Below are 68,875 nucleotides of genomic sequence, written 5' to 3'. Positions count from 1 at the left end.
TGGATAATGGCAAGTAAAAGTGGATAAAAAGGACAGGATTAAAAGTATTTTCACAGCAGGATAGAGCCTGTGGCCACTGAAGTGATGGCTTTTGGCTTATGCAATGCATCTGCCATGTTTGCAAGGGCAATGGAGGCAGTACTTTACAGCATCCTTCTGCGCATTTCCTGTATTTAAAGGAACTCCTGGTGCATGCTAAAACCTTTGAACAAGAACTGCTACATTTACAAACAGTCTGTGATCGGCTTAGGGATAACAGTGTAAAATCAAACCCACAGAAACAGGTTTTTGCTTAAGAAAGAGATAATTTATTTTGTACAGAGAATTTGTGAAGAAAGCATTGCAACCATCATTAAAGAGAGTTAAGAGCTATACTACACTGGCCTGCTTGCTGGATACTCACAAATATTCAACATTTTGTAAGATTCTGTCTCCGTTATGGGAAGGTTATGTACAAGTTTTCAATATTGCAAAACCACTGCACAGGTTAGGGGAGGAAAGGATGCCATTGCAGTGAGCAGCTAAGTATGCTTCAGATTTATTTCAGTTGGGAAAACCTATTTTGACAGCTTTTGCTTTGATCTAAAATCACTTTTAAAATGCCTTTCATTATCGACAAAACCAGTCTCTTCTGGTCAGGGTCCCTCTTGACACAACACTCCAGGTTTTGACATGTTGTAGCTTATTACATCCGGAATTATTGTGTGACCTCCAAAGGAATCCCTCATCATTATTAAACCTGCATGACATCATTGCTTGTAGGTGGGCAAAATCTGGAGTTCACAACAGAACACACAATTGCAATGTTGTTTATTAAAGTCTGGTTTATGGTAGCTTAAACTGATACAAATTAGCGTGGCTGCAATCCCACCCTCCATCTTGCCACACGTCTGTTTTGCTGCTGCGTTGGCACTGGCCCTTGTGTGTGTGGGCAGTTGAGTTATTTTGCTGTGCTGATCTGAGAAAAAGCTGGTAACTTTCTTTGTTTGGCTCAATTTTTGCTTTTAGAACCTTGAGCTAACTGCTAACCTGCAGTGACAACAGTGCAAGGGGTGAGGAACACAGAAACATGGCGTGGGGGAAGGAGCCACTATGTTTAATTTCAAAGTCACAAAGGACTAACAGTAACCAGAGAGGCAATTAAGGTATCTTTGCAATAAGCTCCTGATGGGGCTCAGTAAATTAACACGTTCTAATGTGATCATATAAACCTGGCTCATCACATCTATGAAGAGATGACAGCCTTCTCACTTCCATAATTTACTGAACTGTGAGAGTTCCCGGCTCTCCCACTGACAAAATTAACACACAGACATGAAAAAAAAAAAAAAAAGTGGATACCAAGTGAAAAAGTATTTGGCAAAAAACCTGTGTGGTTTGGAAATACAGCTATATTAGAAGCCTTTGCAGTATCCCGGTAAAGCTTTGGTTGCTAAAACCTGGAATTTAAAATGCAGTATTGCACACAAGCTGGGAAAACGCAATGAGTATTTGTACAGCTATCAGCTCTTTGAACCACATACGAAGGACACATTCGCTATTTTGTTATAGTTTTCAATGCTGAATGAGGTCTTGTATGTGCAAACCCAACTGGCAGCTCCAGAGACTGTTGGGTAAAATGAAAACTTGATACTCCGAACTGATGCATGAATATGAAGCCTGCATCACAAAAATGAATGAATAAATCAATCGATCAATCCCCTTTCTATAAGAATAGTTAATGTCAAGCCTATTAGAGTACACTGCCTGGGTGTGCTTGTGCCTCTAAGTGAGGCAGAGTCAGGTAATCGCTTGTGGTTTGTAGCCATGAACTACATCATGCAGGGGCCGGACTGCTTTTATCTGCTCAACTGCCACAAAGCTCTGCGGCAATGGACACCCTCGGAAATGACATCTTCAACAAAACCTGGGTTACAAATGAGTGACGCATAAACCAAGCACTCATTTCAGAAGCAGTTTCTATATTGCAGGCTCTAGAGGAGGAGGCCCAGGTTTCCCTCTCATCCTATGAGGAAGGAAAAGTCTGCAACCCTAAAGTGGACAAACTTTGGAAGGGAACCTATGAAATAAGGATCTGAATGAAACAGGGCTGCACAGGTAAGTCCAAGAATGCACAGAATGGTGCTGCTGGGCATAACCAAAGTTACTTGTAAGGACATGACCACTGACGTATGAGTGGAGGTGGCATTTATGAATTCTCAGCAATGGAAGATGTAATAACAGAAGCTGGCAGAGGTGGTTTCTCTGCCAAAAAAGCCACTCCAGCCACGCAGCAGACTTCACAGAAACAATAGTAATTTCTTCACTGAAACAAGTCCTTCCCATGAGATTCACTCTGTACAATGTTCTCCTTTAGCTTAGGCCACATGAGGGAGCAGGTAAATGGTTGTGAAGACAACTTAAACAACAGGAGCCACATATTAAACCACAGGCCGTGAGTAAAACTCTGCAAGAGATGTGTCACAGGTTTTCACCTTGTGAGTTGACTTGAGAACCAAGAGACGGAGACAGTGGTGGTAGATGAAGTTTGATTATGTGCCAGGGCGTGAACTTAGTCTGGGTTTACTCACATCCCAGCAGCCAGGTGTTTCTGGAAGGGAGGCCTCGCTCTCCTTCCTGCCCCTACCTAAGAACTCCTCCCACCACTTTCCTTGTATCACTTCTGTCATTTTTATGACCATATAGCAAGTCTGTTTAGAGCATTAAACCAGTAGGAAAATGATAAAAGATGGTAAATAGTTTTCTGCTGCATCAGCCTTGCTGGTGTTGTTCACCTTGTGTTAAGATAAATGGCACTGCTTGCACAGGACAGCACAGAGCGAGACCCCACCTGGAGAAGGGCAGTGAGACCACTATTTTCAGACTGCTCTTAGATTGGCTGTGTTGTAAACTACATTTTGGAAGACATGCAAGAGGCAGAAACACCATGAAACAGGACAAAGAACATACAAGGAAACCCCTGACACATTCATAGGAGCCTGCATGAACACCAGAAAAAGCCTAGGGAGAGCTGTTTGAGAGTAGTACTCTCTGGAAGATGCTTGAAATACAGACAAGGAGAATATTGCCTGTTTTCTGCTGTTAAGAGACATATGATTTTGATAGCAGTCTGAGTGCACTAATAGGCCTTAATAATTCTGGCCAGCCTCACCTGGGGCCTTTACTAACACACCCTGCCCATAGGCCCAGGAACCCCATTTGGGCTCAGCCCTGGACCTTCTGTCCCTGCCTGAGTTGGGCTGTAGAAGGACCAGTCTTCAGCTCAGCTTAATGTTGGTCCTGCCTGCTGATCACTAGACTGTGCCTGATCCTGGTTGCCCTCACCAGATGTGATTCTGACCTATGGACTGGCATGACCTTGGATCTGCTTTGTTACCGCAGGCTCACCTGATGATCTGGACTGTTGATGGAGCCTGGCTACCGTTTCTAGACCTGCCTTCTTTGCTCAGATGCTGTGGGGCTGGACACTAGCTGGTGAGGCCCCTGCCTTGTTGGCCATGCTACTGTGCTTGGCTCCCCACCCTTCAGGGAGCAGCCAGCCTTTGCTGTGCCCTGGGAGTTAGCTCAGACAGGCCCTGAAGGCCCAGGTCTGACCTTAAAGGGGGCTCCTGGCCCTCATGGGTGGGGAGGGTGGCCAGAGTCTATTAGTGCCCCTGGGCCCTGAACACTTGGTTCCTCAGCCCTGTCACCAGTGTCCTTTTACCAAGGCAACCGTGAAACCCTGAACCAGTTAACAACTGAGATGAGAAGTATTTAATATAAGCAATACTTAAATAACAACACTTGATATAAGCATTTTAAGCATGATGGTAACACTGCAGTCAGGGTAATGTGTGGTTAGTGCACTGTGGCTGCTCACACCCAGGCTAGGCTAATGTGGGTGCAAAGATAAGGGTGGCAACTGTGCAAGTCAACTCACAAACACCTCAGAGGTAGGACTCTTGTTACTCCCCGATCCTGTTTGTTTCCAAGCTATAAAGCTGTTTATTGCTTACAGCTAACTTGTTTTACACAGTTGTGGTTTAAGTCCATCACTAGTACATTTAAGCTAGAAGGGACTAGGGTAGTAGATGTGGATTTTGGACTATGGCATTTAATAGAGAGCTTCCTGAATGTGCACAAGGGAGTGAACAGATCCCAAAGTCAGAGGATACTACCTAGCCAAGGCACTTCTTAACAAGACATTTTTGCTGTTCTGGGCAATTAAGAAGTAATTAATAACAGCAGGTAAAAGATGGTTTACAAATCTCTCTCTGTATTTTCCTATTTTTCATTGAATCAGTTTTAAGACCGAGTGGCATTTATATTAAATAGCACATAGGCTGCTGGATCACCTTGAAGTCAGGACTTTTGCAGCCGGCCTCAGGCGAGTACAGGTCGGTGTTGCCACCTAGTGGCATTTGACAGCGGTACTGTCACTTGTAGATTGGATTTTCAAGTCGGGGAAGACACAAATCACAAGCGAAATTTAAGACAGTTTTTATTATTTAAGCTGTTCTTATTCATAGAATCAAGTTTTTACTGCTAACGGCAGACAACTATCCCCACAATGCGTTCACATGGTTCGATTATACGCACACACACTAAGTCACTTGGTTTGTGCAACACCTGGGAGGCCAACCCCAGCTGCTTACTAAGGTGCTCAGAAAGTCTTCGAAGGGATCCTCTTTTTTCCAGCGGGTGTATACATAGCCCTGTCAGCTTCATTTGTATTTAGCAGCCAAAGCCACTGCTTTTTGGTTGTGGTCCAAGTTACACCACCTGTTGATGCTTGTGCGTGCTGATGGTACGGATTTGGCAGACTCTTGGTGTACTGAGTTTATCTGTTCTTGTGAATTCAACAGGTCTACTGGTCTCTAAAGCTTATTAGTTCCTTGGGGAGTTTCACACGCTATCTCTCAGCAGGTTCTATATCTTTCTTTAGCCTGCTTTTTGGTAACATTTCTCCACCCACACCCATAGGTCAGTACCTATACAACTCATCCACACAAACTCACACAGAAGGGGCTTTTGTAACAACTTGGCCTAGAAAGTATTTCCACACAATAGTAAGATTCATTTTAAAAAGCTACCCAAACTCAATACATCTGTGCTAGAGAAATTAAGACCACTACAATTAGTCTCCTGTTTGGGAAAGGTTGAGTAGCTTCAGTACAAAATGTCAAAAATCTTATGGTCTTACCTGGATATTACATGAAAATGCCCCTGGATCCATTCCTCATCAACACTTTACATATTTCAGCCGTGTCTGAAACATAAAAGTGGGTAACAGTGAGCCTAAGTATATGCAATTTCTCTTTTTGTGTCTGACAAGAAAACATAATTTTTATCATACAGTATGTAAAGCACCATCTATCTGAGTTCAACAGAGGAGGCCTTAATTTTTGTGAAACCTTAGTGTGTAGGGGACTACACATTCAGCCCTGGTGATTCTGTCTGCCAGACTGTAAGATATGGAGCAATAAAACTGGGAATACAAAGAGCTAATACCTAAATCTAAAATTTTAACATGACAACTAGGCCCCTGCCTGCCATCCACAGGGAAAAAAAAACAGTTGGAGAAATTATCTGGAATTTTGCAAATATATTAGAAAATATATGAGTAAAAAAAATAGTATACAAAGTACAAAAAAGCACTTTACTTTTTTTTAAAAATAAATTAGATTATCATATGATAAATTGTCGTATGGCTAACTGATTTTTTTCAGCCAATGGCCTGTGGATCCACAGGAGTACACAACATATTTTATAAGAAGCAACTAAGAACACCTATGCAAAGTGCCAAATGCAAACGTTAAGCACACAAGCAAAAAATATCCAAAGGGATCTTTCATGAAAGCAGCAGCTTGTTTGTTTTGTACAGCATGTAATGTTCCTGTGAATTTCAAGTAAAAAGCAAGCTGTGGCAAACACTTGAGAGTGTTTTGCATAAACAGAAGCTACAACCCTTTGAAACTGGAGTAGGAAAGTCAAATATTAGAAATGGTTAGTGAGCTATTTTCCGTAAAGGCTAAGAACAAACATGTCATAGACTGGAATTTTCCTACCTTAGAGACTTTTTACATAGCTAACGGTAAACTTAATTTTCTAGATAGCCCTGCTTGGAAAAGCTATTTCAAGTACTCTTTCAAAACCAGTCATGTCATTCTTCTCAATTGTGCTATGAAGAATGTACTTCCCAAAGCTTTTAAAAATAAATCACGTGGAATGGCTACTGCAGACGCTTGGGCCTCGCTTCGTTGCGAACTATGCAACAGATGCAGAAAGGCAATAGGGTGCTAAATAATTTGGAACATCACTGTTATTGTTTTGCAGCTGCTTCACAACACAGAAAAAGGGAGTTTAGAACTTAAATCTTCTATGTTAGACCATAATTTCGATACTGAATTTCAGGGTAATCAGGCCGTCATGGAAACAGTTCAGACATATAGTTACTCTTCACAAAATGGCACCTTACTGGAGTCAATGTACGGATGGAAAAGAGGTCTCAAGAGGTCTTTCTAAATGCACCATACGTGAGCTGCAAGAATCCATTTGCTCAGCTTAGTTGTTGAGTTATGCAAAAAGATCTTGATAACAGCTACTGAGCTTTTTACTGGAATCAAAAAGCTTTTACTGCTCATTCTGCCTACAAGGCTAGGGTTTCCTCTATTTCTCTGGACAAAACGCTCACAATATTGCCTTTGTAAGTAATCACCAGGTAAAATGACTGATTTGGAGATCTCAAATTTTTATTTCTGCAATCTCAAGGACTGTTTTGGAATCTTTTAGCAGTGTGAGCAAAGCTACAGCTCAGCAGCTGAGAATCTGAACGCCTTGCATGGACAGCCAAAAATGTATGCACTTCCAGTAACTAAATTGAATGGCTTCATTAATGTAATTTTCAATATGAAATACACAAACACTGCTAAATTTGAAACAGCTTAAGAAAAAATTAAGCTTTTCCCACAAGCTATTCTTGCTTTGGGAGCCCCGCTGGTACCTCTTAGCCCTGCAGATGTTAAGTGATGATTTTCTCTCTGAAGTACAGCCTGGGGCATTTAGGAAAACACACTTGCTACTTGAAACAGGATTCAGAACCAAGGAAAACAAACTGCAAGTAGAATGCTTTCTGCCCCATACCATTCTGTTTTACTGTCTGGCTCCTGCAGCACCTTATCCTTTTGTCAGCTCTCTGTCAGCAGCCATGCTTCCTTCTTCTACAACAGGTCTAGAGTCCAAATGCTCTACATGCCTGTGTGAGGGTCACAGGGACTCCTGTCTGGGAAGACATGGGAAGGAGATGGCATCCTGCCCCTTGCAGGCGAGGCAGAGGCTGACTGCTCTCTGGAGATTACAACAGGGTGGCAGGTGGGACGTGGAAAGGAACTCAGCAATGGCAGCACCAGTTCAGGCCCCTCAAAGCCAGTGACATCTCTGAAACACAGTGGAAGTGACAGCATTTATATATACAATGGATCCAACAGCATCTGGGTTTGTGTCAGCACTGGTGTGGCCAGCAGGAGCAGGACAGTGATGGCGCCCCTGTGCTCGGCACTGGTGAGGCCCCACCTCGAGTGCTGTGTTCAGTTTTGGGCCCCTTGGGACAAGAAGGACCTTGAGGTGCTGGAGGGTGTCCAGAGAAGGGCAGCAGAGCTGGGGCAGGGTCTGGAGCACAAGTGTGCTGGGGGGCGGCTGAGGGGGCTGGGGGGGTTTAGCCTGGAGAAGAGGGGGCTGAGGGGAGCCCTTCTCGCTCTCTGCAGCTGCCTGGGAGGGGCTGGAGTGGGGGGGGGGGGTTGATCTCTGCTCCCAGGTCACCAGTGACAGGACGAGAGGAAACGGCCTCAAGCTGCGTCAGGGGAGGTTTAGGTTGGATACTGGGAAAATGTCTTCACTGCAAGAGCGGTCAGGCATTGGCACAGGCTGCCCAGCGAGGTGGGGGCGTCACCATCCCTGGGGGGTTTCAAAAAATGTGTAGACGTAGCACTTGGGGACATGGTTTAGGCGGCCTGGGGGCGTTGGGTTGATGGTTGGACTTGATGATCTTAGAGGTCTTCCAGCCTTCATGATTCTGATTCTATGCCTGGGAGGCCCTGAGAGGGTGCATTACGTGGTAACACCACCCTCGGGCATGCCCAGAGTTATCGCTGTGCATAGCCGCCCTGCCCGCTTTCTCCTCCGTGAGCTGTGGGGTCACTTGACAGGACGCGCGGCAGCAGCGCTCTGTGGGCGGCCCCTCGGCAGCACCCAGCGGGGAACGGCCGGGAGTTGCTCCCGGGAGCCACCCCAGAGGTCCCGCTACCTCCGCACCCCCACGCCCTCCCTGCGGCCCCGCCGTTAGTCCCCGCCTAACCCCGGGGCAGCCTCATGCAGGCGGGAAACGACCCCCCTGTCGCGGAAGTATCGCGAGATTGGTGCGGGGCGGGCCGGCGGGAGGGGCGGGGCGGCACAGCGCGGTGTTTGGGGCGGTGGGGCCGCCCCTCGGACCCCGAACCCCCCGCCCCGGCGGCTAAGGCATCAGCCGCGCACAAAATGGACACCGACACCGGCACCGCCGCCCGTCCGGACGGCGAGGTGCCTTCCACCTCCGCTGCGGCGGCCTCTGCGCAGGAGCCCGGCGCCGAGGAGGTACCGCTCCGGGGCGGGGAGAGGGATCCCGGCGGGCGGCGGAGCCTCCGGGGACGAGCGCGCCTGGCCCCGCCCGCCTCCTCCTACAGCCGCCTCTCGGGCCGCGCTGGCCCGTCCCGACCCTGAGGCCGCCGGCAGCGCGGGGGCCCCTCTACCGCAGCCCGTGAGGGCCCGGGCTGCGCGGCGGCCCTGCAGGCCGGCCCCTGCCCGGACACACCCCCGGCCCCGCCGTGCCGGCCGGCCCCCGGGCCTAGCCCTCAGCGTCGCCGCCGTCCGTAACGCTGCGGGCGGCCCTGGCGTGTCCCCTTGCCGGCCCTGCAGCCCGGGCGCGCCGGTGCTGCGCGTTTAACCCGTGCTCCCGCGCCTTGCAGCCGTATCGGCCCCCGCAGCCCGGGCACCGCAGGGCCCCTACTCTAGTGCCCCTCGCCCGGCTGTTTCCTTTCCCCTGTCCCCAGGTAAAGCTGTCCAGGAGCGGACTGGGGGCCGGGGTGACCCCCACGGGCAGGGCCCTAGGTTGGGGTGTCACGGTGGCGGCTGCTCGGAGAATCATAGAATCATTAAGGTTGGAAAAGACCTCTGGGATCATCAAGTCCAACCATCAACCCAACGCCCCCAGGCCGCCTAAACCATGTCCCCAAGTGCCACGTCTACACATTTTTTGAACCCCTCCCGGGATGGTGACACCCCCACCTCTCTGGGCAGCCTGTTCCAATGCCTGACCGCTCTTTCAGTAAAGGTCTTTTTCCCCAGTCTCCTGGTGCACCTTGAGGCCGGTTCCTCTCATCCTATCGCTGGTGACTTGGGAGCAGAGACCAACTGCCCCCTCACTCCAGCCCCTCTCAGGCAGCTGCAGAGAGCGAGAAGGGCTCCCCTCAGCCTCCTCCAGGCTAAACCCCCCCAGCTCCCTCAGCCGCCCCCCAGCACACTTGTGCTCCAGACCCTGCCCCAGCTCCGCTGCCCTTCTCTGGACTCGCTCCAGCACCTCAGGGTCCTTCTTGCACTGAGAGTTGTTGGCTGAACCGGTCTGTCCCAGCCCTCAGGGCTCCAGCCTTCTGTCTGCCCGGCTAAAATACAACCATGATGTAGAATAAACCCCTTCGAAGAGCATGGATGTCTGCCAGCCTCCTCCCTTCAGTTTTTGGAAAGAAGAGTACAGGTTTAAGCCCAAGGAATGTGAAAAGTGACATATTTGGGTTTCCTTGGAAATGGAACATGATTTAACCTGAAGAACGAATCTTATATAAACTTAGTAATGATGCTCACATGTCGTATTTTTATGATATTGGAGAAAGTTGCAGAAATATTGATACCAGTGCAATCAGAACTTTAATTCCAGTTGATGAAAGTCCATTTTTGCTTAAAAAGAACACTTGATTCTTTATTTCCTTCCTTCCTTACAAAAACAGCTATGAGATATAGTACAGTGTAATTCTGAACATTACCTGATCTTTCAGGGGAAAAAGTTTCTGTATTGGATACAATTTATTCTGCAAAATTTTATGCATGTCAAGTGATAAAATGTTGGTACTAAATGTTTAGAGAATGCCTGCCTGGAGAAATCATTTGAAGGCAGTGAATGATTTCAAATAATGTCAACATTGTGTTGCTGTCCTATACGGATGAATATGTTTCTTAATGGGGAAAAAAGAACATTTTGCTGTTTGAGGTTTTTATTTGGGCTGTGGAATTTCACTTCACGTTGGGCCGCGGGTCTGTTACGTGGCCATACAGTTAGTTATGTGATCTGCAGAATAATGGCCTGTAATACAACCTGTTGTGCTCTGTTCCCCTCTCACTACTTCACTATAAATAGTGTTGTAGTAGTACCAAAACAGTGTCTTAACTTAGTGGCTATATGGAATGTGTTTCCACTTTGTATATGTGAGTTAAACACAGAAGGGGTCCTTCTAATTATTCTTAATGCATCTGTTTCACGTTCTCCAAAGCACAGGTGATAAGAGTAAAGTCCACTAACGCAGCAGCAGTTCTTATTTCCAGTAATTTTTAGGTGTTCATGTGACCTAAGCGATTTAGGACTAACTATTGCACTTACTAGAAAGAAATCTCTCTCTCAGCCTGAACTTAGTAGCTCCACTTAGGCTAGTTAGTAGAGATTTCAAGGGCAAGTATTTTGGATCCTTTGAATACTCAGGGTCTGTTATTTTTGAAACTGCTGCCTGGTCACATAAGGCGCTTAAATGACACTGGTTTTCAGGCTACGCTCTTAAGCAGGGTTTAATCTTTATTGGAAAACTTTTCTAGGGTAGAGGCAGATTGTTACCAGCTAGCTTAAAGCTTTTAACTTTAGAGTTAAAAATGAAAGTACTTTTCCTGCTGGTTAATCAGTTGTTCGCACTGAGGCTTCTGCTGATCCTGTTTCCTGTTAATTGATGTGTGGTGCAGATGCTTTGTGTAAAGTTTGTAGGGTAAAACTCAGAGACTTCATGAAATATTTTGTGGTTTCTGTGTCGTATTAGGTACATGATCCAGTTGGTAGTGAGAGAGAAGTGTCCTTACTCATAAAAATCTAGACCTTGTCAATTACTAAATTTTGATATAGCTCAAAACATAATGCAGAAGCAAGTTTGGATATGACGCTTGTCCCTACTACCCATCCTGCTCCACCAGCACAGAATAGGATTTTAGTGAAACTACAGCATATTCTTTTCCCTTGTAAGCGGCGAGGAAGAGAAAGGGTATTGGGATGCATGTGTCTGAAGTTATCTTTTTCATCACTTTTGATGGTCTCCCGTTTGTTATTTCTAATATTTTGGGGCCATCAGTGTTCAACAGAAACACTGCAGTGAGGAGTCGGGGGGCAGGGAAACTGTTTTGCCTTGAAAGGTAAGGTGTAGGATGTGATTTGAGAGTGCTGTGGCCATAGTAACTTTAAATGTCAGTTCACTTACTTCTTTAACTCAGTGTGTTATATACAAATACTTCTGAATAAATTTTATTTGTATGCCACCATCAGTTTTCTTCTTCTGGGGAGATCTGAGTAACAACAGAACTGGCATTAGCACTGTCCCTCTTGGGGTTTGGAAGGATAATATTGCATTACGTTTTACTTGGAAAACTTGCAGTTAGAAGGGATTATCATAATGTTGAGTTGTTCTGCTTTCTGCAGGAGAAGCTTCATACTTACCTGAGTTAGAGAGACAACTTGTTTGCAGTAGCACATATCTATGTAATTTATTTCTAGGGAAAGTGAGGGAGACATCTGAAATAGCCTACTGTTAATTTTGTTTTCCTCCAAGGAGGAGTGTTTTTGTCACTTCAATAACAAGGATTGGGCCTGATGTTAGCACTGGCAGTCTCTCTTACTGGAGTGACTGTTACATAGTAATATAATGGAGGTATGAATATACACGTATATATGATCTGCTCTTTAGCATGTTGGTGTAACTGTCCTCTCCTAACACGGCTTTCTGAGATGATACAATTGGAGAAGCTGTAAGTGAATAGAACTTTTCTAATGCTCTCTATTTGCAACATAATTATTTGACCTTGCAAAGCTGAACTCATGCATTTGTAAAATCGTTACATTGTCAAACAGCTTCATTATACACTTAGTGTTCTTCACCTTTGCAGAGAATTATGCCTTTGGGTCAAAACTTGAAAATGTGATCTCTGACTTCAGAAAATATTCCTCCCATTTGCATGATTGTGCTTATTGGCATATATATTTATGAGTAACAGTTCTGAAATTTAAGTGTGTAATGTTGCTTGATGGACTTTTACAAATGTAGTCCCATTTGGTCTGGTTTTGCTACTTGGCCCTGAATAAACTAATTATTATTTCATTTTAGTGTATTTATAGTAGGCTGAAACTTAAAGCACTTGTCAGATTAAGACTCTGCTTTTTTACATTTTATACAGACATGCACTTTGACAGTTCTTTTCAGATTATTCAGTGTTTTCAAAGACATTTTTATAATTTAATACATCTCAAAAACCCCTTTTTTTTGATTTGCAGGAGGTATGTAACAAGCCATACGTCAAAGACTGAATTAGGGAAAAAAAAAATCAACCAAATATTTCTCTTACTATTCTCTTTTTTAAAAAGATATGTTGGCAATATCATGGTTTTTGCCAGCCTTGGTTGTTGGTTTTGTTTTTTTTTTTCTTTCCTTTTTTTTTGTTGTTGTTTTTTTCTTTTCACTATAGCAGTGTAGCAGTTGAAGTTGTGGAAACCTGCTTTGAGCTTCCCAATTGAAGACAGAAATGAATGTCATAAACTACAAAAGTCAACTATTTTTGTTAGTTTTGTAAATTTCTTTCATTTATAGTAAATAAGGTAGCTCTTTGTTAACTGTCTAAGAGCATACCATGCAGTCGTTGCTGCATGGATTGATCTTGTTGTTTAATTTGTGTCTCTTCCTAGGTGTGTAGCTAAGAGTAGTTAAACCTGTATTTCCAAATGAACTGTGACTCTTGATCTAGAAGTGAAGACAAAGAAAACCCAGCCAAGATGCAAGTGCCAGAAATTTACAGTTAGGAATTTTACATTTAGAAATCACATTTAATTTTTCAAAATATCTTTTCAAGATATTTCACAGAATCACAGGTTGGAAGGGACCTCAGGGATCATCTAGTCCAACCTTTCTGGTAAGAGCACAGTCTAGACAAGATGGCCCAGCACCCTGTCCAGCCGACTGTTGAAGGTGTCCAACATGGCTGAGTCAACCCCTTCGCTGGGGAGATTATTCCAATGGTTGACTGTTCTCACTGTGAAAAATTTCCCTCTCTTGTCAAATCGGAATCTTCCCAAGAGCAACTTGTGTCCATTCCCCCTTGTCCTCTCCATGTGACTCCTTGTAAAAAGGGAGTCTCCATCTTCATATTTAATTAAGCATTTAGAGCAAGATCTCTGTGAAAGATTCAACTTCATCCCCTTCAGTGCATTCTTTCAGTGCTTTCAACTTGAATCCCATCTGTAGAGATAAATATGACGATGAGACAGATCTTCAACTTATATTTTATCTGGTTGGATCTCCTCATTAGTTTTGTCATGGAGATCAGGTTCTGCTTTGGGTGAAATAAGATGATTAATAGAGTCGCTTCATTTTGAAATAATTATTTTTAAAAAGTAGTGTGCTTATCTTGTAGTGTGTAGGTTTGTTCAGTTTGATATCTTTTTGCTTTAGTAAATAAAGAAGAGGATACTTAAAGTGTTTAAAATTTGTATTCCAGAAAAATGATCCCCCATTTCAACTCAGACTTCCTCCGAAGGCAGCTAGACCTGAAAAAGAAGTTGATCCAGAATACGAAGAGAAGATGGTAAGTGTTTTGACGAGAAAACATACTGCAGCTTTTTGATGTTTGTTTGCTTGAACTAGATCAACACAGTTACAAGGAGTTATTGCAGACTGGATGTGTCAGAAAAGAAAAATAAATCAAGATCCAGTTAAATGTCTAGTCCAGTGTGGTGTATCTCACAGTGACTAACAGTAGGTTTTTAGTGAAGAATATGAGAACAGAGGAAGCAGATAGTGATACTTCCACTAAATACTGGCTCACTCTTCCAAGTATTTTTGTCTGCGTAGTTTCTGGAGTTGGAGGCTGTAGTTTTTATACTCGGTAGTTGTCAGTGGATTTCTGTTCCCTCCCTCCCCTGCATTTGTCTGCTTGCTTCTTTTCCCCTCATGTAGGTTTAGTTACCCACACCTCCTGTGGTAAGAAGTTTCTGTTCAGTTGCATTTTGTATTTAAAACTCTCCCCTTTTGGTTTTGAATCTGTCTCTGCTAGCTTTATTTGATGATCACTTGAGTCATGTCAGAGGCATCCTGAAGCTGCTTCTTAAGTGAGAGGAAGACTGAAGCTGCCACTTTCTCATCATATAAAACCATAAAGGTTTTAAATGTTGATATGCCCCATAATATATGTGCCTTAACAATGCAAAGGAGGATCTGTCCGTGACACAAATGAAGTGAGCTTGTCATGCTGGAGAGGAGAGGTAACAGGGTGACTTCTGTATTACAGAGAGGCAGAAACCAGGACGAGGCAAGACTTATTCTTGAATGATACATGTAGTAAGTTCTTGTTTGAAGCTGGTATCTGTATCTTAATGCATTTTTCTTAAAAGCTTTAATGTTAAATGGATGCGTAATAATTACAGTAGAGTCTGAAATGATTGGATCCCACAGAAGCCAGGGAAGAGTATCACTGTTAGACATAGAAAAACTGATATCTACTTATATGAATACTTAACTTTTAGCCAAAGAGAAGACACAAATAAATCTGTTGAGAATGAGTTGAGTAAATAACTGAACTTGGTTTCACAGTAATAGATGGTGAATTTACATCTTTCCTAAATTAGAATCTTAGTTCAGTTGTTCTGGGAGGCAAAGGGAATAGATCTCAAAAAATCTACCTTTCATCAATTGTGCAGTTGTGAGCCAGAGCTTTACTGTTTATCAAGGCACGCTTCTTACACCCAGCCAATAATTTTGCAGGCAAAAAAGTATATTGTGGCATTCAGTATAGAACCTTACCAGTTATGGTTAGCTTGCCAAAACCATCATGTATTATTAGTTTAATATAAATCCTCTGAATGGATTTGTTCTTATCCTGTATGAGCACAAACATCCGTGTCTTTACTCCCCCTTTTAGGTTTCTTTTCCCTGAAAGTTTTACTTGATGTTTGCAATTTATTCAGTTTTCAAGTTATTTATGCAAATGGTCCAATAATGAATGCAAGGGTAAAATAACAGTGATTTGTTTCCAGGAGTTCCCTTGTAAAGATGTTTATTTGCTGGGAAGTGGTGCGCTATTAAAAGAAATGCGTTGCCATCGTGTGGCAAGATCATGCATTGCACGTCAGGTTTCATTTCTTTGGTTTGTGTTATTGCTATTAGAGCATTTTTACTTGCATATAAGTTACCTGCAGAAAAGCTTTCTGTTGTTTGTATATTTCTTAGAAGGGTTATGGTACAGAAGTACAGTTTCACTTTTGCCGTTTATATCAAGATATATAAATGAGATCACATGAAAATTGCTTTAAGCGGTATAGCGTTACACAGTGCCTAGCAATGGCCTTCTGTCAGAGAGTATTTGCATTTTATCGTATTTTTCTTAAAAATTATGTAACATGTTGTCTTTTAAATATAGAGAAGGACATATGTCTTGCTGTGTTTATATACTGAAGTGCATATGCCTTATTGATATTGCAAAACTGAAATGATAGAAATTTGAAATCTGACAGCAGAATGCACAACTTCAGTGAAAGCAGTTCTGAGCCAGTGCATCCATTACTTTAGTCATACTTGTAAAAGCAGACCTACCCCATTGTTGTCTTGGATCAAATCCTGATAGCCTAGAAGCTGATGGAAGTTTTGCCATTGACTTGAGGAGGGTTAGGATTTTATCCCTTATAAGAAGTCAGAACGTTAGTTTTTTCTTTCTTTTATAGACAGTCCTTTAAAGCATCCCTTTGCAGTTGCTGGTGTGCCATGCAGACTTAAGCAATCTGTACAAGTAACCTGTTTTAGGGTTGTTTTACTAATCTTTGAGTTTTGATGGGGATGAGTTGCTGGGACGAGGTTATTGAGTCCTGCCATGTGTTCCAGATTGCTGTGGTATTCCTGAAGGATCATTTGAACTACCACATATTACAATTGGCTGCTTTAAAGTAATTCATGCTTAGCTGTAAGCTGAAGCAGCTCAAGAACTATTTCATGATGCTTGTAGCCCTCTGAGTTGGCTAACAGTAGGCAGATGGTCCTGTCAGTCCTTCCTCACATAAGCTGTTCTCATGAGTGTCTGAATTCTGTTTCTTAATAAAAATACATTTTTTATGAAGAAAAAGTTATTGATTTTTCTTTTTTAAATTCTCTTCCCTCTTTGGAAACTAGAAAGCGGATCGAGCAAAAAGGTTTGAATTCCTCCTGAAGCAGACAGAACTTTTTGCACATTTTATTCAGCCTGCAGCACAAAAATCACCAACATCTCCATTGAAAGTCAAGTTGGGACGGCCACGGATGAAGAAAGATGAAAAACAGAGTTTGATTTCAGCTGGGGAGTATGTTTTATTTTTATTTCCAACCTGTTACACTTTCAAAAAAATGATGCATTTTGACATATCTATTTAGTTATCTCTATAGAGCTTGTGCTTTAACTAAATCCAGAACTTTTCCTGGTTATGGTGTATCATCATTTCTTTAAAAGCTGGTTGGTGTATGTGTGCTGATCCATCAGGGTTAGTATGACCTTGGATCAGGAGTGCATTTTTAAAGCAAACTCCCTGATTCTTGCCACTTACCATGCTTCGGTCCATGTTGTGGAGTGATTTTGGAGCGTGTGAATTGAATTTCTTTTGCATAATGCTGAACTAAAGATGCACTCCAGAAATGGGCCTGATGCGCTCCACCTGCTAGTGGACCCGTCAGCGGGACCAGAGTGGAGCTAGACCAAGTTAAAACAAGATAACGTGCCTGTAGTGTGGATGTTGGATCCTCAGCGCCAGTTGTCTTGTTCCACTAGTCTGGCTATACTAGTTGGTAATGCAGGTGTAGCCTGCATGTAGTGTTTCTGAGGGGTCTTGTAACAGCAAGCAACTAGATCTTGGAATGTTTACAAACTGGCATTTTCTATTTTATAAATTTTTTATTTTTTCTTTTTTTAATTGAATGTGTGATTCTTCTGAATGGTAGTTATAAAGTAATTGATTCTAAGGCCACCACTGATGTTGTGTCTTGCATTTCTGTGTTGGTCGTTAAAAAGTACCTTAGAGAACTCATGATACTTGTTGTCAGAGTATAATTATGGCTCTGGAGGAGAGGGCTTCATATCAGCCTTTCTAATTAAAGCTGGAGTGGACGATAAGGAATAACTTGTTAACAGGATATGCTTTTGGTCAGGGTACTTGAACACACACATTGTAGATCAATTATTGTTTCCGTTATAATTTGTCTCTTTTGGTTTTATAGTCAGTGTTTTGAAATTGTTTCATATAAATGTGAATCTTGGATTCTTTCTTTAGTTATCGTCACAGGCGCACAGAACAAGAAGAAGATGAAGAGCTGTTGTCAGAGAGTCGAAAAACGTCTAATGTGTGTATTCGATTTGAAGAGTCTCCTTCATGTAAGTATTGTATTGACAGTTTCCTGATTGCTTTGATGTAATTAAAATCTGAGCAGATCGCAATTAAAATTTTCTACTTAGAATTAGTATTTTTCTACTTAGAGGAATCTTACATTTACAGATGTGAAAGGAGGAACACTAAGAGATTATCAGGTTAGAGGTTTGAACTGGATGATCTCATTGTATGAAAATGGTGTTAATGGCATTCTGGCAGATGAAATGGTAAGCAGTAATCTTTTGGAATTTTTGTGGTAATTATTGAACAAAATCCAACAATAAAGTGCCTATAGTATTTAATGTATATGCAGTAGTGTGCATCATTGTACAACAGTTAGATTTTTTCACAATTGGAATTGTAACGCAAGGAAAGAAATCGTATTGCGAACATTAGCTGTGTAGTTTGCTTTAAACAACTTAAGTGGAAGAATTATGTAGTAGGAAAATTGTTTGAAACTCTTTCTGTATGGTATTTCATTTCAGCGGGTTTCTTTCCCTCCCTCTCTTTGTCAATGCAGGGTCTTGGTAAGACTCTGCAAACCATAGCATTATTAGGCTATCTGAAGCATTACCGAAACATTCCTGGGCCACACATGGTCCTGGTTCCGAAATCGACTTTGCACAATTGGATGAATGAATTCAAACGCTGGGTTCCATCATTACGTGCTGTTTGCCTTATTGGAGATAAAGACGCCAGAGTAAGTGCTCTAGATTTCAAGGATGTATGTATTATTAGTCAAAAACTAGCATTTGGGTATGTGGCGTTCTCCCTAAGCTACTTCCTTAATTACAGTAGTTTTTAGTAATCTTTAACTGTATGAGTGTTGAAAATGCAAAATGTTATGCTCGTAGCTAAGAGGAAAAAATGCAAATGAATAGGTGAAATAATAGACTGGATCAAAGTACCGTTGTCTGACTTGCCTCTTTCTCTGTTTTCTTCCTCTTTGATTTTTGCACCTTTTTTTTTTCCTCTCTTCTGTGCTTGCATTATCACAGTGTTTATTCATTTTCCTTTATTGCTCTCACTTGTTACCTCTTTCTTCACCTTTTTTATGTGACTTCTTCCACTCTTTACTTGTGTCTTGTGTCCATGCATTGCCTTGTAACTAGGATTCTGTTGTAGAGTTTTTCATCTTTCTTAGTGAAGGTCTTAAAACAGATATAGGATGGTTTTCTAACTTGAAGGTGTTCAGTGAGCTGGATGTTCCTGTGAATTCTGTGGCTCCTCATATGGATTGCATGGCTGCCTGTTACTGCTTGAGGGTAGAAAGGCTGTACAGCGGGATCTGGACTGGGTGGATCGATGGGCTGAGACCAGCTGTATGAGGTTCAACAAGGCCAAGTGCCAGGTCCTGCACTTGGGTCACACCAACCCCAGGCAACGCTCCAGGTCTGAGGCAGAGGGGCTGGGAAGTGCCTGGCGGAGAAGGAACTGGGGGTGCTGGCTGACAGCCGGCTGGGCATGAGCCAGCAGTGCCCGGGTGGCCAAGGAGGCCACCAGCCCCCGGGCTTGTGTCAGCACTGGTGTGGCCAGCAGGAGCCAGGCAGGGATGGGGCCCCTGTGCTCGGCACTGGGGAGGCCCCACCTCGAATGCTGGGCTCAGGTTTGGGCCCCTCACCACAAGGAGGACATCGAGGTGCTGGAGCGTGTCCAGAGAAGGGCAACGGAGCTGGGGAAGGGTCTGAGAACAAGACTTATGAGGAGCAGCTGAGGGAGCTGGGGTTGTGTTCACAAGTAACAAGAGATAGGACAAGAGGAAATGACCTCAAGTTGCACCAGGTGAGGTTTAGATTGGATATTAGCAAAAATGTCTTAATGAAAAGTGTTGTCAAGTGTTGGAACAGGCTGCCCAGGGAAGTGGTTGAGTCACTGTCCCTGGAGGTATTAAAAAGACACGTAGATGTGGTGCTTAGGGACATGGTTTAGTGGTGGACTTGACAGTGTTAGGTTTATGGTTGGACTTGATGGTCTCAAAGGTCTTTCCAACCTAAATGGTTCTATGATTCTGTGAGAGGAACTGCTGGTTCTGCCAGTGATTTGGAAAGATCCTTCCAGTGCAGTAGCCTTGGATTTGACTGTACTGCTCTTTGCAGACTTATTTTAATTTGAAGCCTGATAATGTTTGTAGCACAGTGCGTTTATTACTAATTCCAGGGGATGAAATTAAGATTGTATTGAAGGTGGAAGCATGCACCTTCACTTCATACTTTCTTTGCTTTCAGAGTCTTACGTTTGTATTGTCATAACTTCTCATTTCCTCATTTTCTAATTAATCTCTCTATTCTGTGGTGGCTAAAGCACTTCTGAGCTTACATTTGCATTTGTAAGTCAGTGCATAGTATCGTACAGAACACTCCTTTATTAGGTAGCTCTTCAAGGCTATGGTCTTTGAACAGTTCTGTCAGTCCTAGTAGCTGGGGTGATCAGTGTACCCTACTAAGTTAGTTCTTGGAGACCTGCATGTGTTGCTTTTCCATAGGGTGATATTCATTCATATGAAAGGATTTGTATGCCTAGATATGTATCCCTTACAAAATAGAGATGGGACGGAGCAGGGAGTTCTTCAGGAAAGAGAGCAGATGGGAATGGGCTCTGAGAGCTGTTTCGAAACACTTTATTGTGGATTTTGTCTTTGGACTAGTTAGTTCAGAGGTTTTTTTTCCATATTGGTAGTATGTACTGGATCTAAATTGTGGAAAAATTATGCTGAAGAGTAAATATTTACTTTTGAATAGGAGAAAATTTGTGTTTTGTGTAACCCCAGCTGACGATCTGTCTGTGCCTAAAGTACAAAGGATTGAAGGCTTTTGTGCAGTAACTTTAAGTTACTGAAAAGGTGTTTCAGAGTCGTCTTTTGTGTGCTAGCTTAGCGCATCAGTAATGTTGGCGGAGATAGGTTTCACTGAATTCCATATAAATTGTTCATATTTATAAATGCTTATTAATTTAATTGTTCTGCTTTAGGCTGCTTTTATCCGTGATGTTATGATGCCAGGTGAATGGGATGTTTGTGTTACATCATATGAAATGGTAATTAAAGAGAAATCAGTCTTCAAAAAATTTAACTGGAGGTACCTGGTAATTGATGAAGCCCACAGAATAAAGAATGAGAAGTCTAAGGTAAATTCAGAATTATTTCATACTTTGAAGATAATTTGACAGAAAAGATTTCATCTGATTTTAGCAGATTTTAAGTGTTAGGTGTGGTGTTTTTTTAAAATATAAGCTGTAAGCTATCGGGCGGTAAATGCGAATTTCATAGGTAGCTCACTTAAATTTAGTTGATGTTGTTTCAGGTTTCAGAAACTGATGAAAATTTATTATGCTTAGATGTACATGATGATGATAACTTTTAATTTTATTTCTAGCTGTCAGAGATTGTACGTGAGTTCAAGACGACAAATCGATTGCTGCTTACAGGAACTCCTTTACAGAATAACCTCCATGAGCTGTGGGCATTACTCAATTTTCTTTTACCTGATGTCTTCAATTCTGCAGATGTAAGTATTTGAGATTTGGAAGTACAGTCTTACTCTTGTTGTTTAGATTCCCAGGCTGCTTTCTGCAGGAGAAAAGAATGACAAGCCTGGTAAGAGACACATGATGTGAAAGACCTGGATGCGGTAGAAGCTCTGTGGCTTACCTAACTGTAGGTTGCTTTTTTTTGCTCTACCTAGTTAAACCAGTGCATTCTGGTAGTGCAGAAAAGGCCTCAGGCCAGTAACAGCAAATTTAATACTTTAAATAGTTCAATAATTAGGCAAAATGGAAAAGAATTTGGGAAAGCATTGCAGAATGAAGAATGTGAAGCATCCAAACAGACGTAAGCCCTTTTTTCATTTAGGATTTGAGTTATCTTTCTTCTCTTTTACTGTTAATGTTTCCTTGCACTTGTATGTCTTGCTTCCATTGTCCTTGCTCTGTTGTCCATCTTATTTACTGAAGGATTCTGCTTTCTTTTTCTTTTATTACGTTCTTGCCCCATCGTTACACAAGCACTAAGGGAAAGAACTTGGACACTGCAGTGATGAGTGTGGAAAACCATTGTAAATCAAGCAGAGTATTAGTATTTTGTCTGTGGTGTTACTTAGTTGACTTGAATGTTACAACGTGCTGGGGAGCTGGCACAGAGCTGCAGACTGATTTTTCTTTCACTCATAGAAGTAATTTGTCTCAAGACTTACACCACTCTCAGCTGGAGTGAAAGGGAGTCAACATGTGTCTGTTGAAACTACAGATGATAAACTGTTCATACCAATTGTGCTGTTTCTCACCACAGGATTTTGACTCATGGTTTGACACTAAAAATTGTCTTGGTGATCAGAAACTTGTAGAAAGACTTCATGCTGTAAGTAATTAAAGCTGTAATCATGTCTCATCGTTAGCATACACAGTGTAAAAAAGGAAGACAGATTATTTCCCCCTTCACCTGAAAGTTGAGAAGATGTACATGAAGGTATTGAGTTACAGAAATGCCCAGCAAAATTTTCATTAAATAAATATTGGAACTTACTATTATAGACATTGCTTTTGTAACATTTCTGTTTGAAGCAGACAAAATCTCTACATAAAATGTGAAAATGAAGAATTTGGAGATCTTTTTGAAACCATTTATTATCGTGAATAGTATACTGATACACATGTCATGCTAGTCTGAATAAAGGCATGCTTTACCTTTGTTTTACTGTGCATGAGATAAAAGACATTGTTCATCATACAATAACAAAACAAATCAGAAGGAAGTAAAGCATACATTGCTTATCTTTGAAATGTTGGTGTATTTTGTATATGCTGCTAGTGGACATGAAACAGGTTATGTTAAAAGGTAATAAATAGATTTTATAAGTTTATGGGTTTGGCCCGTGCTTAGGATAACAACTGGGATGAATATGCCGGTCTTTATATAGTGTTACATATTTATGTTTGAACGTAGCCTATTAATGGAAAACTTCATTTTGCAGACTTTAGCAGAATTTTTCTGAAGGCAACACCATGACAGCAATAGATATTGATCAGTTCTGAATAAATATTAGATAATTGATTCTGTTAATTTTGTATTTGAGGCAATCAATTTTAAAAATTTATTTGTGGAAAACCTCTTCATTTTTGTAGGTTTTGAAGCCATTTTTATTACGTCGCATAAAAGCTGAAGTAGAAAAGAGTTTGCCTCCAAAGAAGGAAGTAAAAATTTATCTTGGGCTCAGCAAAATGCAGAGGGAATGGTGAGTTATTTACATCAAAGTAAGATTCTTTTCTGATAAAGAACACTACTGTTCTTCACACTGATTTTTGTTTTTGTTTCTTGTAGATGCATGTTAAGACAGTCAGATGGAGCAGCTTATTTATAGTTGTCTTTGGGGCTTTTTTTAAAGATGCACAAGTAACAAAGAGCTCAGGAAGGGTAATGAAAAGGATTGGGAGGAAGAAAGCAGAAACTTCTTTTCCTTCCTTTAATTTTATTTGCAAGAACTTATGCCTTCTAAGCTTCCTCCTTTGATGCAAGTATGTATGCACCAGTAAAAGTGTGAGCTGAAATTAAAATAAAACCTTGAGGAGCCACATACCCAGAAGAGATGTGAGAAAAGGAGCCAGGTCAGTGTAGCAGCTTCAGTCAAGTAAATGATGTCTTCAGTCCAATTCGTAGTCCTAAAATGGAAGTGTAAGGTAACCCAGTAAATGAGAGATCGTTCTCACAGACAATTTGCCTTTCATGTTTAGGTATGGTTTTATTAATCCTTATTATCATGTCAGTCAGATATTCTTGCCAAGTTTCATAATAATATATCTCCTTATATAAACAAACTTCCACATCCAGAAATAAGTAATAAGGATATTGCAGAGTTTCATTCACATTTTAAATATCAAATAAATACTGAGAGTTGTTCACAATTGCCTGTAAAACTTCAGGTATACAAGGATCCTGATGAAAGATATTGATATCCTGAATTCAGCTGGGAAAATGGATAAGATGCGTCTACTGAATATTCTGATGCAGCTGCGGAAATGCTGTAACCATCCTTACCTGTTTGATGGTGCTGAGCCGGGACCACCTTATACCACTGACACGCATCTCATCACTAACAGTGGTAAAATGTTAGTTTTGGATAAACTGCTAGCAAAACTCAGAGAGCAAGGTGAGCACCGTTTATGAACAGTGATCTGAATGCTCGTTGTAAGTAAAACGATCTTTCAAAAATTGCATAGATACGTTCTTGTTTTTCCTCCGGTGAATGCACTTTCAGCGAGGTTTTTGTTGAAAATATTTCTCTGTATATCTTAACACATGGAGGGAAGGAAGGCTTAACAGGAATGATGAAGGCTAGTAATATGGAGAAGCAGAAGGAAAGGAAGAGCAGAGCCTCCCTTCTGCTGTCTTTAAGCAGATTTCTGATGAGAGGATTAGTTTGTCTGTGCACATCAGTCATCAACTCCTTATCTTAACGCGGTTTTAAGTGTTCAGTTTCTTCAGCTGTGCATTTATTCTGTATAAATTATCAAATAACCTGTCTGAGGAGAAGGTAAATCAATACCAGAAAAGTAACATCATAGAAAGACTGATTTGAGGAGGTTAGGCATAGTACAGAATTATTTCACATGAATTCTTACTCATTCTGGGTAGTAGGCTCTGTGATAAGATCAATGTGAAAACATAAAACCAATGACAAAACCTTCTGTGTTGCTCTGTCAGGTTCCAGAGTTCTACTTTTTAGTCAGATGACTCGCTTACTGGATATTTTGGAAGACTATTGCATGTGGCGTGGATATGAGTACTGCCGACTTGATGGACAGACACCGCATGAAGAAAGAGAGGTTAGAAAGTTGTATATAACAAGATATTTCTTTGGTTTACATATTAGATAATTAAGAAGTTATTATTTACATATATATGTACACAAACACATATGTAGCTACATTGCTGTTTAAAGCAAAGCAAAAATGCTACAGTTTAAAAAGGCTGCTAAGGGTATATGTTTTTCCTAACCAAAGTCCACAGTAAAGGAGGTTTCATTTGTTCCTCAGCTAAATTAAGAATGTAATATTTTGTGGACTCAGAATGGATTTTTCCACCTATGCAAACCTACAGTTTTCTTACTTCTGTAAAAGATTGGTTTTGGTATGAAAATTCTGTAAATTTCAAAGATATTTCATTGAAAAGCCACCAACGTACTGGAAGCTTGCTTGAAAACTCTAATAACACTTTTTTCTTTCAGGAAGCAATAGACACATTTAATGCTCCCAACAGCAGTAAATTCATTTTCATGCTGAGTACCAGAGCTGGAGGTCTTGGAATTAATTTGGCAACTGCTGATGTGGTTATTCTCTATGATTCGGATTGGAACCCTCAAGTAGATCTGCAAGCCATGGTGAGTCAACTCCCTCATATACATTTGTTTGTTAAAGTTGTCATTGTACTATTCTGTGTAAGCGTTTCCAGAACTTGCATTCTTGTTAATTTAGTTTTTGTATTTAATACCAAGAAACTGAGGAATTGAATAAAAAGGGCACAAACAGAATTGTGGGAGAAACTGTAGATTTTTCTCTGTAAATATCTGTCTTAATTATTTTCATAATTGAATGAGATTTCTGCTGTCAAAATACTGTATCAGTATTGTTTATCCATAGAATTATTCTTCATTTTGTCTTTCCAGAAGACAACAATAAACAAATAAGAGGGCTGTTTCCAAAATAATAGCAAAGAAAAAAAAGCTCGCAGCTTTATATTCCTCCCTTTTGGGAAGCTTATGCTTTTGCAACCTACCTTGTTTCTGCAGAAGTGTAAAACCATTTTATGGTGATGCCAGCGGGGAAAAAAACCCCTTGTCTTTGGATTAAACGTACTAAAATGTTCTCTTTCTGAGTGCTGAATATATTAAAAAAAAAGTCAAGTCTGTAGTTTGTTTCATGTGGAATAAAAATTGCATGATCCTCTTGCATGGTTGGGGGTGTTTCTTTAGTTTTGGTTTTGGGGTTTTTGTGGGTTTTTTTATGCTTTTATTCACAGTAAATATTTGATGCATTTAACTCATCCTTTTGATATGCATGCTGACTACCAGTAGTAGACTGACTTCCTGGAAACTGATGAGTGTAATTTGTGAGCTTTAGTCGGATTTTCAGGACGAAATTAATATCATGCAGGAGAGGAAAAGATTTAACGACTCATGTTTAAAGGACAGTTAGAAAATCCTGGTATCAACAGCCTGAAGGCTAGTTGTTTAACTTTTTTATTTAAGAGGACAAAATAATATTTTTATTCATGTTTTCCAGAGAGAATAAACACAAGTTTTGTTACAAGTTAGTATTGTATGTTAGTCCTAGTACCTCATTTGCTGTGTGTTGTACCTGTACTGTGAGCTGCATACTGAAGCTTTAATGTAGCTAGCCTGGGACAACTACAGTATTGAAGCTGTGGCTGCTTGGACTTTGCCCGTGAATTAATATGCTCAAGCCAGGGATGTCACAGTTTCAATACCTATGTCAAGTGAGCAAATTAGTTTGACAGCAGTGCAGATGTCTGCATGTATATACTGTTGTATCGCCACTTCCCAATTGCAGTCTAGACAGACATTTGGTTATCCTCATTTACAATGAGGTAGATGCATTTATTACTGTAGGACGACCCAGAAGTAAAACATGTAGTAACCAACTATAAGTAAATATTACTGTACTGGTTTTACATTTTTGTATGCTCTTGAATAAGCATGGAACCAAGAAATATATGCTAGTTTCAGTCTGCTGCTTCTGCTATATAGCAAGCTAACTGTCTATTGCTTGTGAGTTTTTGTTGCTGAACACTGATTGATTTATGTTTGTTAGGATCGTGCGCATCGTATTGGTCAAAAGAAACCAGTACGGGTGTTCCGACTAATCACTGATAATACTGTTGAAGAGAGGATTGTAGAAAGAGCTGAAATAAAACTGAGACTGGACTCTATAGTTATACAACAAGGTATCAACTGCTATATATGTTTGTCTGCAACAGAATTGTTCAGTCCCTTCAAGTATGGGTTAAATAACTGTACAGATGTACAGGAAGCAGGCCTTGTGTATAATAGCAGTATGCTAAATCAACCTAAGAAACTATAATGTATAAGTTATTAACTTGTTGACTTGTTAACTTGTGAAAAAACGTTGTTTTCCGACATGATGTGGGCGTAGACTTACCCTAGGACTCTCAATGCGGAAGGCAAACTACAGCTGCATAGATGTTACTTGGTTTTTGTGATATGTTAAAAAGGAAGAAAAGATATGTTCCATGACAGATAAAAATAATTATATAGATGTGCTTCTTACCACATATGTATTTATTGAACATTGCAACTGCTTTGTGTGTCATTGTTTAGAAGCTCTTGGAAGAATAATTTGTAAAAAAAATAAGGTTCTCAAGCTAAGTTTTGAAGGTTGGTTGTATTTCCAAAATGGTGGGCTACTGAAAGGATGATGGTCAAAATTTTGATGGTCTGTGAAGAGATGAGATAGGATAAGTGAAGTTTTGGGACAGAAATTAGAATTTTGCGAAAAATATTTAGAGATTTAGGTTGAAATCAGTGAAGTGAGTGTTAAAAATCTTAAGTACTTATTACAGAATACTTTGTCATTTTTCATCTTGAAATAGGATTTTGATCTTAAAAGTTCAGCTAACTTCGTAAGAATAAGGTCTTAAACATAAAATCTGGATTATCTGAATGTGAAACATTCAGTGTTATGGCTTGTTCCAAAGCTGTTGTTATTTTTATTTTCCCTGAAGGTCCTGATTTCTGTTTATTTTCAGCTCAAGTGAAATGTGATTGTTTTCTGTGTCCTTCTTTCGTTTTTCTTTTCTTGTTCTGCCAGTGAACTAAAAAAATCCACTGATTGCATGGTCCTACTAGTTTTGTATTGTAACTTTCAACGTGTTTCTTCTAATTTTAGGAAGGCTCATAGACCAACAGTCTAACAAACTGGCAAAGGATGAAATGCTGCAGATGATCCGGCATGGAGCCACGCATGTTTTTGCTTCCAAAGATAGTGAGCTGACAGAGGAAGACATAACCACTATTTTAGAAAGAGGTGAAAAGAAGGTTAGAGAACAGTTTTGTACAGATTTTGAAATGTGTCAAACATTAAATATATAGGCACAAAATATATGTTAAATCTGATTATGTAAATCTATTTTTATGCCCAACTATTACTTTATTATTCATAAATATTTTAAAGCGATGAAAGTTTTGAAGGAGTTGAATTAGTGAGTTATAATTATTTTCAAAGTTGAGTCTGTGTGTATCATATCTTCAGCACTGTTAATTTTGTGGGGTTCTAGAGAGATGTAAATTTTATGCCAATAATTCTAGTAGATGCAAAACCTTTATCGAACTTTATTAGGGAATAGGGAGCTCTGTGGAAAATGAACTACTATTTCAGCTTCAAAGAATTGTGCATAAATTTAATATAAATTTAAAAGTTAAATCATACAGTTGTAGGGCTGCATCCCAGCGTAATACATTTAGTTTAATGGCAAGTCTTGGAGTCAGATTGTTCAGTACTGAAAAGCACTATGGGTGTCTCTCCTTACAAGAAAAATGTAAGTGCAAGTTTGAAGCAGAAAAAGACATTAAGAATGTTTTAATAATGATGACAGCTGTTTTTTTTTCAGAAAAGGTAAAACAGCTTGAGTGAGCCTAAAGTGTCTTCCTGTATTTTTAGACAGCTGAAATGAATGAACGATTGCAGAAAATGGGGGAGAGCTCCTTACGAAATTTCACGATGGACACAGAGATGAGCTTATACAACTTTGAAGGTGAAGATTATAGAGAAAAACAAAAGGTAATTTTTCTTAAAGTGTTCAAGACCTTAGTTTAGAGGTGCAAGCAAAAAGGCAATACTAGAAATGTTATGGCTATAAAGGTAGTTCTAGAGAAGTAAGAAGCTACTGAAAAATTCACTTAGCTCTGCAGAAGCATCAATACTCTGAATTTTCATTAAATTAGCTTTCAGCCCCATTGTTTTTCTTGATGGTAAGATCTGATAAAACTGCTTAGATTTTATCATTTCTGCAGCAAAAATACTATGTTGCATCCTACTATACTGCTGCAGCCGGTGGTATTTTACTGCGACATAACTGAGAGGAGAAAACAGGTCTGATAATGATTTTATACGTGGAACTCAGACTTATTTTTTGCAGTGAAGGTTTTAGTCACAAGCATTAATGTGAACTGTTTGTGCAACAATTTACCTAATTATAGAAGGATCATCCAAACAGAGACATATTACTCAGTGTCCCACAGCATTACCTAAGCATCTCTGTGTTTTGTACGGGACATATAGTCAAGATAACCTAAAGTCTTATCTGGAACCAGATATGTGAGCTCTTTATTTGTTAACTACAGAATGCCCTTCAAACCCAGGTTTCTAATCAATTTTGAAGCAACATTTAGAAAAATAAAATATTTAATGAGAACAGAGTGTTGGGGGTGTGCATATACATAGGATTCTTTTTTCATGTTGATAATTTCATTACAAAAGCCAGCTAAATACAGCATAGTCTTGAAATATGCTGTGTTGAGTTTAATTCAAGTAATAGACTTAAAATTAATTCGCTGCTAATGAGTTGTTTTTTTTTTGCCAATGTTGTAGCCTCTGTAGAGGTTATTCATTGTGGTATTTAGAGGAGAAGCAATTCATTCGTATCACAAGATATTATAGAATTCAGAGCCCAAGTCCCCAGTCCTTCCATTGTGTTTTGGTAGATGGAATCATAACCTTACTCAGGTGTCTGACATAAGTAGAATACTGTAAAGGGATCTATCCGTGCCGCTGCGCTGCCTTAATTGTGTATTATCTTTTGTGTGTTTAAATATGGGTTATAATCAGCTATAATTTCTAGCTTAGTTTTGAGCTCTGTTGTACTATCCATATTGTTGAGCACAACCGTTAGATTTGCCGTACAAAACTATGCTCCTGTTCTGCAGCGCCACATTAGTAATTTTTGTGACCTTAGGAAAGCGTACAGTTACTTTAATATCTTTTTATTCTATTCTGCATGTAGCTGAGCATGATGGAATGGATAGAGCCTCCAAAACGAGAACGTAAAGCTAATTACGCAGTTGACGCCTATTTCAGAGAAGCCCTACGTGTTAGCGAACCGAAAGTCCCAAAGGTAAGAGCTGGCAAGTTTTTTATTTTGTTCTCTTGCTCTTCTCCTCTCCCATGTTGCATCTCCTGCTCTCACCCTGTACCAGTAATAAAATGAATCCATTGGCAAAGTGGTAGGTTGCCCCTGCTGCTGAGTTATGGCAGTCTTACTGCACAGAAATCAAGCTTATATAATTTTAATATACCTGTGTATTTTTGAAGGCTCCACGACCTCCAAAACAGCCAAATATTCAGGACTTCCAGTTTTTCCCACCACGGTTATTTGAACTTCTGGAAAAAGAAATTCTGTATTATCGTAAGACTATAGGATATAAGGTAATGCTTTTTATCCTCTTCAAACTAGTGAAATGTATTTGTATTCTTCTCTGCAGATTTACTGCAACCTTGACAATAGCTAAATGAAGTAAATGAGGCTGCAACTAAAAAATATGCATTCTGGTCTTTTTTTTTTTTTTGCAAAGTGCTTCTCATTATGAAGGAAATGGCTTAAAACCTCTCTTCCCCTGTTTCTGTTCCACTGCGGAACAGAAAAAGTAATCTGTAATTCCTTCCTTCATTAAAAATTTCACATCTCTGTAGCTTTGTGCTTTGTGGTGGGGTTCCTAACAGTAAAATAGAGTGGGGAAAAGACAGTTCTGGTGCTTCGTGTACTTCTCAAAACCAAAAATGCGATATATGGTCTAAGGTGAGAAAATAATTTTTGGCTAACATAAGATCACGTTCCAGCATATGATTTTTTTCATTACAGCTTTTGTATATTTTGTGAGTAAGTAACTTAAGGTAATATTAAAGTTGACTTTGTGTTGATATGAAGGTAAGTAAAGTGGCGTCCATTTTCCTTGCATTTTGCTGTGATACAAAATGTTTAAAAGTGTGGAGAAGTCTGAATGTATTACTACTACAAAAAGAAAAGCAGACAACAGGCTCCTTTTTTTTATTCCTCCTACTATGCCTTAGCTGAATTTCCCCCTTTTCCTGCTGACATTACTGGACAAGCAGTGAACATGGATTCTGTTTTGATGTTAATTTTCATTACTTGTGCCAGTATTGGCTGAGTAAATCAAGTGGATCCCCTACTTCCAGACATGTAGCTTTAAAAAGCTCCATGTTTCATGGCAGGTTGCAGCAAGAAGAAATCACATATAAAATGTGTTGGAGAACATAAACTTGTCATACAAAGCAACAGAAAGGAAATTGGTGTGGCAAAAGAGTACAACTAATATTAGCAAAATATATTTTTAAGAAAAAGCAGATGGTGTTTTAGAATCTGGTTTGAAGCTAAAAGAATTTTTTGTGGATGGCAGGATAGAATTAAGATAAGAATTAAAGGAAGTATAATTAGCTTAGGAAAAGAAATTATTCAATTAATGGTCCAACAAATAAGGATGAGAGAATTGCTAATGTTGACAGTATGCCTGCAAAAAGAGAGGTGCTTCTGTTCTGTTACTGAAATATGTCAGACTGGATAGGCCGAACATGAATACTTGTTATCTTAAAAACTTAGTATGGCTGTTTACTGGTAGTGAAGGTGATAAAAATGACAAAGTTTGTTCTGCTTTGGAATGGAAGTATAACTTCCATCTGAAGAGAGTTTATTATTAAAACTGAAGACTGCCATAAACAAGATCAGAAGGTGTCAAATAGGTAGAGACTGAGCTTTATGTACCAGTCTGAACTTAAACCACCAAAGCCAAGAAAATTTACTAAAAACAGCTCTTAACTTCCTTTGCCTTTTGCTGCAGAGATATGCAAGGTCTACAGAATCTTTACTGGATGCTGGTGTCTGACTTGGTTGCTGTTTTGTGGTATGGAATTGCACTACACAGTTTAAAGGTCACAAATACTAAATTGGTGTCAGTGTGGACATAAAACGTTGCTAGGCCTTATTTACATAGTATTGTCTGTCTGGTCCTTACTTTGGCGGAGTGCAGAGCTTTATAGTAAGCCTGGTATTTCACTGCAGTTATAAAACATAAACAGTTGCATGTAAGAAAGCAGATCCTTAGCGCCATTGAAATCAGTGAACTGTGACAGCCCACGCTAGGTGAGGCTCTGCCTCTCACAATATCCCTGAGTCATTGTGCGTAGAAGCGGTGGGTGCAGGGCGTAACAAAATTACAGCGTACATTTGACAAAATCTAGTTGGGAGCTTTAAGCAATAAGATTCAAATCTAGGTAAAACACATTTTGCTAACTGTTTTACAGGTCAGTGCTTTAATAGTTGCAAAAATGTATTTTACCATTTACGTGTATTCTACAGTGTTTTTTCACTGAAGTTTCTTAAAGAAAAAGTGAATAGGAGTCTTGTTACTTATAGGTGAAGATAAACTTCACATTAAAAGCTTGTGAGACAAGAAGGCACAAGCATAGATGAATGACAATATTTGATACATCACCTTGTCTTGGAGGATATTTTCGATTTTGCGACAGTTTTTGTAGATGCTAATGAAAATATTCTGGTAGCTATTTTAATATTTTTATTGTGCTTCGGTTTCTTCAGGGTAGCCAAGGTGTGGAGTGATGGGGTTTGTTGTTGTTTGGGTTTGGTTTTTTTTTTTGTTCTGTGACAACAAATGCTTAGTGGGTGTGGACTGTTATCAGTCCTGTGAGATCCAACATGCACTTGTAAATTGTAACCCAAGGTTGATGGAAAAGTGTACTGTCCTTTTAATAACATCGCTGCACTACTCTTTACTGATACCCCTGATTTTAGGTCCCCAGGAATCCTGACCTCCCAAATGCAGCTCAGGCACAAAAAGAGGAACAAAAGAAGATAGATGAGTCTATGCCTCTGAACGCTGAGGAAACTGAAGAGAAAGAAAAGCTTCTAACACAGGTAAAATAAAAACAGGTGAAGTACTTCATCATATTTTTTTTTTACTGGTATGGAATGTAAATACTACTACTAAATATGCACAGGAAAGCTACGCTGATGCTATAGAAAGAAGAAAGCACGCAATATGTAATGATTTTGCTTGGTTTTTCTTTGAGGGCACCTTTCCTGTTCTTGAACAAGTTTGTCTTAGTCACCTACTATTTCCGTGAATGTCTGCAACATTTCTGAGGCAAGGACGTGTATAGTAGATGCACTACCCAGCAATACATGCAGAAATGCAATCAGTGGGTTTCTTGTATATGCATCTACTTTCCATGGGGGTTTTTGTATCAAAAAGGTTTGAATCAGAGAGGATAAGCCTCTATCAAGATATATGGTATTTATGCGGATGTATGAGACATGTCACATCCATTAATTTTGTCCTACTTGGGTTGTTAGGCATGTTCCTTTTATACTGGGACTGAATCCCTGTCACTGGCTAGCTTCTCGACTTTTGGACTGTTACCCTGCTGAGTAGGCTTATTAAAAACTAGTTGTTAAGGAGAAAGTTGTATCTCAAAAAGTAACGGGATTTTTTGCTTCAGAAAATTTTCTGTAAAAGAATTGGGAGTAGTGTACCTTGAGAAGGAATTTGCAAGGTCACAATTTGACCATTAATTTCACCTGTTGATAGCAGAGGAAATTTTTAAGCTGGTGCTGATATGCATGTCAGTACTTCTGTTAATGATTAGAAAGAAGTATTTGTATTGTGTATGTTAGACTTCTTGTAAAAATGCTAGCTAATTGTGGAGTGAGGTTATTCAGCTGGAGAACTGACAAGAGATCCTTGTAAATGCACTTCTGTGATGAAAGAAACTCAGTGCACTACAAATTGCTGTGCAGACATGTGATTTTCCTGTTTGTTTTTCTCCTTTCCCGGTCTTTAAATTGTAATGTCTCATTCTTGGCTGATGTTTTTGTGCATTGCTTCTCGCTTAACTGTTGTTCAGTTTTGGATTCATTTCTTCGGTACATAACAAATTTTCTGTTTGACAGTGCTGTAGAGTTTCCATTTGATTGCATCTTTTTGGACTAGAGATGGTTTCTTGACATATTTATGCTTTCATCCAACTGTTTGTCTGCTTCAGGGTTTGTAAATCTCCGAAGTAGGAGCTCTTGCTTTAGGTACTTGCGCTACTCTAAGACCTTGTAATGACACTTGCATTGGTGCACCCTGTACTCCCAAGACATTTGTTGCTTGTATTTGCTGAAGGGTGACTTAAATAAAATTACAGTAACCTGTCAATGAGCTTGTTTCTTTGGAGAAATACCACATAAAAAGTTTCAAAAGAAAGAAGAGTAAAAAGCTCTCGCTAATGGATGTGGAGTCATGCACAAAAATAACTCTTTAGACTTCTAATGATTCAGTAATAAACCCTGGATAATACAAATTTATGGAAATCCTGAAAGACCATTAACCACTGTAATTATGTGACGTTGCAGAGGCATTGTCCATTGGAGTAAATGATACATACATACGGCAAAATTTTGCAAAACGTTTCCCTTCTACCTAGTAATGCCTTCTTGATCTCTTGCCGCTTACAGGGTTTTACAAACTGGAATAAAAGAGATTTTAACCAGTTTATTAAAGCTAATGAGAAATATGGTCGTGATGATATAGACAATATTGCCCGTGAGGTGGAGGGAAAGTCACCTGAGGAGGTCATTGAGTATTCAGGTTCGTGATATTTTGAAATCTATTTCTTAATTACATGGTATCACCATTATTTTTGTTGCATGTTCTTCTAAAATTACAAGATGTAGAATTTGGATGTGCATAAGATTAATTTTTTTTAAAAAAAGTCCATGATGGTTCTTCTCAGAAGACTTAATTCTGTTAAAAAGGTTGAATTTGCAGAATATAAATATGCCTTCAACTGCCTTTATCCCTCCTTAGCCAAAATTTAGAATTTGAAATAGTTTACATTGACACCATGGTCTTATGGAACCATGAAGTTGCCTTATAGTGACAACATCATTCTTATGCTGTGAGTATATATGCAATTTTAGCTAATACCCTGTATCTTTGTGTTTTCTATTTACATAACCCTTTTAATTTGCACAGAGTTCTTCCTCTTTCATCCTTGGATTTAATTTTACTAAAAACCTTCATAAAATTTAACATTGCGGTGTTCTTCCTGTAGCTTAGAAAGGAAGATCTCCACAAGAGTTCCCTTCAAAGTATTGAATTTATTTTGGGTTGGCTGAAGGATGTCACTGGAGAAGTGACAAATTATTAGCTTTTATAACAGATAGATTAAGTAGTTGCTGACCTTGGAGATAACCAGTGAAAACTGAAATATGAATGTTTCACTGCTGGACTAGCAGCCCTAACCTGTTTCACTGTTGTTAGGAAAAGCCATCCTTCGAAGTAATTTTTTTGCAGAGTTTTACGTGACTAATTATGTTGAACGTAAACTTTGTTACAGTTGTTACTAAAACTTTACTTATAGTTAACTTTTAGAGACACTGAGTAACGGGTCTGTGCAAGTTCATTTCTTGGCTAGCATAGCAAAAGGGAGACTATTAGGAAATCTTAAGATTTAATGGAATCACAAACTGCATTACTTTTTTTGCTGGAGTGCCTCAACTGAGTAAGGTAGTAAGAGCAGAGGAGAAGATTTTATTTTAAAATTATGTTTTGCATTTCTAGCTGTTTTCTGGGAACGTTGTAATGAACTACAGGACATTGAGAGGATTATGGCTCAAATTGAACGAGGAGAGGCAAGAATTCAACGGAGGATCAGTATCAAGAAAGCCCTCGATGCCAAAGTAATTATTGCAGGTTTTTCTGTTTTCTGCAGCTGACTTCTTCCAAATTCCTTCAGAAAAGGAATAGTTGGGGATGGAAGTTTTACCTTTTATATAGCATATATAGTATACCATACATGTATAAGTAACCTACACTAATGTGTAATAAATCCTTGATGTAATATTGTGTGCTTAATAGTCCTTATTTTTGTTTTGCATTCAGATTGCAAGGTATAAAGCACCTTTTCATCAGTTGCGTATTCAGTATGGAACAAACAAAGGGAAAAATTACACAGAAGAGGAAGACAGATTTTTGATATGCATGTTACACAAGATGGGCTTTGACAAAGAAAATGTGTACGAGGAACTAAGGCAGTGTGTGCGCAATGCTCCTCAGTTCAGATTTGACTGGTTTATCAAATCTAGAACTGCAATGGTAGGTATCAGTTACATGGACTAAGTCGTTATACGAAGTGCCTTGTTCCTTTTCTTTAAGCATCATCGATATTTGCATTTGTGCCAGAATATTGAAGTCTAGGAAACAAGTGCTGAAAGAATAACTTCGGGGTTTGTTCTCATTTCTAGTTTATAATAAAATGACCTTTTCCCTTAGTACAGCAAACAGAATGTAGCTGAAACAAACAGATCAGAAAACCTGCCAAGCTGAAGTCCCATGTCACCCAAAGGGATTAATGCAGAGGTAGACTATCCTTACAAATATCCTTGTTACCTTTATTGCAAACTAAAAGTTTTACCAAACAACGTCTCTTAAAATACGACTTGCTTTTGAGAATTATTGGATAATATTAAAGGCTGAAAACATCTGAATTACATACTGGGAGAAAAGAACAGCTTTTCTAATATAGGTACTTTAATTTCTAAAAGCATGAGGAAATTTAGTGATTCACGTAAGAATTAATCATTGAAACAATTGTTTTAAAATACACTTTGTAGTTGTGAAAAAGGATTAGCACGTGCAAGTGCTCAAATATTTTTAGTTGTACTTTTCTAAAGATTTTGTTCATACTTAAAGAATATAAAACAAGTTTGATGGCAAGTAGACTTGTGCTCTGAATTTTAATTTTAGCTGTTTTTTTTTCCTTTGTCCGAAGAGCAGAGCCATTCTTTTTTAATTTAGTCATTAAGTGGGAAGTGATAATACTAACAGAAGCTTTGCTGGTTGCAAATAATGAGCTATGTAGGTACCAACCTCAAAATATGGGACTCTCTTAATGATAAAGAGTCGTTAGCTCTGCCCTGGAACTTTTGCTCCAATCTTGCCTGATTCAGTTCCTTTTTCTTATGAGTAAAATTTGTAAGTCTGTGCACCTTATGTACGAAACACACACGTGCATTTTCATGTGAATGTGTTTATATGGGAAAAATGTACTTACAAATTATTTTTATAATACTGGAAATAACTTCATCTTACTCGCTTGTGATGAGCGAGAGCTGAAGTGTGATACAAAAGAGTGGAGGACGTTGTCCCTTACACAGCTGTCATAGATTCTCCCTATTGCCTTGTAAGCAAATTTCTAAATAAATGCTGTGCTGCAGTCATGTAACTTACATCTCATTTTGTATACAAACTTGGATCTTTTTTTAGTAGTTTAGTTCAGCAATTGCAGAACCACTGTGCCTTATTGTTTACTGTCTTTATTTCCTGGCCTTAGGATTTGTTTATAAAATGTTCTTTCAGAGTTCTGGGTGTTGTACTACGAATAAATAAAACATTTAAAATGTGTATTTGAACAGGTGGGAATACTTGCTTTTCCTAGTGCTACTTATAATTATGCAATAAAATTTCTACCTGATATTTCAGCAATTAAAGCGTTTGTGATAGTGCAGCAGTTAGCCCTTAATTAAAAAGCATTACAACCTTTACTTGCTAAAATGTCTGTGTGAAGAACACTGGATTTTAAAACTATGTCCATAAAGAGGGAAACCTACAATATTTAGTCTATTATGAAGTTTCTTTTGTCTGTGGAGGAATCCATTTAAGTAAATCATAGAAGTGGATACTAAAAATTAAAAATGTAGCTCAACATTTAATATAAGTTGATGTATAGTTAAATCAGGGGTAGAGTTAAATAGTTTAAATCTTCCTGCAGATCCTTGTGTTCAGTATAATTGTCTTTTTAAAGGGGATAGAAATCATTTGCTAAAGTGTAGAAATATGTGCTGTGGTGTCTAATGCTGAACTTGAGGCGCTGAGAATATACACCAAAAGATTCACTATGTTTTCTCTTAAAATTCTATCCATTAATATGAATATTTTTAGTTTTTCTGCTATTACACCATTGAAAAAGAATAGTATGAAAATACAAAGCTGAAGTAGTCTTTCACTGTGCATTTAATTTTCTTAAATGTTTTAAATTGTCACGATATGTATGGTTTAGGAGTTTATAATTGCCAGTCATGGATATATTTAATGTATTCAAATATCCTGACATTTGTGGAAGTATTAATTTCTATGGGTCCATTTTGCACTAGCTTGGTAATTTTTATGAAGACATGTGCTGGAAAGTCACTTGATAAGAATAATGAGCCAAATATAAATACAAATCTTTATAGGTGGTAAACAGTAAGTTCAGTGAAAGTGGATAAAACTTCCTAGAATACTGAAATTCACGTGTGATCTCAAAATTACCCTTTATTACATTCAAACTGGTATGAAACAAGACAGAAAGGGCAGCATCATTCTGAAAAGAATTTACCAGGCTCTTCGAGAAAACTTTGTGTTCTACTAACCACTAGATGTCTCTTGAATTCCATATAAACAGCTAATTTATCTTCCATGTTCTTATTTCTGTTCCTTCTCCCTCTGAAGATTTCTCTTTGGGAAACAAAAATTCTGCTTCATTTATTTATTCCAAAACCAGATGGTTTACCCAAAATGTAAGTTTCAAAGAGATTGAGAGTGCCTAAAATTGTAGGTTTGTGGTTTTTTTTTTTAACTAGGCATGCAGGTTTAAATGTTTAAGTTTAGTTCCTTTATTTCTGTCCATGCAGGAAGAATGCAAAATATCATGGCAGCAGTGAATCATGTGTCTGTTTGCTGAAGTTATAAATTACACATATTCTCTTTTACCTTTCTGCAAACCTTACCCAGGATAAGACAAATGACTCCTTTGTAAATACAGGAATATACAGGCCCACTGACAGAGCTTAGGACTACTATCACTCCCAACTCAGCATCTCTGCCTTCAGTCATGCAGAAGGTGATGGTTCAGTGCTCCCATCTTATTTATTGCAATACTAGTCTTTATATCTATGAAGGGGTAAGCAAAGTACAGCTTATCTCTTTCCATCCTAAAGAGAAAAGTATCAGGGCACACTGAATAAAATCTCATCTCTAAAGGTGCAAGGCATTTTAAACTCTTAAGTGTATTTTTATAGTAATAAAATCAGTCCATACTGAAATTTCAGTAGCTCAGTGCAGGATTTATTATGCAGATTCTTTCTGATGGTAGGTGTAGAAGAAACCTGTGTGCATGTCACATCTTACTGTCAGCTGCTTCTGTGGTTCTCCAGAGAATATTGTTTTTGAGTCCATCCTCTGTCCACAGCGTGGTGTTCTGGGGTAGTAGTCCTTCTGGAAAGTCTTAACCATGAACTTGTACACTTCAATAAATGTATGTATTTATGCAAGCATTTTTCCCCAGGAAAGAGGAATATTTTTCTTAGTGCCTTAAGCAAATGCATCAAGGTTATTTCTTAGTCCTTTCTGATTAATTGGTTGTCTTGAATTTAGCACAAACCAGTTTCTCACATACTAGAAAAGATTGAGCTGATTGTTATTATGGAGCAGCTTGTCATCGGTCTTTACCTACAGCTCCTAAGTCAGTGCAATGTACACAACTCTAAATGATGTAAAATGCTTCTGACATATTGATAATCGTCTTTCTACTTCTGTCTTTTACTTTTGATCATCTCTATATTCAACAATAGTGTGTAGGTTTTGGGACAGAGGCTCTTTGTCCTACGTTTGGGGATGCAGTGTCTGTTGGGAGGGCTTGCACTCAAGTTTTCTCAGACTTGTTGCCTTTTTATCTAAAAACTGTTGTGTGAGTGGAATTTGAGGGTTTTTATTGGTTGAAGCGAGAGTATTTTGGCTCCAGCAGGACTGTCACATTCCATGGCACAACAAGTGTGGTACCCAAATTTATGGTTGAACCCGTACTGCGGGGTGTGGCGTTACCTTTACATGGATGTGGTAGAAATGACTCATTATCATACTTTTTTTTTTTTTTTTTTTTTTGCAAAACTACATGCATGAGACTGGAACATTTTTCAGTAGGGAGTTGTAAAGAAAAATGTCCCAAAGAAATTCCCCCCACCTCCCCTCCGGTAAAAATATCTCATGTGGTGGAAGGATTCTCTGTGTCCGTTCTGAATTACGCAGCTTTCACCCAAGGCCATGGAGCCCCCTTCGTAGACAAATCTGTGGAAACTATAGAACCTAAGGAATGTGGTTAAGCTTGAGAGTATTAAGTCTGAAAGATGAGTCACAGACTTGACTGTTTCAGAATGTTTCAAGAAAGCGTGCAGGATGCACTGTCTTCCATCACCTAACGTAATGGCTGAGGCAACGTACAGGTTACAGATGCTGAGAAAATAAGGACTAATTCCTGGGCAAAAAGGTCACCTGTTTACTTCATTGCAAATAAATAGACCAGTTGTAGGTGAAGATTGATGCTACTACGTAGTTTTAGGATAGCTTGCTGTTCAAAAATTGCTTCATTGAATTTAATACAGATAAGATGCATTTTACCACCTTTTTTCCTCTCAGAAGAAAGCTTCCTGCTTTGAGGTGGAAAGAAAAGCCCATAGAATCACTGTTCTCAATGTGCATAGAACATATCGAATAATTATAGTAAAAACGAGTGCTATTACGTATTGGAGAGATTTTTTTTTTTTTTGAGGTGCGATACAAGAAACTGCCCAAGTCAAATGAGTTCTGTTAACCAGGTCAACTGTTATTAACTGCAATGCAGATACTTTTAGAGTTGCATTGGAAATACTTCTTAAAGTATAGATGACCTTATGGCATTTAATCTTGATCCCTTTCAGATGACTTGGAAGCCTCGATGCTAAAAGCATTTAGGGCCTGCTGCCTTTTGGGTGCTGTTTGACTAAAAATACTACAGTGGGTTCATGATTTAAGACTGGATTGATTTTTGCCAGTTTGGAGCTCCACAAAAAATCTGGTCTGCGTGCCTCAGAAAAGTATTGCTTAAGATAGCTTTGATTCCTTTTCTCTCTACTTTAAAGATACACTTGAAAACCTCTTTTCTTAAAATCTGGCATAGAATGCTGGCAGGCTATAATGTGCTTCATTTAAACAAGATGAAAGATCAGATCAGTCTTTTGGGGTGTCAGTTTGGAAGATACACACAATCCTGAAAACTCCTTGTCAGGAAGTCAAATGTTTCAGTAAATCTCTCCATTTATAACGAAGATTGCAGTAAGGTAAGATGATGAACAATGACTAAACCAATCTTATTAGTACATGAATATTAAACATATTTTGGAAAACTTCAGTATTTTGGAATGCAAGAATTTTGACCATATTTATGCAAATGAGGGAATTTGTATAATTTATTTAGAGTATTTGATGTTTTCTGTTTCCTTAGGAGTTTCAGAGGCGCTGCAATACTCTCATATCATTAATAGAAAAAGAAAATATGGAAATTGAGGAAAAAGAGCGAGCTGAAAAGAAGAAGAGAGGAGCAAAAGTTACAGCAGTATGTTTAGCAGCACTTTACTTCTAGTGGGGTGGAATTCAAATATATTTTGTTAGGCAATGAGAAAGATGATTGTAGCCACTGGTTGTTTTAGTATAAACCATTAGTTGAGAGATTAAACTGAAATACTTGCCTGTTCACAGGTCTCCTAGATTTTACATAGGTGTTCCCAATTCATAGTATTTTGGGGCTTTTTTTTTTTTTAAGAAGTCTTGTTTAAGTAGCAGAGCAAGACTCTTTTTAAGAAAACGTAGCACTGCCCTCTTTCAACCTACAGATTTACACCATATGTTTGCTTTAATCTCAGATTGTTGTTCCTCCCCTACATAATAGTTTCTGGAAGAAGAAATGTTAAGAAGCGCTGCTTTTTTTTCAAAGAGTTGCCATCTTTAGAACAGAATTGCATATAAGTCAAGGTCCCTTCATCCAGTTCATGGTATGTGTGGTACCTCTATCACTGAGACCACGTAATGATTTCAAGAGGAGAAAAAGGGCAGCAGAATTAAGTGTCTAAATCTGGGATTTTTGTTTGCCCTTCCATTGTATCTCACAAAGCTGAATTGAAGTACGTAATACATTAGAGTCACTTATCTTTTTTCTGAATAGTTAGTCAATTTTTTTTTTAATAAAGCCACCATTTTGTTGAATTTATAAAATATTTTTCCCCTTTTTTAGTCACAGAAGAGAAAAGCAGATTTGGCTTCTGAGAACTCTGGAAAAAAGGATGCTAAGAAAGTGAAGTCGTAAACATGAAAACTGAATGCTGAATGTAAAACTGCCACTTTCTTCTCTCCAGCTACAAATATTAATTGCCAACTTCTTTGTATTCATGGTACTCTCCCCCAAATCCCATGGTTTAATTTTGCAAATTTTGTATACTTTACAATGTCTCTCTTTACCTAAAATGTGTAGCTTTATATCTTACGCATTCCAGTATTTTTGTGTACTGTATTTTGTGAGTTTCATGTCTTCAGCAAAGTTCACTCAGTCCTTGTTTTTTTGAAGCTTGTGCTGAGATTTTAGCTTTTATATGTTTTATATGCTGCTGCTTTGAAAGAAAACCTAGATTCTATAGCTGTATTATTGTTGTTTCATATTTTAAATTTATATGGCTGTTGGAAAATAAACTGACTTAATTATTTGAAGAGAAATATACTTCACTTTTGTTTTCCCTACCCTCTCTCCCTTTTTCGCGTAGCTACAGTTAGAGTGAATGTTAAGGTTTGTATAATTGTGCCTTCATCATCGATCAGATTTTTTTTTTTTCAGAGGAGTACTTAGATAGGATCAGGAGCATGACAGAACAAAAAAATCTAATTAGACTGACATCCTTGGTTGCTGTCAGCATTAAATTGACGTTTTTCTCTGAAATGTTCAGAAGGGAAGCCAGCAAATACTTATACATTTGTTTCTTTTCTTCTTTATCACTGGTTTCTGGTGGGCTTCATACATGCTTAAAGACAGGATGAGGTGTTTTTCAGAATGACCTCTAGATGAAAACTTTTCTACGCCTAATAAACTGAAGTAGTCAACTTCTTCAGCTTCTTTTTAAGTAACAAACAAAATAATTCATTTTCTGGTTGGTAGGCTTCTCGGCTCTGCTGCCTTGTGCCAAAAGATCTTTGTTGCTCTAATTATCTCTGCTAACTCTCCGCTTTTACCTTTGATTCACATGTCAGTCAGAAGCAATGGGGATATGTTATGGAGTGCTCCTTTTCAGTGTTTCTATTTTAATGAAGGGATGAAAGTGTTGGATGTATGATTTTTTTGACGTTGCAAGGATGGCCTTTATTAAGCAGGTTCATAGTTTCTGCTCACCTTGGAGTCTCTGCCTTTCCCAGATCAGTAGAACAGTGACTGTGACATCTAATGTTTTACTTTAATCTTCTGTCTCTGATCTGGTGTTTAGTATGGACCTTGCTACAGTGAGACATGCCCTCATAATGTCAAGTCTAGATTAATGCAGTGTGCTTTACATGGTACTTCCCTTGAAGACTACTTGTAAATTTCTTCTCGTGCAGTTTGCTTCCTTCTGTGGTTTGAGGTGTTTTGAGATGAAAAAACCTCTTTAAAATCTTTGTATTTCATGCTTTTTGCATTGGCTACCTTCTGTATTCGTAAAATTCAGGACTTTATAAAAAAAAAGTTCTTGAGTCTTAGGATGGAGTTCTACTCATATTCTCTTGTGTCATTTAAAATATATTGGAATGTCTTTGAAGTTTTCTGGGGTTAATCTCTGTAAGATGAATGAGTAATTTCCAGCCTTTCTTGATAGTCTGTGTTTAAGGTTTGGGGCAAAATGGATGTGATGGCTTGGTTGAGCGTTTTGAAAGATTAATAATTTGATCTTGTATATTGGAATGGAGCTTTTGTTTGGGGACCAAGTTATTAATTATTTCACTGGGCTTTTATTTCGAAGACTTGTAGTGTAAAAAAGGGTGTTCATCTGTTAAGATTCACCTGATGAGTCGAGAGCTACATGTAATGGTGATGGGGCACAACTTTCAGCCAGAAGGTTAGCGATGGGTGTAAGTGCATGCTTTTAAATGAGTATGCAACCCAGATAGGATAGGTCTGCTCAGAAAAGAAGGATGTCTTTTCAAATAATATTTTTGGTGTTGGAATAGTTGACATCCTGCTTTATCCTTGGGAGAAGGACATCCTGTGTAATTATAGCCTGGAAGAAGGCCGTGCAGCTACATACATATATAATCACAAATCCCTGGAGCATTGCTATTAATAGAGAGAGAAAGATGCCTTATTTACATTTTCTTTTCGACTCCCGTCTCACTCAGTAAGTTTATTGCCTGAAATTTTAAAACCAAGTAAAAAGAGGAGGGAAATAAAGGCTGGAAGAGCCAATTGAATTTTTACTGAATTTACACGACTAGTTCTAGTCCTTATTCCTTTGCTCCTGTTTAGCAGTGGGCGAATATTTTAATGTTTTAATTCTTGAAATAACTGTATTCTGGTTTTGTTTGTTGTAGATTAGCTTTGTTTGACTTGCATGTTTTCGTATATCCAGTTTCTCTGTGTTGCAAAGTGTATGGCAAGTCTTAAAATGGTAATATCTCAACTTATTCTTCTTATGCAGATTTCTTGGTTTGAGTTACCACTTGGTTTAATGTTCACTTTTCTTCTCATTCAATGACGTGATATACTAGCTATATAGCAAAAGATCATGCAATTGTTCTTCCAGATATTATCCTGTCCATCAGGCAGCTTCTCTGAAGAATGATAGATGCTCCCAGGAGCTATCTGTTATCTCTTGCAGTCTGTAGTTCCTAGTTAAACTGGACGTGCTGTTGAACAACAGTCCTTGAGAGCACTTGTACACTATATACTAGTTCCTCAGCATATTGAGTCTTCCCATCCATCATGCCCCACAGCGAGAACTAAAGAAAATTGCTAACAGCTGCTGGTCAGGTTTAAAGTAACACGGATCTTTCTTTGCCTTCTTTGTTCTTCTAGTTGCAGATATACATGCAGTATGTGCCTAGCAGTATCTAAATGATATGCTGCTGTGACTCAAAATTAGATGGACTAATTAAAGGAATCTTCCTAGTTTTAACTACTGTTTTCTTAGGTGAGGAATACCGTTTGTAAGACATTTGTAAGCACTGAATGTAATGTGATACGAAACTCCTCAGAAGTCGGACCTTTAGGCAATCTGATAGTTGCAAAAAATTACATGTTATAAAATTTTGAAAATAATTTACTGTTTCCTTTGAGTAGACAACCGAAATTTGATTGTGTTAGCATTAGGCTTGAAAGAAAAAGCAGTCATCTAGCACCTTTCACACATCAGGCAGTGCACGTATCATTCTGGGAGAGGTTGCAAGAGTTGGGTTCTTTTTCTTTTCACATTCATTGCTTTCAAATTACCAGTCCTTTTATTTTTGAGTTATGTTAGTGATGACAATAAAGTCACACAGCTGACTATCTTCATTATATTTAGTTTCAATTTGTTATAAAGGCATAGAGAAGGAATGAAGCTTTCTCCCTGCTGGTAATATTAGACCATCTTTAGATAATGTTTGCACAAGTAGCATTACAATACTAAAATATTAAGTAAGAATTTTTTCTTGTAGATTAGCATTGCTTGGTTGATTTAGTGCTAATGCTGGTTACGGTTTAAAAAAAAAAATCCAGCTTTCACTCTTTGATATCATAAGCAAGGGGTACGGTATATGGAAATAAATCGGAATATTTCTAAATGCGTGATGGAAGCAACTTCCGTTATGCACCTCCTGCAGTTCCTGCTGTTCACTGCTATAATACAGGCGCTCTCTGTGCATGCCTCTTCCCCAGGTTCAGTGGAAGGATTAAGTACTTCGAGTGATCACAAATTGATGCCAAAGCTAAAAAACGTGGGCCTTACAGGTTGAAAAAGCATATGGAATTTTGCAGTCAGCAGCGGTTTATGTGAATGTAAAATGACACGGTTGGTACAGACGTTGGCACTTGTGATGCTGGAAGGGATTCATCACTGACTGTAGTTCTGATCTGGTTAAGATAGCTTGACAGTTGTTACATTTTACTTAAGTTTACCTAGTCCGTGTACTTAGCTTCAAGCATGTATGTAAATGCTTTGGTGGGTCACAGTTACAATGTTTGATATGTTCTTTTTCTGAAAGACTTAAAGTTGAACTTGGTTTGCATATTTTGAAATGTAATGTACTCTTTAATTGCATTTGCATGATATCGATCCTTTTGTAAGAGCCTTAATAGGATAATATTTGCTGCCTCAAAGGTATGTCTACGTTGTGTTGTTGAAAGATAACTCCTGAACTTTTTCAGATTGAGATTTGTTTCTTAAGGTGTACATATATGAAAATAAAAATTAATACGAACCTGATGTTTTCTGGTAATTATGCTTCTGGTACAGATGGGCCGGTGCACTTGGATACTGTTCAAAATATCATTGCTCCTGTACCCCTCATAACCTTCAGGCTATGGTGGCTGAATGTAAGGGGGTGTGTGCGGCTGTTCCACATCTGCTTTCAAACTTTCTAGTTTCCTATAATCTAAAATAAATTACTAGTAGTGCCTGTATTTTTGTGACAGCCTTGCCTGTGTTATCTCTTAGTATGGTATGATAGGATGTATGTTGATCCTGTGTTAAAGCATATTACTTTTTTTCTGTTATTCCATACGTCTGGTGTGTTACTAAAATAAAACACTTTGGAGCTTAAGTGTAGGAGACACAGAATGGTAGGGACCAGGAGTTTTGTCATTGCAACTGTTGATCACTAGTAGACAGGCCAGATATTCTGCCTGGAGAGGTACGTGTCCTAAATGAATGCTCAGTTTCCACTTTTTCTCTCAGGATGACCCCCTAGAAAAAAGGAGAGATGGTAAGGAGCTCCAGGAGACCAGTTTGTCCTGGCATTGGCTGGTAACAATTCTGTCTGCTTCATGTTGACTTTTGATTGACCTCGCTCTTTTTCAGGTGAGGCACCTAGACCAGGAATGAAGGAGCTGGGAATAGAGACATGGGTCGCCTTACCATGTCCTCAGTAGCAGGCCGAAACAATTGCTGGGTTCACTGTAAGAACCGTAGTTCTTCCAGACAGCTTTGCTTAGTGCCAGGCTGAGCGTGACCCCATAGCTAGTTCTTGCTTCCTACATATTCGCTGTGGCAGTCTACCAGCTCTGAAGTCCTGTTTTCAAGATTGGCAGTACTTGCCAACTCTTCCGGAGAAGATGCTCTGTTCAAACATCAGAACTTCTAATGGGAGCAGTGATCCTGCCTGCAGAGCTACGCAGTAGCTGTGGGGTTTGTGGTGGAGTTTGGTATTGGCATGTGATGATCGCTCTTGCTGTATGCATTCAGTGGTTTTGGGAAGGTCAGGCTATAGACACCTTTTTCAGGAAACAGGCCTTTTTATTTCTTCATGGCAATTTCTTGTCATAAGAGAACAGGCTGAAAAGTCATCTTCATTTATCTTCTTATTTGTTAATTAGGTGGACACTGCTGAAGGCCACCAAATCTTCAATTCCACTCAGCAGTTTGGTAAATGGCATTTGTTGTGTGTCTTCTTTCTCTAGCTTAACAGGTAGATATTCCTCGGGAGACTGCTTCACAGTGAGGGTTTAGAGTCCAGTAAGGCTTCCGTTACTTCTCTTTCCTTAGAACTGTTGCTTTCACATTTTCTTAGTGCCACCTGAATTTCTAGATACCTTGCTTCTCATGTCTTCATTCCTTCAGGGTTTTTTTTTTTTGTTTGTTTTGGTTGGGTTTTTGCCTTTATTTTGTCATTTCTGCTTAGGAAAAGAAGAAAGTGTATTGACTACTGAGTATTCCAAATTATTAAAATAATACTAAGGACGGTAGTCCTTACACTCATAAAATTGTTGAGATTTTGCGAAGATAGTGCAAACTGTGTTGCACACTGGTGGTTTATGAATCTTGTGGAACTTTTACAAAATTCCAAGGATATATCCATGCTGTTAGCAGTCAGTCCTCACTTCTAAATAAATATAATACAGCATTTTGTTCAAGTAGTAACTCATTACAGTTTAGGGTTCTTGAAGAAATTGACTATTTCAAATTTTTAATAGTCATTCACCTTGAGGAAGTGGCTATAAAATATTACTGTCTTACAGTAAAGTCAGTAATATAGTAGATAGACATTGGTAAATCATAAACTTTATTTCCATATTTATCTGTGTGAATAATTGTTTCCTTTATGTATGTATGGATAAAATGTTGACAACTTTGCTAATGACAATTTTTTTCTGCTGAAATATATTTTCATTGACTAATGCTTTGTTAAATGAACTTACGTTCCACGGTAGTAGGCATGATAACAGCATAGAAAAATGGACGTTAATTTTCAGTTCTTCATTGATATTGAATCTTAGTTCTTATTTAGTCAAAATATGTGAATAGGTACTGTGAGTGAAGTGCTCTTGTCCTCTTCGGAAAAGAATAGCTGCTCACTAGGGATTTTGAGACACCTTTTGCAGACACTCTCCTAGTTTGAGAATTTCAGTATCAACTAATTGGAGGCCTAACTCAATGTATTGGTAAATGTATTAATATCTTTGGTTCAGCAGTATCAAACCAGAGCACTGATAACCTGATTTAGTTGATGCGACTGACCAGTTAGATATTTCCAACTATGCTTTGTGGGTGTTTGTGTTGGATTTAGCAGGCTGTTTCAGCTGGGTGTGGTGTAACCCTGGGTGAAGGTGTGGGACAATGTCTGCTTCAGGAGCCCCAACACTGCAGGGGACCTCTTAGCCTGGCTGTCGGTACGAGCGTGCGTGTGTTCCCCTGCCTACTCTGCACCACCTCCCCCTCTTTCAGGCAGCTACTCTCAAAAAAGCTTAACCTGATGTGGCTTGTGCCTGCCTAGTTTCTTCTCTGGGTGGCAGGAGAAGCCTCTGGGCCAGTGGCTGCCCCTTCTGTCTTGAGGCGGCACTCGTGCCTATGGCACTTGCTTTCCCTCCTTGTCCTGGAGCTGAACAAGGCCATTCATGGGCTTGGAAACCTTGCGTGCCCCATAGGATTTCAAATATGTGGATTACTATTTTCATTCAGTACCTTGTACTGAGTGTACAAAGGGCGCAAAGTACACAAAGGAGGCTGTCGCTTGTCTGGTCTTCCCTCCTGCCCTGCAGCCCGTGTGAGGCCGCCACCGGTTACACACGCCTCTGGCTGGGGGTTACAAACCCCCCTCGGAGGCATTTGTCACCCTCCGCGTGGAGCCTGCGTGGCCTCTCAGGACACTGAGTTGGGCCGGTCCTGGAGCCTGACGCCAAGCTGTGCCGCTGCGCGCTGAGCTGTGCTTGCGAGGCTGGCAAACGGAGAAGAGACGAGGAGTTGTGAGTTATTACACTAACCTGCTTCAAATATTGGTTGGTATTTGGATAGAAGGGTGGTCAGGTCCCTGTAAGGAGCAGAAAGATGCACAGGTGTGCGTGATGCGCTTAATAAAAATGCGGCTTTTAGTTGAGAGGAAGCCTTTGCTTCTAGGCCTTATTTCAAATCCTGCTGGGTCAGTTGGCATCGTGGATATTTTCATGAGGAGGCTCCTTGGAAACCTGTCCAAATTAACAGATTGGGTGTCTTGGCGCAACCCCCAGTTACTGTGGAAATGCTGCTCTTGCAGCAGGCCCCTCCTCTGACATTTGAAACGCAGAGGGAAAACGTTAAATCTTGGAAACAATGGCCCATGCCAGGCTGGGGTGAGAGCTGGGCAGGGAAACTCTGTATAATTAACTGGAGATTGATGGCCAAATCTGTCTATTTTTATTGGTAGCAAACCGAAATGTAAAGTAAAGCCGCTGTAATTTGCTCCCAGGTGAGTGGAGTTACCGCCAAAGGAACTGGAGCTGTGCATGTAGCTTGTGAAGACAGCACTAGGCTCTTCTCCTCTCTTGCTTTCCCCGTTTGCAGCGCTCTCCTGCTTTTACCCATTCAGACCCCCAGTGTCAGTGGTGGACCTGAAAGGAGGAAATCTGAGGATGGGGCTGCTGCCTTTGCATGTGGATGTGGCCGGTGGTGTGGCAGTGCTGAGGTGCTCTCTGCAATGGCTCAATTTTTGTCTCGACGAGGCTATAGTCCAGCTCTCTCCTCAGAGTTTGCCAGTCCTTACCAGAGGTACCTGCAGAGTTCTTGGCTGGCTGGCTAGTTACCGCACGAGAAGGGATTTGGGTAGGCCTTCCTGTCCAAAAATTGCATTATGTTCAACTTAAAAGGCCTCCATCAAAGTTTAAGCAAAATTATTAGCTGATGTGGCACTGAGTGCCATACTCTGAGCAGTTCTGAGCCAGCGTGCAGGACTGTGCTGACTGTATTTGCGTGCATTCAGTCGCTGCTTGAAGACCCCTCTGCACCACAAAAAGCAGCATCACTTTGTGCCACAGGGTTTTGCTTCAGTGACTTACTACTAAAATTATGTTGCTGGGATTTAAAATAAATAAATAAATACTGCCCTTTCAATACAAAATGTGTCAGCATTACTTTATAGCTTCTGTAGGAACATATCTCTGAAATAATTTTACTTATTTATGTTATAAAGTGATTTTAGTACATGCTGAAATTCACCTTTCCATGGTTCACATTGCTTGAATGTGGAAGAAGTACAAGAAATATCTTTTGCTTAAACATCAGCCCTGGAGAGTCAACTTTTTCTTTCCATATTCAAAAAGAAATCTAATTTTAGCTGTTTGTGATACTCATTGATAATTAACTGTTCCATGCACTGCATCTTATTATTCTATGGGCCTGAAGATTTTCTCTTGGAAACAAAAGGAAAATCAATTTCAACAAATTCAGTTGTTGCCTTCTTATTATGTTACAGTACTCAATGTAAATGAATGTTTTGAATTTATGTCATCGATCAATAGGTGCAATTATTGATTTGGGATGTATGAGTTAAAAAGTGAATAAATAAGTTTTTGCCTTTGTTTTTATAACATGAAAACATGTCATAAGTTTATTGAGCTGCAAATTAATTTGTAGTGAACCTTAGGCGGAATCAGAAACACAAGAATAATTTTATTTCTTGGATGCTGATAAGATTTTCTTAAAATGCTGACTGACAGGTGTCCCATTTTAGAAGTTTATTCAGAAACCTGGAGTTAAGGGTTTGCTCTCTGATCACAGGTCCTGATGCCCATCCGATCTTCTCTGGGTTTGGTTGAAAAGTGGGAAGTTATCTTGCATACAATCCTTTTAACTGTGGTTTTGTGCCTTTTGTGTAAATTTTCTCAATTACAGGTGCTGGTAGAGCCATGACCACACTGTGCTGATGCAGTAGTTCAGTGCCCATTTCTGGCTCTTGCTCACCTTATGGACAACGATATCTCAACTTGATATTGGCTGAAGGAGATGACTATTTCCACAATCACTTAAAATGCTGTAGCTATGAGACTGGGAAAGTCAACTAGCGGTGGAGACTGTTAAGGTAGGCTATTGATCTCGCTCTGAAGTGCAGATGCCTTCCTGCCAATGGTGTTGGAGAGCAGCCAACTGCCCATCAGAGGTATGAGGGTATCCTTACCATCACCTGGACTCCTACCAGGTGGGGAGAATGACCCTCACATGCCAACAGGTGAGTAGGGCTGTTGCCTTTCATGGATCATTACGAGTAGCAGCTTGATGGTCAAGTAAGAAATCAGCCAAAACCAACTGAAAACCAGAACATGGTTACACAATCATTTTTTCTGATATTAAAAGCACCAAGTCCTGTACACTGTGGCAGAGCTTGTTCTCTTCTGATAGTGTTTCCTTTAAATAATAGAGCTGATTTGAATTGGGAAGACAGGTATAATGGTTTTATGTGGAGACTGAATCTCTGGCAGGAGGTAGAACTCAGACATCAGTTTGATTTGCTGTAAGGTGGTTTATGGTATTCTGTGAATTGGTAATTTTTAAATTTTCCTACTGCAGAGCTACCTCCGACCCTAATGGTCTTTCTGTATTGACCAGTTGCCACCAGTTGCTTTGTGTTTAAAACTAACAATGTTGATTTTACTCCTCTGATAATACGTGTACTAAATGTGTGTACTAAGGGCTCTCTGGGGTCAGATGTTACCTAAGCAGGGTATTGCTGACTCTATGTTCACGCTGATCCCCATAGCTCCGCATCAGATGCTTTGCTGCATATTGCCCACCATTTCATTTTTGCCATTTGCAGAGCCCCATGAGCATTTGTGTGCTTCATGTACACAGTAAGCAGCGTTAATCTTAGGTGCAGAGGCAGAAAACAGGGATTATGGGAATAATTCACTCTAAACAGGAGCACAGTGCTGCTGAGTTGTAGTAGATGGAATGAAAAAGAATTAGCAAATAGGATCTTATGCATGGCTATTTTCTGAGATACGAAACTCTTTGGAAAATTACATATGGTGCTATTCTAGTGGCCTAAAGTCCATCTGATATTTACCTTTAGCTCACTCTGTGTATCTGGCTTCTGAATATTGTACATAGGCTGACTGTGTCACTCTTCAGAAATAAGCATCTTTTCTGCACAAAGGGCTCAATGCAGTGTTGATTGTGGTCTGTCTTAAAGCGGTCAGAAAGTCTTTGTCAGTGGAGGAAACTAAAAGTAATATGAACCTAATAACACCTATTAACATACCACATAGAAAATAGTCCTATCTTTTTCCTGGATTGGAATGAAACCATTACATTCTAAGTTATTCCAAGAGTTTTGAGTGGTCGTGGAATTCCTTGCTCAAAACTAGATGTTCGTGGCCTGGACTAGATGAAGCAACGTGAGTCACCTGTCATTCAGAGCCTGCCTGTGTGTGCCAAGGTGCAGCAGAGCTGAGGAGAGAGTGCTTTCTAATTAGTGCAGCAGGATGGGTTTGTGCTAAAGTACAGCTTTGCTAAGGCTGTGTTAGTGGACTACGTACTTGTTTTTTCTGTGTTGTTTTTGGATGAAGGAAGGTGCCTACAACCAGAGATGAGCAGCATTGCTGGCTTGTCTACATACATAATTTATTTTTGATTTAAAGAGCTTTGAGACCTTCATTTGAGGGTTGCTATAGAAATTATTGTTCTCATTGGGAATTAGCTGTAGTAACAAAAGTTGAGAAAATATAATATTTTTACTGCTTTCATGGATTTGGGCCACTGCTTTTAAAAAGTAGAGGGGGGGCGGGGGGAAGACAAGGATAAGAGTTGATTGAGGACATAGTACCCTTGATCAAGTGGAGGCAGAGCCCAGCTGGCAGGAGACATTAAAATAAAAGACAAAATAAGATAGTCAGTTTTGTCAGATGGGGACCACATTCCTGCTGGAGATCAGAGGATTCACATCAATCACAGCAGCAGTAACTGGGCAAAGACTGTAGTTTGCGGCTATCCTATATAGACAGAAACAGATACCGATATCTTGTCAGGGTCAGTGGTATCAGAAGAAAAAGGTGTATGCAAACTCATCTATAAAATTTGATAGATGTTTTACCTGTTGAAGCAAAGTTGAGGAGGTATCTCTAAGGTTTGCTGTATTTTCCAAATGGAGAAATGAAGACAACATCCTCTTCCAATAACTTACTAGTGACCTAATAGTCATCAAAAGAAAAAGACCGCACTTAACTTCTCTTGTATGTTGTTTTTTTCTTCAGTCTGGCTGCAGCGAAACTACTGTTATGTGTTCACTCCGAGCCATTTGATGTTCTTTCCAAAGGGGCTGTTGGCCTTCTCTAGAAGGTTTTTGGTACTACTTGACCTCCCTCATCACCTTCACGGTACTGTGTTGTGGCTGAGACCATCTTTTGCTCCTTCAGTGCAGTGCCTACTGCCATTGGCCAGGTTCTGGACTTGTTCCGTGACCGTATTTCAGAAAGCCCCAAAAGCTAAACAATTCTTCTGTATCACAAGCACTGCTCTTTTAATGGACATATTCTGTCCGTCATTTATATTTGTTGAACACAGAATTTTGTACTCTGGGAACCACTCTACCTCAACATTTTTTTGGCTGTCAAAAGCAGAAATGTTGGTAAAATTGAGCAGAGTTTGTCAAGGGGCTTCACAGGTGTTCCCAGGATGCCTTTGTTTTGCATATTCATCTAACTCGGGCTGTGCAAAGAAGCTAATGTTTATGCCTGTGTAGCTCTTTGATATGTGTATTTTGCAGAATCTCCCCTGCCAACCCACAGAAACTGTATTATTGTAGCCTACAGAACAAAGATGTGCCTTTCTAATTTCAAGCAATAGGTGCTGATGTTCCTAGGTATGGGGCAGTCAGATTTCTGGTTGAATTCTGTGCGCTGCGCAAAAAGCAGGTATCGCCTTTGCTCCTGGATAGTAATGGCTGGCAACCATTTCTTGTTGATTTCATCAGAATGAAATGCAAATCAGTGTTTTGGAATTGAAGTGATTCTTAAAACCCAAGACTCCTTGACTGCTGTGGCAGGTCTTTGTTACCCTGTCACTGCCGGTGGCGGTTGCATGGAGTCTCCTACCACTGGAGATACTCTGAACTCAGTCAAGAGTGTTGAGCAGAACTCCACAGTGAACCCAACTCTTAATTTTACTTTTAAATATGATGACACGGTCCAGCCCACTTTGCCCATGCTCACTGCTGATGGACGTGTACCTAGGTTCCCTGAAAGTGTGGGTACAGAGACAACAGTGCACCGGATTTTCTGTTCTTTCCAATAGTTCCTTTGATACAATCCAGCAGGATTTCTCTGGTGGCGGCTATAGAGAACTGAGCTTGTTGTGCCTAGATACTATCTAAAGATTGATGTAGAACTGATAGTTCCTTTTCCAAGTGTGAGGTCTCACATACACCTGAATTGGGTAAAAACACCTAGAAACAACAGAGAACATCTGTGTTCACATGCAAAAGACTTGTGCAGTCATGGCAAAGGCAAGAACTCCTGTAAGACTGGAATCAGTGTAATTGCGACTTGCTGGAGTGCTTGTAAGGTCCCTGGTTGTGCCTGCAGGATTTGTAGGGTCTTTGTGCCCTGGCAAGGCTGGAGAGCAGCGCGGACCTTTGAATAGCTGCGCAGGACTGCGAACTGGGACACTGCCGCGCATTTCTAGCTCTCCTCTGTGGCTGCAACACGCTCCTTCCTCTGCAGTCTCTCTGCTCTTTCTCTCCACTGCTGAGGTCTGTTTATGCTGTGCATTTCCTTTAGGGTTAGGATGGGTATTTATCTCTGTGTTACAACCGCGCTGAGCGCAGTGGGCTATGATCTTGGCTAGGGTCTCTAGGTGCTGCTGTAATATTAATAAGAGCCTTGTAATAAGATTCAGTGTTTACAGTTCTTTCCAATTCATGTCTGTTCTGAGTAGTTCACAGTATCGGCGCCTCAGCTACATATAAAAATAAGTAATTGATTTGCTTTCTATTGAATAAATGGCACGAGCATCACTGGCGCACAAATGGGAATCATCATTCCCGAAAATTTTTTTCTAGTTGGGTTTAGCTTTCCGTTGGGAATTACAGTTTCACTAATTTAACAAAACCACCCCATAAATAACTCATCATTTTTTATAAATGTCGGTTAAAGAAATCTGTATTGAAGTACTGAGAAATGACACTTGTGGAAGAAACACTGCTGCAAATAATGGGAAAATTGCAGACGTATTTTATACCTCTTCTGAAAATCAAAAGGTCTCATAAATACAGTCTGTAAAAATGTCTGTGGAAGAGTTAACATAACTGTACAAGCAATAAGCCTGACCTTTCAGTGTAATTTATTTTAGATTTGCTCAATCCTTTTTTATTAAAACTAGCACATCTGAAGCAGAATTAAATCCTATTATACTGGCTCTGTGATTGTATCAATTTTTCTCTGCCATGGCACACTTTATTAAAAATTACTTTGTTTCACATTGGCTAACGCAATCAGGGGAGTAAATGAGGTTTTGTGGTCTTTGGTAAAGAAAGAAGCGTGTGGTTTCTATCCTTGATAGCAGTGTAAATTACCGTGAGACAGAGCTGAGTTTCAGCCCTACAATAGTCAGTTCGGGTACTTCCTCTACGGTGGTAAGACACAGGTCCCCATCGTGTCCCAGTGTCTGCACTAGTCCACAGACTGGCTTACAGAGGGGCAGCTGCATTACATGTTTGTGCCCTCTCGTTAGCAAAAATCTTCCTATGAACTAGATGCCAAATCCTTAGAGAAGCTATTTATATCAGATGGGGAGCCTTGAAATGAAAAATTTACTTCTCAGTTCCGTGTGGCAGATTTACCATACATCTCAACCTCACAAAAACAAAGGTGTGCTTAAATCAGGCTAAAATAACACAGAGAGTATTATATCTCGGTCACTCAGTGTGAGGTCATTTTTATGGGCTGGAACATAAGCCTGCTACTCAAAATCTAAGTAAACTAACTTTTCACTAGTTATGCAGGTGTTAAAAGCAGTGCATACATCTATAAAGTGTTAGATTCTGTAGTGTACCTATTAATATGAATCTGGGACTGATAAGAAGTGTTGCTTTTGGTCTGGCAACACTGGTACTTGCACCAGCATCAGTGCCCCAGGACCACCACGGCAGTGCCAGCGGTGCACTGATACGGAACGCTGCGTAGGGTGAAGCTTAGCCCACTCTGAACATCCCCAGCACCAGCGTTTTCCTGATCTACTAGGCTTGATTTGATGTGCTATCAAGACTTCTGGGCTCTCTTCACTATTATTTCTGTGATAATAATTTATTATAAGTAGCAATTAATTAGTAATAGTAATTAATATTACTTCTGTGTGGCTGTTGTGACTGGAGGTCCGTCAGCTCCCAGAGCTACAGAGCGGGCAGTCTGGTGTCCTTGTTAGCGCTGCGGATCATACGGGAGGGATCAGCTGCACTGTTTACATTCGTAGCAGGTTTGCGGTTCTGTTTTGCACCCATCCCGAGCTTAGTACCTCTGAGACATGAGGAATGCTCCTAAGCCTTTTGATAGCCAAAGAAATCAAGGTTTTATGGGTTTATATCCATTCAGGTGTGAAATGGGTGGTGGGACAAGGAATGCAGAGTTCTGTAGTGCTGCATTGAGCCTCCTTCTGGCAGCCCAGAAGCTCTCCAAAAGCTCTTGCTCTCTTTCTGGTTCTTTTCTTGGGATCATATTTCTATATATGTTGGGCTTTTTTCCTCTTTTCCCACTGTCTTGTTGGCTTGTCTTTGTTTCTGCCTCCTACGTGGTCCTGTGTTCCAGTGCAAAATCACCAGTTGCCACCAGCGGAGCCTTCTGTTTAGTGTTTCTACTCCCTGAAATGACTTGGATACACCTTTGTTCTGAACAAGGATGTGTGCTCGTAGGTATCCCCTGCCTGTGTTTCATCCCTCTCTTGTCTCTTAGTGGAGCCTGTTTTTCATGCTGACCGTTGGTGTTTGCTCTAGAAGCCAGTCATTATTGAAGCGCTAGTGTATTTGCTGCCCTTGTGTGGATTTTACCTCGCCTGTTTTTCCCCTTAATTTCTTGCAGTGCAAAGTTAGGTTGGATTGCAAGAAGAGGATTAAAGGGAGCCAAGTATTTTTCCCATTTTAAAGCCTGTCAAGTGCTTTTTAACTGACCAAGATCTACAGCGCTTTAGAGTATTTACTGCTTCTATTTAATGGGCTGTTTACTATTTCAATACCAGCCTCAGTAGCCTTGCTGGGTATATTTCCACGCTTATGACATGTTTACGGTGAATAATAAGAACTGACACATTTTGCGTGTACAGGTTAATGCCCCCAAATCAGGTCCTATAAATTGTTATGGGTGGGTAGCTGGGGCAAGAACCGTTTCCCCATCTGCTGTTTGTTTTATTACAGCAAGATCTGGCAAACGTGTGAGTTTGCTGCTTTCTCTACTCACCGCAGGCAAAGTGCAATGTTGCCTTTCTCCTCCCCTCTCCCATGTTGTGTGCATAGATTGGGGGAAGAGGCATGGCTGGACTATCCTGAAAAGGACGCACTTTGTAGGAGAAAACGGTCAGAGTAGTTTCAAAGCAGCTCTTGGTTCTTTGAAGGTCACATTGGTATGTGCTGCTTGGGTTTAGGAGGCCCCAAAGGTGGGAACAAGCAGCAGCCCCCTGCCTTCCCTCTCCAGTGTCTTCCCTTCACCCCAGAGCATGGCATTCAGCACAGCTGTTCTTGGTGTCTGGCTGCAATGCTTTGGTTAGTGATTTTGCTAAGGTCCTCAGAGCGGCCTTTGCGAGAGCAGTAGTCTTCTCCCTAAGACAAAGTGTCTCAAGTTCTGGCCTTAAAAACAGTTTTCCAATTTGGAAAATCTCAAGTAGTCTTTTGCCTTTAAAATACAGTAAGTGTGTTATCTCACAGGAGTAAAAGTAACTTAATATGCGTATCAGGCACAGAATGAGGCCTCTGGGCAGTGTTATTGGCGGTGTGGGACTACATAAAGGAAAAATGGCTTATTGCTTATTTCCATCTGCCCACAGCTGACCTTTCCAGGTGCAATGTGTTTCGTCTGGTGCATCTGGAAATGCTCCAAAACTGCAGTCTCCCAGGCTTTGGGGCTTTAGAGAAATCCAAATATCTGCAAATAGGAAAAAAGGAGAAACTTTTACGGGGGAACAGCCTATTAACCACTGAATCAGATCTTAGTTTCTAACAGGTGCTGTTGGGTTATAAATGCTGCTTTGAACATTCACTTAGAACAAATTTAATTCTGGTGACAGGTAATGAGCTGATAAGCCCCAATGCCTCTGTTTTGTTACTGAGCAACTGTATTACAGCCAGCTCGAGAGCAGACCTTCCTTATGGAAAGGAAGCTCTCAGGAAGCGTGAGGGTTCGCTGCTCACCGCACTTGCCCAGTCCTTGGCCTCACTGCTAAGATGCTCAGTAGTGTTGCTCAGAGTGAAGGCATAACCACAAAACTCATTTCACATGGACCATTGAACAACCATTAGACATAAAAAATTTTCAGTCCCTACCCCCAGATGGAATTTGAACCAGTGACCTGGAGGTGAAATGCACTGCTGCAGTCCCCTGGAGCCCACCGAGTGTTTGTGTTCATCCTGCAGAGCATTTTTTCTGTATCAAAAAGCAAATTAATCTGTCACTGAGACTAATCCTGTTTGTCTCAGAAGTAAACACAATTTTCAAATGTAGGGGGACTATTTGAGACTATTTTTACATTCTGAGTTTCCAATGTCAGAAATTTTTTTGCATCTGTTTGGTTATGCTTTTCTCTATGAAAAGTCAAGCTGGTACTTTTGACCTAGATGACTTTTATATTAGTAAAAAGGTGGACAACTGTAATTCTCTCCAATAATGCAGGAGCCTTTCGCTTCCAATAGGTGACTTTTTTTTTTTTTTCTAATCTAGAGGTGGAACAGACAGAAAACAGTTATGCCCATAAATGCCACACATCCCTTTACATTTTTTTGACGTTTCTGGTAGTTATGCCAGCAGATGGACTCAACTGTCACCCTGATCACTGTGGGCTTTGCTTCTCTTTCAGAAGCTAGTATCTCCTTTCAGGCCAGGGAAGCCTTGGAGAGGCGGACAATTGGAGAGGCAGCTGCAAAAGTATTTTTATTATGCCAAAAAGCCTGATTGATAGTTTCCAGCTTTTTTGAACTGTTGGCATTGCAGAAAGGTAAATGTGGACATATCAGTTTATTACTTCAGTAGATTTGGTCTTATGCTGGTAAAGCTCCACAAATAATCTGCTTGGACACCTTGTCTGGTACAGGGTCTGTGGCTGAGGAACATGCTCTTGTGAACACAGCCCTGTTTCAGTGCACTTTCCTAGTGGAATATTAGACAGCAGATCACTGCTAAGGGAGCCCATCTTCTGATGTCTCTGGGTAATATAGGAGAGAGAAGTTGTTTGTATTCCTGTAGTTTATATCAAATGCCAGTGATGACATGTGCATAAAAATAATTAGTTAAATAAATACTCAGGTGTCAATGCTCTGGCAGGAGATAGCCAAGGGAATTATCTGTATGCAAAAGGACAATTTAAGTTGAGAGCATCTACAGGGATAATCAATGCCAAATCTACCGTTACCATTGATTTAGGCATAATTAGTTCGGATGAAGACAAAAGACTGTAATCAAAGACAATAAATTGAAGCATAGCAGCTAATTCAACAGGCAGAATCCTCCATCAGAGATGTTTGAGGAAGGTGTTTTGATCCTCCTGCACTGATTATATGACTTGATGAGTTGGCTCTGGCTGGTTTGCACTGTGGTTGGGCACAGACACTGCTACAAGAAAACTATCCTGACTCTTCCAGAACAGCACTAACCAGCTCATTTGTTGTGTTATGTTTGGAGAGTTCTGCGCTGAAACAGCCTTTCTGACCTGTTACTGTGTCAGGGGTTTCATGTGTTTCCTTTAAAACTCATTTAAAGATAGGCTTTGGTTTTCAGATCAGCTACTAGTTTTTAAAGTCTCTCACAGCCCCCACCTCCCCATTCTGAGCTTTTTGTGTCTGGATCAGAACCTAAATTTCTGGGTATTGCCCTTTTGCTGGTACACAGTTTGAAACTCTTTCCCCTCACTCAGTGGACCAGGCTTTCTTTGAACTCCGTTCCCCACTTGCCCTGCAGCTTGTTTGTCATCTGTAAAGTGAAGCCCAGTGCAGTCATGTGGTCCAGGTTCACAGATGATGTGTGTTATAGACTCAGCTACAGTGAAATCCCAGACTTTATTTTTCTCATGCTATAGCAGCTTATGTATTTAGTAACAGGGATCTCCAGTTCATAACTTCTGCATTAGCAGCTGCAGTGCTGTTTATCCCACTAATGTTTTCCTTGTCTGTTAAGCATCCAGTTTGGTACCCTGCTGTAGCTGGCTCTGTAGGGTAACTCAGGTAAATCAGCACCTGCTCTCTTATTTTTTGGGGTGGGGGTAAAATCAGCATAGATAAAGTATAGGAGAGCTGCCTGTGGAGTGATGCCCTTTGTTTATCAGGAGCTCCGATGTGGTGAGGAGGGGACAGCCCCACGTACCACCTCTCTGAAGAGACAGCTGTGGTGAATCGATGCCACTGGCGCAGTGGCAGCTCGTTCTCATCTGCCTCCTGATGGACATTGCTGCAAACTGTGAGCAGTCTGGGGAAGCAATGTAAAGGAGTTACACCTACGTAAAATTTGTGTGCACGATGTGTTTGCAGGGGAGGAAGGAACTAACAATCTGCTGGAAAACTGAGTGGGACAAAAAGGGATTTGAGAATCAGAGGGAAGAAGTAGTTGAAAACAAATCTGTTCCAAGGTGAGTGTGTTCTTCCACTCTAACGACCTTCACTCTGCTTGGGGCTGTGGTTTCACCTGAATTTACCAGCATTTTCTATATTTTTCCATAATGAGTTGCTGACTCTTCACTTGAGAGCAAACATACTGAGCAAATGGCCCACCACCTTCTGCTGAGCTGTATCAGCTTTTTGTGGTTGAACACCTGTCCCTATGCTCTGGTTTTGGTCCGTTCAGGGGACAGGCCAACTACTTGCCAGTTTGGCTGACTTTGGAGGTTCGGGAGGGGGCAAATCTGGGGGCAGATCCAGCATTCAAGCAACAGCAGGGGAATGGGATGCACTGTGTGGGTGATCCACACTTTCTCCATCAGCCAATAAATGTGTCAGATGAATAAGTGTATTGAAAAAGTGTCCTTCAATACACTGGCAGGATGACTTTCTGCTAGAGTCCTCTGGGAACAGCACAGTGGGCTGCCAAAACCAACACAGGCTCTGTGGAAAATGGTAAATGGGAATGGAAAGTGGCCAGAGGTGTGAAAGCACTATCCACTGGACAGCCTTAGCTCTCCAGACAATCCAGCACTGTGCATGAGTGGAAGCAAGTAGTTTCCACCCTTTCTCCTGAGGTTATTTCTTCACATAACAGAAGGTCACCAAATGATTTCTGGCTGATCAGCAGAACTGCTTCCAGGCTGCATAAATTTAATATGGCCTTTTATTCTTTTGTGTGGTTACTTCTTCCAAGGGGCACCTCCTTATTGCTGGAAAATACCAATGAGACAGCACTACTCCAAGCAAAGGGGAGGTACATGCACAGATAACCTGCCTGGGGTTTAGATAGCCAGAGACCAGAGAAAGTTGTTTAGAGTCTGGCCTAGTAAATGAATTTAATCTCTATGAAGTCTTGATCAGGAGCTGGTTCCTCAGACACCAAGTGTCAATGTAGTTCACGAGTACCAGGATGGATTTATGCTAATAGAGGAGCTGGCTCATATATATTTCCTTTTTAATTTCCATTTTGCTGTTTTCTGTTTCTGGGAAACGAATTAAGCAGAACTAAGGCCACTTAGGGAAAGTGTCTGTATGAGGCTGGAGGAAAATCTTGCTGGACAAATCTGCTAGTTCAAATTCACGACTGTACTGAATTTGAATTGGGTCTTTCAAATGTCTCTGTTTAAACAAACTGTGGGGGTAGGCTGGAGGAGTGGGGCAGAGGGAAACTGGCTTTGTCCTCTCTGCTGGCATCCCTTTCTGTAGTGTGCTCGTGGCCACAACCAGGCACTGGATGGTAGTGCTGCAGTTACTGAAAAATCGTCTGTCCCCTGGGTGAAAAGGAAACAAGGGGTTAATGCTGTCCTCACACATGGGTCAAGGTTTTCTAAATCAGCATTAAAAGAAGACCAGTCTTGGCTGTGACAGGAAGAGAAAACACATAAGTAGGAATTTGCTTCCTGAGGCCAGGAAGGCATTTTGATTCCTGCCGAGGCTGAAGTGGTCTGAGGAAGGCTGTGCATGGTGCCGCTGCTCTGCCTTTTCCTTATGTGTTGTGGCTGGGAGCATATTCCCATAAAGCTGTTACTTCTGAGGGGAACAAAGAGTTACAGATTTAAAAAGCAAAGATTCTAGGAAATGCAAACAATGTGGTTTATAATAAGAAAGTATAAATTAACTAAGGAGAAGAAAATAGCATGTTGAAAACAGATTAGTAAGAAGCGTGCCCGTGGATGCCTGGATAGCTGTACCAGCTAGTCAATTAGAGCCAATTAGCATCCTTAAACTCCTAGCACCGTGTTTAGTATGCTTGCAGTGTGTCCAATTTAGCTTGCACTGTTTCATAGGTTTACAGTTTTCTCTCTGTGTCTGAAATAATCTTGCTGGAGACACCAGGAAAGTGCCAAGCATTAAGTGTATAACAATTGTAATTCTTTTGACTGAAACCTGATTTGATTCAGTTGAAAATGACTTTAGTGTATTGGATTTACGGTTCATTTAACAAGTGCTGTAGATGTCAATACATTAGTGTAAACCTGATGCAGGTAGTAATTTGGTTTCTAATGAGGTTCCCCAACAGTTTCCAACTGTGAAAAATGGGACATTCTTCAGTGGAGCACAAAGTGCACCTGCCTGATGGCAGATGTTGTCGGGGGCCCTGCCACCTAACTTCCTGGGAACGGCGTGGCGTCACGTCTTGCAGTGGGCTTCAAAAATGCCTCGAACTGATAAAAAGTTAGAAGCGCAGTTTGGGAAGAATAAAAGATTGCTCTTTAGAAGTTTTGTTTTAATTATAGATTTAAATTACAACTTTATCTCCTATATTCTTTATTGTGCAGTTGTTGCAGAGGCAGGCTTTCAGCCGGATTTAATGGAACTGCAGCAGCTGAGATCAAAAGAAACCTTTTATTTTTATGGGGCTGTGTGATCAGAGCTTCTCCTCACTTCCCCACTGCCTTCAAAATGTTTCACTGAATGATCCTTCTGGTGAAGGATCAATATTGTTGTATACTCAGGGGCTACAGTGGAAATGGGAACAGTGCAGAGGCCAGGCAGAGAAGGCAGTGACGGCCCCCTGTCCCTTGACCTACCTCTTCCCTCTCCCGACATGTGACAAGTTCCAGAAAAGCAGCTGTGGAAGATGTAAGCGAGGGGGAGATGTGACACCGGGGGGAGGACGATATGCTATAGAGGACAAAGTACTCGTATGGGCATTTGCTTCACCTGAGAAGTGAGCTGTAGCTTTGGAGAGGTGCTCATGTGATGTGTTTGTTTTCTTGGGCTTTAGCTCTGGCCCTGAGGTGGCCGTGGCTGTGGGGTCTCTCCTCAGGAACCAATGCTTGGCATTGCTGCCATGCCCAGGGGACATCCAGAGACGCGGGGCTCCACGCAGGTGCCCTTCCAAGTCATTGTCGCCTTCCAGGGCAATGTGCGTGGCAAAAGTGTGTCGGGTTCCACAGTAGCACTTGGTGGCCTTTTCCTGGTGGGAAAGGCCCTTCCAGGCTGCTGGGCCGCTCCCAGGGCCACCGCCCTTCAGTGCAGCTTTTGTGCTCACAAAATATTTTTAAATTTTTATATGCTGCAGCCTAGCAGGTAGTTTTTGTTTCAGTGTTAAGCTGATTTCCACAGGTTGAGACGTTACTGATCAATATGAGGGTATATGAAAGCCTGACCCCAGCAGACTGCATTGGTGTGATTAAGGGTACAGAAGATATGTTCAGTCCTGCATAAAGGAGCCTTGCGCTGTCTCTTGATTCACTTCACGTCTCAGCTGGAAATACAACTCCTTTCTCTCCTCTATACTTCTTAATTTCCTTCCTTTGCTGTTATTTAGCTGCTAAGTGCTACGTGCTGCAGTAGATAATAGAAGAAGCTGTTCAGAATGAAATGGCGTGGCATTTTATGCCCTTTTGTAAACTATATAAAATAAAGATGAACTTCTGTGCTTGTTCCAGGCAAGGCACACCTCGCTGCGGGGTGCTGGCTTTCATATTTTCCACTGGATCACGGCTGGCTCTAGATGGCAGCGAGTTAGAAGCACCGTTCGCAGCCTGGATGTAGAGATCAGCGTCTGTGGGGTTGCTTGCCCCCAGTCATGCTTAAAAGTGTCTCTTTGGAGTTTATCATCTCCAGAGGAAGGATAGCCATAGTAAACTGCATTCCCTTACTGCACAGAGGTGTCTCTGGGGTAATGTGAATGCTCAGTACTGCAGTCTCTGCAAAGACACCACAGTCTGCAAATGCTGCTCTAGACGGGAGCCTTTAAGAAAATTACTCCAAAGTAGCTTTTAAACCAAATGATCAAATTCTGGGTAGACTTGTTTCTTCAGAATTTAAGTGACTAAAATTTTGGTAAGCTTAGTTATGCCTTGGAAATTAATAAACCTCATTTGAATTAAGGGTACTTTGATTCTCAGTGAGAGTGTCTGTACAAGGACTTAATGCAGTTTAGCCAAGCCTTTCAATTTGTGTTTGTAGAGCTGATTAGCTTCCTTAAGAGTGCCCGGGTCTAGGCGAGTCCCCAATTTTGTGTTCCTCTGTTTCAGAGAGAATTTATCTTCTCCACCATGGCACCGACTTGGAGGGTGGCAGACAATACTTCTTTGCAATAGGCTGTCACTGGAGCTCAACCTGTAGGTCTGCTGGGGAGAGTAAGATGCTGGGCAACATGTCTTAAGCAATTGTTCATTCTTAAATATAGAATACGCAAAAGCACAGGAGTGCTTTGACAGTGTATTAAATATTAAGTTTAACATAACAGAACTACTTAACACAGTTTGCTGCTATGAAATAGCATGCGTATTTATAATCTCCTAAATCAGTTGAAGCCAATGTGATTCATTTCAGTTAAGAAAGAAGCTCTATGTCTGCATTTGTTTGGGATTTATTTTTCTAGGTGGTGGAAATGACTCAACTGTGAGCTGGGACTTCTCACTCTGTTGTCTCTGTCTTGAGCTGGGAGAAGGCACGGGCCAGGTTCTGACTTGCAGCATGCTGGTGTGAATGCAGGTCATCTGTTGGTCGTGTTGCTGCAGAAGGCTGCAGTTCAGGTGTTGATGGGCAGGATTTCGCTAGCGACTTCTACAAATTCCTCAGTTTTCACTTTAGAATAATTTCTGTTCCTAACAATGTTTTATTGCCTTTCCTTCAAAAGGTGCCTTAGACTTCTGGGTTTTTAATCCTCTTTTTCTTTTTTTTTTTTTTTTTTTGTTTTAAATCTTTGGAAATGGCAGACAAATGAACAACTACTTTATTGCTTTTCCTATGGCACCCTGATGCAACTGTAGAGAGAACTTGTGCAGTTCTGTGCATTCTCATTTCTCCAAGAAGAAATCCTTCCCAGAATTTACAGGCAGGTTGTATACGTTAGTTTTACTATCTCATTTTGTATATTCATGTTTAATGAATCCAGGTGTAGCTAATAGTATGGGCATACCCAACTGCTAAACTAAAATAAGAAAAACTTACCTGTTGAAGGTTTGAACGGTGGAGTTCACATCTTAGCACCTTTCTCAGCTCCTGACTCCTGCCTGGGATGGAAAGAGCCACAACCCTGCAGCAGACGACTACTCTGCCTGCCTTGGTAATGGTTTCCTTCAGGATTTGCAGCAAACAGGACCTTTCTACAATCACTGTGTGGTATTGGCATGGCTACCACATAACAGTAGCACGTCCACAATATTTTGTAGCAGCCAGGACCTCTGCCTTTGGTGATTTTGTGTCCTCATCCCTTCCTTTCTAGGCCTGAGCTTGCAGTACTGTGAAGACATGACAGAGCAGAGGTACCAGTGCGGTCATCTCCTGATGGTCCAAAATCAAGAGGGAGGTCAAACCAGTCACAGAATTACAATACATAAATTCAGGTGAGGTTACTTTTCTTGTCTTAATGGTTCTGCTTCTGTAATTTCTGTTTTCTAGGCTGTTAGGAAGCTACAAACGAGTTGAATTTTGTGGTCCATCTGCTTTGACAGCAGCGTGGGCCTGACACAACCTCAGGTTTCCAAGCACCGGGAATTTGGAATAAAAAGCCTTGTTCATATCTGAAAGCTAGCAACACTGCTTCTTCCCTCCTGCTCCCTTTCATCGTGCAGCTTGACAGAAATATTTTGTTTGTTATTTTAAAAAATGTATTTGTTAAAAGTTAATATTTTTTTCTTGTAAAGGCTCATACATCCTGGTATTACATTAGCAATTCTACTTTGTTCTCTTGTGAAGCAAGTTTCACTTTACAGGTACATCTGCTTTCCATTCCATGGCTTAAAGAAAGTCGTCAGGAAAATCTTAAAACCTACTTAATGAAGCCTTTTAAATGCTCATCCTGCACTTTTGAGTGAAGTGCAATTTATATTTCATAAAAGTAGAAGCTGAGCTGCAAGCTGTAAGTAATTATCATATAATTAAATGTCTACTATGAAAGAAATGAAAACTCAGGCTTCTTGGGAGGCTTCCGTGACTGGTTTATGCAATCACAAATTAAATTACATTTCTTTACCTTATGAATGTTCTGGAGGTACATTAACCCAGTTTGGAGATGTACCTCTGAGACTGCTAAGCTGCTTTGAAAGGGTCTGGAAGTTGATCAAGCCAGTAAATTCCATGGGCCAAGAAGAAGAACATGTAAATATCTGTGATGGGTTCTGCAAATGTGAATATGCTTTTCTTGTCTGGAAACATCTGCAGCAAATAATGAAGAAAACCCCTATGTAAGCAGTAGTAGTGAGCTGCCATGGTTTTAGATTACTGACTGAGGCATGGGTTCCAGTGGACATGCTCTTTCTCTGCAGGAGAGAAAAATATTGTCAGTTTGTTGGGAGTGGGGTGGGGGTGTTGGATATCAGGAAATCTGGACAGAGGAGTAACTCTTCATGTATTTAGACTTCCTGGATGTTTATCTAGGAATCCTCTTCCACTACCCAAGGAGGGCAGTGAATTCATGGACGGCACATCTGCTGGAGCTTGCAGGGAGAAACCTCGGCTCTGGATGAGAACATTTCCTTTCATTTCACAGGGGACTGACTCTACTTCTGTTAATAATTATTCAAATGATGGCATTCAATGAAGAAAATTTCATGGCAAGAAAGATGAAGTAGTAGCATATCAACATGTGCACTTTGTATTCTTGCTACTCATGTTGTTGGCATTTTAGGGCTGAAGGGGCGTTCCTGGTTTGGTTTTACCTAAATGTGGGAAAAGCAGAATTATTTAAAGTCAGGAAGCCCTGACTTGGAGCTGTTCTAATTTAAGAGCTGCTGCAATAGCATTCTGTTATGGCTTTATGCAAATGATGAGTGAAATATTTTTGTGCGCTGATGGAATTATAGACCAGTTTCTGTGTGACTTAGCTTAAAGAACAGGAAGAGTGAATGCTTCATCTCATTGTATTTTTGCAGTATATTGAGCTTGCATGAAACTCTACTCCAAAAAGGGCAGTTTTAGTCATGGCTCTCTGAGAAGCTCTGATACTGTGCCGCTAAAGGGGCTTCTCTTAGGTCAAGTGTCTCTAGACCGTAGGAGCATAATTTTTGTCTCCTATAATGAAGATAAAACTCCTGGTGCCTCCAGTGGACAGTACAGTGATAGCTAAAAATCTCAACTCACTACTGCATACATAGGGGTGATGACAATGTAATGGTATCCTTTATGGCGTGTCAAGGGGACGTGTAATTGGTGTTGGCTTTTCTTTTCCCTTTCACTTTTTTCCTAAGGTTAACTACTTAACCTTGACTTCAGGCTGTATTTTTTTCTCATTACATTTCTCCATTATGCATTATTTGGTTTGGTTACAGTCACTAGACTTCAGCTGCTCTGACATTAATTTTTAAGGGCATAAATGACTTCATTAAAATAATGTCCTTCAGATAAGTGCACTTGGCACTGTGATTGGAAGTGGACAAAAAGAAATGTGAAGCATCAGCTCCTCTACTTTAATAATATATTATGGGAATCAAAAACAGTACAATATGTATTTAAAAAGCTTCTTGGTTAACTTTCAGAAGTTCAGTCAGTAGCCTACATCCTTGAATTGGTTATGTTCAATCATTTGTACAACTGTCAGGATTTTCTTTTGTAAAATGCTTTTAGTCAAAGCTTTGTTTTATGTTTGGAATCTTCTTTCATTTATATGCAACACTGGTTTCTTCGTATCCCTGCTTATTCTGTGTTATTTCTTTGCAATAAATACCTGCTTGCTATGAATCTGAAACAAAGAGGAGTATTGTCTGTTGGATCCTGATAGGAAATATTTATTGGAAGTATATTATAGGTGGAGGAGGTGATTGGGAACCATGGCTGCTCTCCTGTTCCTGCTTCTGGACTCCTTTTTTCTCTGTCTCTAGCACAGAGCAAGCCATGTTAAATATATTCTGCTAAAAGGTGGATGTAGTCTCTGCTGGTCTATTGTGCTAAGAGGACTGGGGATGGCAGGTGGCTACTCCAGATCAAGCACGATTCTTTTGGTAATGGTACTGCTATATCCCTTGCCAAGAAGGATATTGTAAATACTAATGCATCTTGCAGAAAATCTTTGAAGTAAGATAACGGGCTGAGATGTACAGTAGCTGCAGTGACT

The 68,875-nt window shown here is 40.2% G+C and overlaps 1 protein-coding gene across 2 annotated transcripts; it reads left to right on the top strand.

The window, feature by feature from the left end:
* Positions 1–8,407: 8,407 nt before the first annotated feature.
* SMARCA1 (SNF2 related chromatin remodeling ATPase 1) lies at positions 8,408–46,046 on the top strand. 2 transcript variants are annotated; one of them, XM_075107185.1, is made up of 24 exons: positions 8,408–8,607; positions 13,801–13,887; positions 16,461–16,627; positions 17,588–17,688; positions 17,810–17,910; positions 18,204–18,383; positions 20,651–20,806; positions 21,055–21,186; positions 21,966–22,034; positions 22,799–22,908; positions 23,594–23,820; positions 24,375–24,496; positions 24,898–25,050; positions 26,501–26,633; positions 27,596–27,744; positions 28,367–28,486; positions 29,709–29,819; positions 30,017–30,130; positions 32,529–32,651; positions 34,236–34,368; positions 35,344–35,462; positions 35,665–35,877; positions 41,078–41,188; positions 41,864–46,046. In XM_075107185.1, the coding sequence occupies exons 1-24, from the start codon at positions 8,512–8,514 to the stop codon at positions 41,933–41,935; spliced, it is 3,099 nt and encodes a 1,032-aa protein (XP_074963286.1). In that variant the 5' UTR covers positions 8,408–8,511; the 3' UTR covers positions 41,936–46,046. The 2 variants fall into 2 exon arrangements, with proteins under 2 accessions (XP_074963286.1, XP_074963287.1); XM_075107186.1 differs by lacking the exon at positions 17,810–17,910 and having other exon boundaries at positions 8,425–8,607.
* The last annotated feature ends 22,829 nt before the right edge of the window (positions 46,047–68,875 follow it).

This window comes from Phalacrocorax aristotelis, chromosome 11 (assembly GCF_949628215.1).
Source record: "Phalacrocorax aristotelis chromosome 11, bGulAri2.1, whole genome shotgun sequence".
Taxonomy (NCBI): domain Eukaryota; kingdom Metazoa; phylum Chordata; class Aves; order Suliformes; family Phalacrocoracidae; genus Phalacrocorax; species Phalacrocorax aristotelis.
Note: the sequence above shows the minus strand (reverse complement) of the source record. Positions and strands in the feature narration are given on the sequence as shown.

What these genes read in the sequence shown, in the direction of transcription:
- SMARCA1 (XM_075107185.1), top strand. Translation starts at nt 8,512, where the DNA reads ATGGACACCGACACCGGCACCGCCGCCCGTCCGGACGGCGAGGTGCCT. An exon ending in CTCTATAGTTATACAACAAG is followed by an intron (nt 26,634 to 27,595) that starts GTATCAACTGCT and finishes TTCTAATTTTAG; the next exon opens with GAAGGCTCATAGACCAACAG. An exon ending in GCGAACCGAAAGTCCCAAAG is followed by an intron (nt 29,820 to 30,016) that starts GTAAGAGCTGGC and finishes GTATTTTTGAAG; the next exon opens with GCTCCACGACCTCCAAAACA.